Source organism: Triticum urartu, chromosome 6A (genome assembly GCF_056163025.1).
Source record: "Triticum urartu cultivar PI428250 chromosome 6A, HENAU_Tu73, whole genome shotgun sequence".
In the NCBI taxonomy this organism is placed as follows: domain Eukaryota; kingdom Viridiplantae; phylum Streptophyta; class Magnoliopsida; order Poales; family Poaceae; genus Triticum; species Triticum urartu.
In genome coordinates, this window is record NC_141878.1 from 567,416,244 (window position 1) to 567,477,191 (window position 60,948).

The 60,948-nt window shown below is 44.9% G+C and overlaps 5 protein-coding genes across 7 annotated transcripts; 2 read left to right on the forward strand and 3 right to left on the reverse strand.

The window, feature by feature from the left end:
- Positions 1–32,228: 32,228 nt before the first annotated feature.
- LOC147966393 (uncharacterized) lies at positions 32,229–32,858 on the reverse strand. The gene has a single exon (XM_087530816.1). It carries the CDS (start codon positions 32,820–32,822, stop codon positions 32,229–32,231), a length of 594 nt encoding a protein of 197 aa, XP_087386942.1. The 5' UTR covers positions 32,823–32,858.
- A 6,600-nt stretch (positions 32,859–39,458) lies between these two features.
- LOC125515106 (uncharacterized) lies at positions 39,459–42,224 on the forward strand. Of its 2 annotated transcripts, none has more exons than XR_007286817.2 (2): positions 39,459–39,863; positions 41,569–41,847. XR_007286817.2 is itself a non-coding variant. In XM_048680533.2 (2 exons), exons 1-2 carry the CDS (start codon positions 39,890–39,892, stop codon positions 41,946–41,948), a joined length of 1,002 nt encoding a protein of 333 aa, XP_048536490.2. In that variant the 5' UTR covers positions 39,873–39,889; the 3' UTR covers positions 41,949–42,224. The 2 variants fall into 2 exon arrangements, 1 of the variants encoding a protein (XP_048536490.2); XM_048680533.2 differs by lacking the exon at positions 39,459–39,863 and adding an exon at positions 39,873–40,511 and having other exon boundaries at positions 41,569–42,224.
- Positions 42,225–42,430: 206 nt separating this feature from the next.
- Positions 42,431–44,976, reverse strand: LOC125515105 (uncharacterized). Of its 2 annotated transcripts, XM_048680532.2 has the most exons (4): positions 44,377–44,976; positions 44,215–44,271; positions 43,219–44,130; positions 42,431–43,122 (listed from the first exon to the last, which is right to left on the reverse strand). In XM_048680532.2, the coding sequence occupies exons 1-4, from the start codon at positions 44,407–44,409 to the stop codon at positions 42,595–42,597; spliced, it is 1,530 nt and encodes a 509-aa protein (XP_048536489.1). In that variant the 5' UTR covers positions 44,410–44,976; the 3' UTR covers positions 42,431–42,594. The 2 variants fall into 2 exon arrangements, with proteins under 2 accessions (XP_048536489.1, XP_087385002.1); XM_087528876.1 differs by having other exon boundaries at positions 43,219–44,271.
- A 3,452-nt stretch (positions 44,977–48,428) lies between these two features.
- LOC125516963 (elongation factor Tu C-terminal domain-containing protein) lies at positions 48,429–48,776 on the forward strand. The gene has a single exon (XM_087528877.1). It carries the CDS (start codon positions 48,429–48,431, stop codon positions 48,774–48,776), a length of 348 nt encoding a protein of 115 aa, XP_087385003.1.
- Positions 48,777–49,478: 702 nt separating this feature from the next.
- On the reverse strand, positions 49,479–51,925 carry LOC125515116 (uncharacterized). The gene is made up of 3 exons (XM_048680543.2): positions 51,369–51,925; positions 50,420–51,286; positions 49,479–50,325 (listed from the first exon to the last, which is right to left on the reverse strand). The coding sequence occupies exons 1-3, from the start codon at positions 51,399–51,401 to the stop codon at positions 49,852–49,854; spliced, it is 1,374 nt and encodes a 457-aa protein (XP_048536500.2). The 5' UTR covers positions 51,402–51,925; the 3' UTR covers positions 49,479–49,851.
- Positions 51,926–60,948: the final 9,023 nt, after the last annotated feature.

The window sequence follows — 60,948 nt, forward strand, 5'->3', positions numbered from 1 at the left end:
TCAATAAGAACATTTGAAGCACAATGCTAAACTTCTTTATCAAATTATCCAAACATCGTTGTATGGGTAATGTCATGAAATTTCTCTCCCCTTTCCTAAAGGGTTTTCTACAATTATATCCTGTCATGGATATCATGGTCTGCTTGTCCTTCGGAAGGATATACCCCTGAAACATGTGTTTAAACACATTTTCCTTTCCATTGTTCTGTTTAATCTGATAACCATATTTTCCATTCCGTCGTTTGGTTTAACCTTTCTTGTGATCTATATGATCTAAGCAGTAATAATTCACTGCTTATGTAAACACCTCGGTGTACAACTCTGTCGGTAAGACCCTGTTACTATTGTTGATGATATTTCGGTAACCACCGATGGACGAGAACTTTGCCTATTGGTCCGCCTCATTCAACGTGCAGGAAAATGGTTCTCTTCGTCCCTCTCCCTTGGTACCAACATTGTTGCCAACATAACTGACAGGCTAAGCTCTGTCCTGATTTGCTATCATGACCGTGCAAGATGTCTCCGCCCTCTTTACTTTTAACCCACATGGTGGGCCCATAACCCACAGTTCCACAGGATCAAAACCTGACTCTCTTGTACACCTTGTTGCCAAAGTTATTCCTAGAGCTTGACTTTGTATGTAGTTCACGGGCCACCTGCCTAGTGATCTATTCTGGTATCAGACGCAATACTTATTCCCATTGCTCTGAACCCCTTTCACATTTCGTATCAAGCAACGAACGATTGCCTATGCGCTTGAAACTTCTACTTTGCACATTCTTACTTTGCTCTCGATAATTTCTTAAGTTTCAATTCGAGAGTTATTTTTCGCCACCTTCCCTAATGTTATCTACCGGATAAGCAACCATGCAGAGTTTCGTTCTTTCGAGTTACCCCTTATCATTTTACATAAGTATGATGGAGTTCCCGAAGAAAGGATGACAACTTCGTCCTGATGCACAGAAGTAGAGGAATGGAGGGATAAACATCATGGAGCAAACTCTTTGAGAAGAGCAACCAAGACAGAGAAGGTCCGTTAGAATTTCGTAACTAGATCTTCCCCCCTTCTCTACCTCTTAAATCTCGGGACGAGATTTCTTGTAGTGGAGGAGAATTGTGACCCCGGATAATTAGGTTACAGTAATCCCATGTTAACGATGCCACGTCACCTCGGTTATTGTTGCTAATCTCGCGTTAGTTCGAAACCGATTCAAATTCAAATTCAAAATCAAGCAAACAATAAAAAATTTCAAATATTAAAACTAAAATGTTCAATAAATAGTAGATAAGTCAGAGGCTATGATAAAATTGTAAGCAACATTATTGAAATTTGATAAGTGACTTAAACAACCTCAAACAGTGGTTGAAAACATTATTTAATAACCTTTTTATTAATACAAAATAAATATGAAATGATATTTACCCCCAAAGTAGTTTTTGGTGGTAGGATATATTGTGTTGTGATTTGTGGGCCAACTCTCATATTTTACAAAACTCATTTGGTGCCCAAACAATTAACCAAAACAGAAAAGAAAAATATATCAAAGAAAAGGAAAATAGAAAATAGAAAAGAATAAAAACAGAAAAGACCCCCCCCCCAGCTAGGCCAAGTGGCCCAGCTGGCCTCAGCCGGCCCACCCCCTGCCTACTAACCCACTCCCCCTCCCACCGTAACCCTAACCTACCCCAGGCACCCCACTCCCCCACGATCCCCTTCTCCTTCCCCATCGTTCTGGATCGGGATCAGCCCGATCCCGTCACCCCCGATGCCCACCGCCTACCGCCATCGCCCGACGCTACCCGGAGCCACCTCGCCGTCGCCGGAGGAACCTCGCCGGCCTGCCTCCTCCTCCCCGCCGGTCTGCCTCCTCCACGTCGCGTCGTCCCCGTCCCCCACCACGATCCCCACTGCCCCATGCCCTGCATCGTCCGTGAGCTCCCTTCCTTCCCCTCTCTATCCCGCGCTCACCACGCCCGGCCGTGTCCCGCAGCTCTGAACGATGCGAGCCCCACACCTAGTGCGCTCTCGCTCATCCGCCCGCGGCCTGCCGGCGTCGCCCGTTAACGCGCCGCCCACGCCGTGCTCGATGCCACCACTCCCTGCTGCCACTACTACCACCGACCGCACCATCTTCGTGCACCCGCCCGCAATCTCCAGCCGCTCCCGAGCAGAACCGCCACGCCCGCCACTTCCTTTCGCCGCTCCTGCTACCTGCACGGCTGCCGCCCCTGCCTCACGCCCGTCTTCAGCCGCTGTCGCCTCCTGCTGCGGCCATCTTTTGCCGGTCGCGCGCGTCCCTACGTCGACGCATCCCCCCCCTCGCGCTGCCGTGCGTCCCCCCTGCGCCCTCTAGGCCTCGCCTCCGCCTCACAGCACGCGTCCCGTCGTCCGCTTTCGAGCACGCCATCCCTAACCGCTTCGCCCGTGCCTCGCTCACCCCGCGTGCGCTGCTCCGCCCCTCCGCATCTGCTCGCCGGCCGCCGCTCACCGGCACCTCGCCAGCCCCGCCCCGCCGTGCCCCGACGTTCGAGTGACGCCAAATGATTAAATCTTTCAAAATTAATATAAAATAAACCATAGCTCAGATGGAAAAACTTTGTACATGAAAGTTGCTCGGAACGACGAGACGAATCCGGATATGCGGCCCATTCGTCTGCCACACATCCCTAGCATAGCGAACACACAACTTTCCCCCTCTGGTTCATCTGTCCGAAAACGTGAAACACCGGGGATACTTTCCGGATGTTTTCCCCCTTCACCGATATCACCTACTACCATGTTAGGGCACACATAGCAACGCTCATTGTCTTGTCATGCATCGTTATGCATCTGTTTGCATTGTATTCATTGTTTCTTACCCCTCTTCTCTCCGGTAGACTACGAGACTGACGCCGCTGCTGGTGCCCCGATCGACTACGTTGTTGACAACCCCTCTTTGCCAGAGCAACCAGGCAAGCCCCCCTCCCTTGATCACCAGATATTGCCTATTCTTCTCTATACTGCTTGCATTAGAGTAGTATAGCATGTTACTGCTTTCCGTTAGTCCTATTCTGCTGCATAGCCTGTCTTTGCCGCTACAGTTGTTACCCTTACCTGTTATCCTAATGCTTAGTATAGGATGCCAGTGTTCCATCAGTGGCCCTACACTCTTGTCCGTCTGCCATGCTATACTATTGGGCCGTGATCACTTCGAGAGGTGATCACGGGCATATGCTATATACTTTATAGTGTTACATTACTTATGATATTGTTCGGAGATGGGGGCGGAAGGGGCAGGTGGCTCCATCCCGGTAGAGGTGGGCCTGGGTTCCCGACGGCCCCCGACTGTTACTTTGTGGCGGAGCGATAGGGCAGGTTGAGACCACCTAGGAGAGAGGTGGGCCTGGCCCTGGTCGGCGTCCGTGGTTACTTCATAATAACACACTTAACGAGATCTTGGTATTTGATCTGAGTTGGGTCGTTGACCTTATACGCACAAACTGCCACGTGGGACAAGATATAGGCAACTGGAGTTGTGGTATCAGCCGAAGCTCTTTTTGATGTCAGCGACTGAGCGGCGCGCGCCGCATTGGACCGTAAGCTCGTGCTTGTATTAAGGGGGCTAGGTTTGTTTCCGGCCGCGTACGCAACGTGCAGGTGTGCAATGGGCAATGGGCCCAGACCCCTGCGCGCATAGGATTTAGACCAGCGTGCTGACCTCTCTGTTGAGCCTAGGTGGGGCTGCGACATGTTGATCTCCCGAGGCCGGACATGACCCAGGAAAGTGTGCCCGGCCAGAGGGATCGAGTGTGTCGGGTAATGTGGTGCACCCCTACAGGGAAGTTTATCTATTCGAATAGTTGTGATCTTCGGTAACAGGACGACTTGGAGTTGTACCTTGACCTTATGACAACTAGAACCGGATACTTAATAAAACACACCCTTCCAAGTGCCAGATATAACCCGGTGATCGCTCTCACACAGGGCGATGAGGGGAGGATCGCCGGGTAGGATTTTGCTATGCGATGATACTTGGTGAACTTACCATCTACTCTCTTCTACATGATATAAGATGGAGGCTGCCAGAAGCGTAGTCTTTGACAGGACTAGCTATCTCCCTCTTATTCTGGCATTCTGCAGTTCAGTCCACCGATATTACCCCTTTACACATATACCCATGCATATGTAGTGTAGATCCTTGCTTGCGAGTACTTTGGATGAGTACTCACGGTTGCTTTTCTCCTCCTTTTCCCCCTTTCCTTTCTACCTGGTTGTCGCAACCAGATGCTGGAGCCCAGGAGCTTGACGCCACCGTCGACGACGACTCCTACTACACCGGCGGTGCCTACTACTACGTGCAGGCCGCTGACGACGACCAGGAGTAGTTTAGGAGGATCCCAGGCAGGAGGCCTGTGCCTCTTTCGATCTGTATCCCAGTTTGTGCTAGCCATCTTATGGCAACTTGTTTAACTTATGTTTGTACTCAGATATTGTTGCTTCCGCTGACTCGTCTATGATCGAGCACTTGTATTGGAGCTCTCGAGGCCCCTGGCTTGTATTATGATGCTTATATGACTTATTTCATGTTTTTAGAGTTGTGTTGTGATATCTTCCCGTGAGTCCCCGATCTTGATCGTACACGTTTGCGTGCATGATTAGTGTACGATTGAATCGGGGGCGTCACAAACATCAGATAGCTTCAACACTCCCGAAGTTGGATCGAGAAAAAGAGGAACCTCCCTCTCCCCACTTAGATTCCTTAGATTTGCAATGAGTTCATCTGAATCGATTTAGGCTTCTTAGTTTGTCGTTATATCTCGGTTCAAGAATGATGCCTTGATAGAGAACGATGCTCCAATTGTGTTCGGGATTCATGCTTTGTTTAGTTGAAGAATTCGAGGTCATGATTCATATTAACTTGACATTGTGCGGTCTTTAGGCCAAAAATTGGATGAAAGTAGTTTTCCCTCGTTTCATTAGGAGCGGCTATCCTCTTGTATTTCACAGGTTGGGGTGGATTTTCAACTTAGTTCGTGGTGCTCTCGTCAGCTATTTTAATTGTTAGCCAAATCATGAATCCTAATGCACATCTATTTTCATAGAGATTCCTTAGCACTCTATCCATGAATTACATAGAATGACGACCTTTTGCTTGGGGAGGGGGGATGTTGCGTAGTATTTCCATTGTTTATCGGGAAGATTTTGTCCGGAAGGATATAATAGATTGTTTATTCTATATATCAAAAATTCTATATTACATTGGATCTTGAGTTCCTTGTTTTTAAGGAATGAATGTGTTGTATCTACTTGCGATATCCATAGTATTATAGCGGCGATACATTTTGTTCATCTGAAATTGTGGGGGGCGCTTTTTAACATATACGTTAGCAACATTTTTTCTATATTGGAATTGATCAAATGTTAAATCACCGTGAACTGAAATGTGACAAGATTGTCTCGCCATTACATGGGTTCATCACTTTTTTTGCTCACTTGTGTCTGTCGTGAGACAAGCATGGTCGCCGACATCAAAACAACCAACCACGAACAGAACATTCCATGGAAACTAATGTGGTCTAGTTATGAAACATGATGTATTATGAGTAGTTAAGTTAAATTGTAGAAATCTTTTTGTCATCTATCATAGAGTTGTTTATATTAGTAATGGTTGCAATAATTATTAGATGTTATTATTTTATACTGTCAATGACATAAGGTACTATTTTGACTTAATTTGGTTAATAATGATGATTCATTCTTCTGCTTTGCATATCAAAGGGCGTCGACATGGCGCCTCAGCCACGGAAGGGTATACTTTTTTATTCAACTTTTCTTATACTAATGTTGTGTTTATTTAAGAAAATTATTTTTGTCCTCTCAGTTAAGAAGAAAGTTCGTTGCTTGTGAAATAACTAGGAAAATTAACAACCACCATCATAGAAAGTTGAGTGCAGGTATATCACATAATTTTTTATACTTTTCTGCTGTCCGGAAGTGTTAAGGGTGACACATCTTGCAAAAACCTGATGTTCATACACAACAACCATTTGGTTTGGTGATTTACCTCAGTGCCACTGGAGATAGTATGTAGGGAAAGTCCAAAAATTGGAACGGAACGGGCGAAATAAAATAAATGGTTTATACTAAGAATCTATATACTTGTTTATTTTTTATTTTATCATACATAATATTAAGGATCATAAATTTTATTATTTAGTTGCTATGGTTAACCACATGATTAGTCGGTATTGTTAACCAATATTTTTGTTATCAATTGTAATGAATATCATTGATCACTTTGTTTATGCTAAATTAAAATTATATGATGTAACATAAGTTAGCTTTTATTTTATTTTTTATTACACGGATTACATACATATTTGTATGTATGTCCATATGTTCGTGTATACTTTAGTTTCATTAAATATTAAGATATTTCTAAAGATAATGCCACACTAATATCTTAATAGTGATTTCTAGTGTGTTATTAGGTGTGGATTGATATGTCTCAAGCATATCTACTTTTCTGAACATTTTTGTTTAATTTTGGACACAAAACATGCTCTAGTGAATAATAACTAACCTAGACTGACATCGTTTTCAGCAATTTCCATGTTGTTCTCTTTCTGTGCAGAAAAGTGTCAAAAAATTAAAATTAAAATAGGAGGCAAAGTTTTGCATCAAATAAGGGGCCTAGGGCCTAGAATTGGACCAATGGGTGGCCCATAGTGCCTAGACACCCACCTTACACGGGCACCTACAGCTTGTGGGGCCCCTCTGGCTAGCTTGTGATGCCCCATGGCATTATATTGCTCAGAAACCCTCCCGCGTTCTATAGGTGATTTTTCTGCGAGAAAGAGACACTTCCACTTTATTTCTTTGTTCCAGAGGGCTGCTAGAAGCTAGTGTTTGCCTCCAGAGTGGGGGATTCTTCACGAAATGTCACATTCTGACTTAATAGGAATGATAGACTACTCATATCAACAAGGCGCACCTTCATTTTCGGGATTCCATTGCTACGCTCGTAGGAGTTGTTGGATTTCCCAAAGAGGAAAGGTGATGTAGCACGGCAGGAGATAGTATTTCCCTCAGTTAAGAACCAAGGTTTATCAAACTAGTAGGAGATTCAAAGCTAACAACGTTAGCAGTACCGCACACAAAACAATAAAATTGCTTGCACCCAGTAGTAGCAAGGAGGTTTTCTATCCCCTTGTGCTTACTAGTTACATGATTAGAAGAAAATAGTAATAGAGCAAAGCGGCAAGAAAAAGTAAAGGAGCAAATTGTAGGATTTTTTGTATTTAATGAAGAATAGACCCCGGGAGCCATAGGTTCATTAGTGGTATATCCCTCGAAAGCATGTAGTGGCATGGTAGACAAATTACTGTTGGGCAACTGACAGAATAGCGCAAATTATAACTATAATCATTCATGAAATAATCTAACATGGGCATTACGTCCATGATAAGTAGACCATTAAACTTACCGACGTCTACTACTATCTCCACCCCAAGACCGCTATCTAGCATTGCATCTCGAAGTATTAAGTTCATGATAAACAGAGTAATGCTTTAAGCAAGATGCCATAGTTAATGTTGACAAAGTAAGACCAAGCAATATGTTCAAACCCTTTCGTTTTATCCTTAGTAGCAACAATACAAGATTGAACCCACTACTATGCACCACTCCCTCGGCTAAAGATAAATGGAATAAAATTACACATAAAAGAGACTTCAAGAGAATCAATATAAATCAATGAAAAATCATACCATAAATCCATAATTCATCGAATCCCAACAAGCACACCATAAGAATTACATCGGATTGATCTCAAAGGAGATCGTTGTATTGAAGATCAGAGAGAGGGAGAGAAAGAGGGAGGGAGAGAGGGGGGAGAGAGAGCCATCTAACTACTATTGTGGACCCGTAGGTCCTGGTGGAACTACTTACACATCATCATGGAGGTAGCCAGGTTGATGAAGATGGCCACTCTAATGGCTAGCTCCTTTGGCAGAGAACCAAAACAAGGCACCAGATGGGATCACTTCAGAACAGAGGCTTACGACGATGATAAAATTTTGAGTGTGCTTCTGATGGTTAAGGAATACTGGGGTATTTATAAGCCTAGAATTAGGTCAAACAGAGGCTTGATAACCCACAAGTATAGGGGATCAATTGTAGCCTCTTTCGATAAGTAAGAGTGTCAAACCCAACGAGGAGCTAAAGGTAGAACAAATATTCCCTCAAGTTCTATCGACCACCGATACAACTCTACGCACGCTTGATGTTCGCTTTACCTAGAACAAGTATGAAACTAGAAGTACTTTGTAGGTGTTTTTGGATAGGTTTGAAAGAAAATAAAGAGCGCGTAAATAAAAAGTAGGGGCTGTTTAGATAAAGACACGACTAAATTAGTTTTAGTAGAGAGCTTGTTGTTACGAGAAAGTTATTTGTCCCTAGGCAATCGATAACTAGACCGGTAATCATTATTGCAATTTTATTTGAGGGAGAGGCATAAGCTAACATACTTTATCTACTTGGATCATATGCACTTATGATTGGAACTCTAGCAAGCATCCGCAACCACTAAAGATCATTAAGGTAAAACCCAACCATAGCATTAAAGCATCAAGTCCCCTTTATCCCATACGCAAGCAACCTACTTACTCGGGTCTGTGCTTCTGTCACTCACGCCACCCACCATAAGCAAATCATGAACATATTGCAAACCCTACAGCGGGGATCCCTCACGCTTGCGCAACACGGAGAGCACCATAGGACAGCACCAATAATAAAACATGCAACTCAAACCAATCTTGATCATCAAATAGCCCATAGGACAAAACGGATCTACTCAAACATCATAGGATAGCCATACATCATTGGGAAATAATATATAGCATTGAGCATCATGTTTAAGTAGAGATTACAGCGGGTAAGAGAGAGGTTACACCGCTGCATAGAGGGGGGAAGAGTTGGTGATGATGGTGGTGAAGTTATTGGTGAAGATTGCGGTGATGATGATGTCCACGGCAGCGTTCCGGCGCCACCGAAAGAGAAGGGGAGAGGGGGCCCCTTCATCTTCTTCTTCCTTGACCTCCTCCCTAGATGCGAGAAGGGTTTCCCCTCTGGTCCTTGGCCTCCATGGCGTGGGAGGGGCGAGAGCCCCTCCGAGATTGGATCTGTCTCTCTGTCTCTCTCTGTTTCTGCGTTCCCCTCTGCTGCCCTTTCACCGTTTCGTATATATATGGAGATCCGTAACTCCGATTGGACTGAAACCTTCGCCGTGATTTTTTTCCGAAAAATAGCTTTCTTGCGGCCGAAGAAGGGCATCAACCGCCTTATGGGTGGCCCACGAGGGTCAGGGCGCCCCCTGCCTCGTGGCCACCTCGAGCACCGTCTCGCGTGGATTTTTCTTTCGGAATTCTCCAAATATTCCAAAAAATATTCTCCATCCATTTTTATACCGTTTGGATTCCGTTTGATATGTATATTCTGCGAAACCAAAAACATGCAACAAACAGGAACTGGCACTGGGCACTAGATCAATATGTTAGTCCCAAAAATAGTATAAAAAGTTGCCAAAAAGTATATGGAAGTTGCATAATATTGGCATGGAACAATCAAAAATTATAGATACGACGGAGACGTATCAGCATCTCCAAGCTTAATTCCTGCTCGTCCTCGAGTAGGTAAATGATAAAAAAGATAATTTTTGATGTGGAATGCTACCTAGCATAATCTTGATCATGTATCTAATCATGGCATGAATATTAAGACACAAATGATTCAAAGTATAGTCTATCATTTGACATAAAAAACAATAATACTTCAAGCCTACTAATAAAGCAATCATGTCTTTTCAAAATAACATGGCCAAAGAAAGTTATCCCTACAAAATCATATAGTCTGGCTATGCTCCATCTTCACCACACAAAATATTCAAATCATGCACAACCCTGATGACAAGCCAAGCAATTGTTTCATACTTTTGATGTTCTCAAACCTTTTCAACTTTCACGCAATACATGAGCGTGAGCCATGGACATAGCACTATAGGTGGAATAGAATATGATGGTGGAGGTTGTGTGGAGAAGACAAAAAAGGAGAAAGTCTCACATCGATGCGGCTGATCAACGGGCTATGAAGATGCCCATCAACTGATGTCAATGTGAGGAGTAGGGATTGCCATGCAACGGATGCACTAGAGCTATAAGTGTATGAAAGCTCAAACAGGAACTAAGTGGGGGTGCACCCAACTTGCTTGCTCATGAAGACCTCGAGCATTTGAGGAAGCCCATCATCGGAATATACAAGCCAAGTTCTATAATGAAAATTCCCACTAGTATATGAAAGTGATAACTCAAGAGACTCTCTATATGAAGAACATGGTGCTACTCTGAAGCACAAGTGTGGTAAAAGGATAGTAACATTGCCCCTTCTCTATTTTTCTCTCTTTTTTTCTCTTTTTTTGGTGGGCTTCTTTGGCCTCTCTTTTTTATTTGGGCTTCTTTGGCCTCTTTTATTTTGATAACCTCACATGGGACAATGTTCTAATAATGATGATCATCACACTTTTATTTACTTACAACTCAATATTACAACTCGATACTAGAACAAAGGTATGACTCTATATGAATGCCTCCGGCAGTGTACCCGGATGTGCAAAGATCTAGCATAGCAATGACATCAAAAAACGGACAAGCCATGAGAATATCATGCTAGATGTCTTATGATCATGCAAAGCAATATGACAATGAATGCTCAAGTCATGTATATGATGATGATGGAAGTTGTATGGCAATATATCTCGGAATGGCTATGGAAATGCCATGATAGGTAGGTGTAACACCCTCGATGCGACTATAGCTCCCATGTGTCGAGGCACGACTTAGAGACATAATCGCATTGAAGGCATATGTCGCAAGTTAGGCAATCTTCACAACATCCCATGTAATATAAATAATAAAGGGGAGATAACATAGTTGGCTTAAACTCGCCACGTCAATCAAGTACATAAATAACATTACATCATCCACACTCATGGCCCGACTACGGCGCCAAAATAAAAGAGAACCCAACATGCGACACGGTCCCAATCACCCCCAACTGGGCACCACTACTGATCATCGGGAAAGGAAACATAGTAACGTTGAGAGTCTTCGTCAAACTCCCATTTGAGCTCATACGCGTCTCCTGGAGCGGAATCATCAGGCCCTGCATCTGGTGTAATAGTAATCTGTGAGCCACAGGGACTCAGCAATCTCGCACCCTCACGATCAATACTATTTAAGCTTATAGGTAAGGCAAGGTAAATATATGAGTGGAGCTGCAGCAAGCGACTAGCAAGTATGGTGGCTAAATTATTCGCAAAAGAGAGCGAGAAGAGGAGGCAAAGCATGAGCGAGAAACTAGAGAACAACCTGCGCAAACATTACTCCAACACCGTGTCCACTTCCCGGACTCCGCCGAGAAGAGGCCATCACGGTAACACACTCAGTTGATTCATTTTAATTAAGTTAAGGTTCAAGTTATCTACAACCGGACATTAACAAATTCCCATCTGCCCATAACCGCGGGCACGGCTTTCGAAAGTTCAAATCCCTGCAGGGGAGTCCCAACTTAGCCCATGACAAGCTCTCACGGTCAACGAAGGAATAGACCTCCTCCCAAGACGTTCCGATCAGACTCGGTATCTCGGTAATTCAAGACACTTCGACAGGTTAAAACAAGACCAGCAACACCACCCGAATGTGCCGACAAATCCCGATAGGAGCTGCACATATCTCGTTCTCAGGGCACACTCGGATGAGACATCCTACGAGTAAAACCAACCCTCAAGTTGCCCCGAGGTGGCCCCGCAGTCTACTCGGTCGGACCAACACTCAGAGGAGCACTGGCCCGGGGGGGTTAAATAAGATGACCCTCGGGCTCCGGAAACCCAAGGGAAAAAGAGGCTAGGTGGCGAATGGTAAAATCAAGGTTGGGCATTGCTGGAAAAGCTTTAATCAAGGCGAACTATCAAGGGGTTCCCATTATAACCCAACCGCGTAAGGAACGCAAAATCCGGGAACATAACACCGATATGACGGAAACTAGGGCGGCAAGAGTGGAACAAAACACTAGGCGAGAGGCCGAGCCTTCCACCCTTTACCAAGTATATAGATGCATTAAGATAACATAGCAATATAATGATATCCCAACAATTAAATAAAAGATGTTCCAACAAGGAACGGCCTCCGATCTTCACCTGCAACTAGCAACACTATAAGAGGGGCTGAGCAAAGCGGTAACATAGCCAATCAACGGTTTGCTAGGACAATGGTGGGTTAGAGGTTTGACATGGCAATTTGGGAGGCTTGAAAGCAAGTGGTAGGCATCGTAGCAATGGCATAGCAAAAGAGCGAGCAAACTAGCATAGCAAAGATAGTAGTGATTTCGAGGGTATGATCATCTTGCCTGCACAGTTGTCAGAGTTGACTGGATCCTCGAAAGCAAACTCAACGGGCTCCTCGTTAGCGAACTCATCTCCCGGCTCTACCCAAACAAGACAAACAAGCAATAAGGATACAATCAACCACGTGCAAACTCAAACAACACAATGCAAAGATGATATGCTATGCGGGATGCGATGCGGGATGCAAAATGCAAGATATGATAGGAAATGCATGAACCTGGCCTCAACTTGGAAAACCAAGTGTGCCACTGGAAAGATGAGATGAAATTGCTTGAAAACGATACAAAGAACGCCGGAATCGGAGTTACGGTTTGGAAATGGCAAGCAATTCAAAAATGACACCGGTCTGCGATTTACAGCAAGTAGGCATCTAAATGCAATGAGATGAACATGCTACAGCAACCAAACATGACAACAAAATACATGGCAGGGATTCTCACAAGATGCTTAACAAAAGTCTAGCACTGAGCTATGGCCAATTCATCCATTAACAGGTTCAAACAAGCATGGCAAAAATGCATATGGCAAACATATCTTAGACTTAGTGAAATTAACACTTGTCTGGAATTTCAGATCAGGTAGCCCTCTTCGGAGCAACAAAATTACATGCTACAGGATCTGAACATGGCAAAGTAAAGCATGGCATGGAGCTACTCAAAGAGCTTAACAAAAGTCCCTTAGTGACCTTGAGACAAAAGGGATCATAAAATACAATTGCAAGCATGTGAACATGGCAAAAACATAATCAGTTCTCAGACTTAGTGAAAACTGGAGCATGCTGAAAACAGATATCAAGTAGGCATGTTTACGAGCTCGATGCACTCACTACGGTGCAAGTCATGGAAAGACAAGCATACACCCATCAATAAGGCACAAAGTTCAAGCTATACATGGCATGAACAATAACATAACATGCACAGATCAACTACAACATCATCGGCAAAATTGCAAACAAGTTGACAATCTGCCCAGATTCACAAAGTAGCAAAAGTGGAGCTCGATTGACTCAAGCTAGGGTGCTCCATAAATGCAAACAAAGACATGGATGGATAGAGCACTACAATATTAACAAAACTCCCTTATTGATCATCCTCAAAAGAGGCACGGATCACTAGGAAACAACAAGAACATATGGCATCATGAGATAAACAGCTCCAGGACTTAGTGAAATTACTAAGTCCCTGAAAACAGAATTAGCAAGTGCACCACTTTGAAAGGTTGCACAAGTCACCACACACATCACAAAAATACATGGGTTGCACCTCTGGAAAGATGACAAAACCCTTAACAAAACATATGTAGAACTCACGGGCATATCATGCACACAATAATCATGGCAAAAATGACAAAAGTGCTAAACGGAGTAGCAGATCTGACAATTAACTCAAGTAGCCCTCTTCTAACAGCATTTCGGGCATCAAGATGAGATCAAATGAAAATGATGCAATGGAACGAAATGATGTACTCTCTGATATGAACATTCTGATATGCTATATACATGAATCGGAGCTACGGATGCAAAGTTACGGAGCTACGAACATGGGCATATGAACTGAAAATTCCGAGGACTTAGACGAATTTGACCTAGGGTTCATCCCAGATCCGGCTCGGCACGCGAACCGAGGAGCTCCGGCGAGGCGGCGGCGGCTCCGGCGAGCTCGAAAAGGCGGCGGGGAGGTGAGGGAGAGGCGAGGCCGGCCGGACTTGGCGGCGTCGGCGGCGGCGGCGGAGGCGGCGGCCTGCGCGGCGGCGGAGCGCGAAGGCAGCGGGCGGCCGGGCCGAGGTGGCGGCGGAGCGGCGGCGACCGCGATGGCTCGGGTGCGGCGGCACGCGCCGGCGGGGAGGCGGCGGCTGGCGGTGGGCGACTCGGCGGGATCGGGCGGCGGCGCAGAGGAGATGGGCCTCGGGGGCCCCGGCTGGGCCTCCCGGGCCGGAGCGACGGCGGCGGCTGCTGTGCCACGTGGCAGCGCCTGATAGGCGCGGGCGGGCGGCGGCGACTTTGTCCGGCGACAGCCGGACGTGTCCGGGCGCGCGAGGGGAAAATTAGGGTTTCGGGGGGAGAGGAGGATCCGGATTCGGGGGGTCTTTAAATAGGATAGAGGGATCTAGGAGAGTCCAAATGAGGTGCGGTTTTCGGCCACGCGATCGTGATCGAACGCTCTAGATGATGGAGCAGAGTTTGGTGGGTTTTGGGCCAAATTGGAGGGGTGTTGGGCTGCAACACACACGAGGCCTTTTCGGTCCCTCGGTTAACCGTTGGAGTATCAAACGAAGTCCAAATGGTACGAAACTTGACAGGCGGTCTACCGGTAGTAAATCAAGGCCGCTTGGCAAGTCTCGGTCCAATCCGGAAATGTTTAAACCCCACACACGAAAGAAAGCTACAAATGACCACCGGAGGAGAACGAAGCGCCGGAATGAAAAACGGACAACGGGGAAAATGCTCGAATGCATGAGACGAACACGTATGCAAATGCAATGCACATGATGACATGATATGAGATGCATGACAACGATAGCAACACACGGAGACAAAACTCGAACCCGAGGAAATAAATATAACTTAACGCCGGAAACGGCAAGAGTTGGAGTACAAATTGGGAAAGTTACATCCGGGTGTTACAGTAGGTATGGTGGTTGTTTTGAGGAAGATATAAGGAGGCTTATGTGTGATAGAGCGTATCGTATCACGGGGTCTGGATGCACCGGCGAAATTTGCACCAACTCTCGAGGTGAGAAAGGGCAATGCACGGTACCGAAGAGGCTAGCAATGATGGAAGGGTGAGAGTGCGTATAATCCATGGACTCAACATTAGTCATAAAGAACTCACATACTTATTGCAAAAATCCATTAGTCATCGAAACAAAGTAGTACGCGCATGCTCCTAGGGGGATAGATTGGTAGGAAAATACCATCGCTCGTCCCCGACCGTCACTCATAAGGAAGACAATCAATAAATAAATCATGCTCCGACTTCGTTACATAACGGTTCACCATACGTGCATGCTACGGGAATCACAAACCTCAACACAAGTATTTCTACTATCCACAACTACCCACTAGCATGACTCTAATATCACCATATTTACATCGTAAAACTATTGCAAGGAATCAAACATATCATATTCAGTGATCTACAAGTTTTATGTAGGATTTTATGACTAACCATGTGAATGACCAGTTCCTGTCATTTCTATAAATAGATATAAGTGAAGCAAGAGATTTTAATTCTTTCTACAAAAGATATGCCCACGCTCTAACAAATATAAGTGAAGCAAAAGAGCATTCTACAAATGGCGGTTGTCTATGTGAAGGGAAACAGGCAATCCAAACTTCAATGATATAAGTGAAGCACATGAAGCATTCTATAAAGCCATACTCAAAAGATATAAGTGAAGTGCAAAGAGCATTCTATAAATCAACCAAGGACCATCTCATACCAGCATGGTGCATAAAAGAAAAATGAAAACTAAATGTAAAAGATGCTCCAAGATTTACACATATCGCATGAACGAAACGAATCCGAAAACATATCGATATTTGTTGAAGAAATAGGGGATGCCTTCCGGGGAATCCCCAAGCTTAGATGCTTGAGTTTCCTTGAATATTTACTTGGGGTGCCTTGGGCATCCCCAAGCTTGAGCTCTTGCCTCTGTTCCTTCTTCTCACATAGAAACCTTCTCGATCATCGAACACTTCATCCACACAAAATTTCAACAGAAAACTCGGTAAGATCCGTTAGTATAATAAAGCAAATCACTACTCTAAGTACTGTTGCAAACCAATTCATATTTTGTTTTTGCATTGTGTCTACTGTAATATAACTTTTTCATGTATTAATCCACTGATATAAATTGATAGTTTCATCAAAACAAGCAAACTATGCATCAAAAACACAATCTGTCTAAAACAGAACAGTCTGTAATAATCCAAACATTCACCATACTTCTGATACTTGACAAATTCTGCGGAAATTAGGAAAAATAAAAAAATTGTATAGAAAGACAGTGCAAAAAGTTTCAGAACCGTTTGACGTTCCAGTAAAAAATAAAAAATCGCGCACTACAGCTAAAGTTTCTGTCCTGCACCATAGAAACCAACAAGCATTGTAAACATCCTAAAGGCAAACCTTGGCACATTATTTTTATAATACAATGGAATTTTACAAGAGGATAATTATTTTTGTTGAAAAGTTTCTGTAATCAAGATTCACAAAGCTTCCATGGGCATGAACAAAGTTCAAGGACGTCCCCACTTTCACAATGCTCATCTATCTCACTTTCACTTTTCTTTTTGAAAAGGATTTAGGTTCCCCTCTTTATTTTATTTTTGTTTTTAAACTTTATAAAAGCACTCAACAGAAATAAATGACTCTCTAAAACTTCCAGGTTGTCTCCCTGGCAGCGCTTTCTTTAAAGCCATCAAGCTAGGCTTATAGTGCTCAAGTAGTGAATCCACCCGGATCCCAAGGTATATCAAAGCCAATTTTAATTAACAATGATTTGGCATTTAGTAGTGAGCACAAAGCAACATATATCAAGCAATTACGAAGTCTAACTCTCTTCCTATGCATCGGCATGTCATAAAAGAACAATTCATGCACACATAGTAAAGGCCAATGCATAGTATAAACAGTTTCTTGCAATTTTATCGTGTGGGAAACATAGAGAGGTGGAGATATAGTTCCTCTCTCATAATAATTGCAAGTAGGAGCAGCAAGCACATGCATATTATACTCATCAAAATCATCATGTGTAGTCAAGGTTGGAAAAAGCGGTAGGCGTAAGCGAGGCGGTTGTCCTTCGCCTAGTGCCTAGGCGGTGCTTAAACGCCCTAGGCGTAGCCTAGGCGATTATATAATTTTTACTATTAGGGTGTATATGTGGTTATTGTATGTGTATTCTATTAATTTAGGGCATATAAGTACGTTAACGATCAGCTACTACGATTGGAATATGGCCCTTTTAGCATATCAGTGCAATATGGCATGATTTCTCGCTTGGGTAGACAATTTCTTACTTGCTCTGCCTAGACTTCTGCTTATGCCCTAGGCAAGGTGTTGGGCCATTGCCTAGCGCCTAGGTGTGCCTAAGCGCCTCCTAGGCACTGCCTTTTCCAACAAAGTGTGTAGTAGTAAAAGGCCCATCAATATAATCCTTAATAAGCACAAACTTCTCCGATATAGTGTAGTTTGGAGAATTCAAAAAGATAATAGGACTATCATGTGTGGGTGCAATAGCAACAATTTCATGTTTAACATAAGGAACTATAACAAGTTCATCTCCATAAGCATAATTCATATTGGCATCTTGGACACACAAGCATAGCAAGCATCATCAAAAAGGGATATTTCGAAAGAATCAATGGGATCATAACAGTCATCATAGCAATCATCCTTCGGTAAGTACGAAGGGGAATTAAACAATGAATGAGTTGAAGAGTTACTCTCACTAGAAGGTGGGCACGGGTGATCAATCCGCTCTTCCTCCTTTTGTTCTTCGCTCTCCTCCTCATCTTTTTCACCCAATGAGCTCACAGTTTCATCAACTTCTTCCTCCATAGATTCCTGCAAAATATTAGTCTCTTCTTGGACAGCGGAGACTATCTCAATAAGTGCATTAATATCGGAATTGTATTCATAATTCTCATAGCAATATTTGAGGATAGCTAAATTTTCAGGTCTATAAACAACATCATCAAAATCTTCAAACTCTTTAAACATAGATTCAATTTCATAAGCACCCATAAAAGCAACAAATTTTTCTATTTCTTCCGCATCATAGTAATCATATATACCATTAGCATAAGAAGCTGAGGTTTTATTATCATTAAATTTGCATGAAAAGGGAAGGTGTGGAGCCTTCATCCTAGAGCAACAAGTATAATCATAACTCAAGCATACTTGCCAAGCATACCACTTCAATATATAAATTTGATCCCATAATAGTTTCCCTTTTTTGTCAAGCGATAATCCCTAAAGTATTCACGTTGATCCAATGTTACTCCCATTACCAAATTGAATGGGGTTTTCTCTGGATTATCAAAGTAGTACATAATATCTGTCACATAACGAGCATCGAGGGTTTTAGGAGGTTCCTCATCTCCATGAGCAGCAAGTACACCTAATTTTTTTGGTATTTCGTGTTCCATATACATAACTAAAGATAGAGAACAACTAAGAACAGCAAATAAAAATTACTTAGTGATAAAGCAAACAAGCACACACAAGAATATTCACCCCACGCTATTGCTCCCCGGCAACGGAGCCAGAAAAAGGTCTTGATAACCCACAAGTATAGGGGATCAATTGTAGCCTCTTTAGATAAGTAAGAGTGTCGAACCCAACGAGGAGCTAAAGGTAGAACAAATATTCCCTCAAGTTCTATCGACCACCGATACAACTCTACGCACGCTTGACGTTCGCTTTACCTAGAACAAGTATGAAACTAGAAGTACTTTGTAGGTGTTTTTGGATAGGTTTGCAAGAAAATAAAGAGCGCGTAAATAAAAAGTAGGGGTTGTTTAGATAAAGACACGACTAAATTAGTTTTAGTAGAGAGCTTGTTGTTACGAGAAAACTATTTGTCCCTAGGCAATCGATAACTAGACCGGTAATCATAATTGCAATTTTATTTGAGGGAGAGGCATAAGCTAACATACTTTCTCTACTTGGATCATATGCACTTATGATTGGAACTCTAGCAAGCATCCGCAACTACTAAAGATCATTAAGGTAAAACCCAACCATAGCATTAAAGCATCAAGTCCCCTTTATCTCATACGCAAACAACCTACTTACTCGGGTTTGTGCTTCTGTCACTCACGCCACCCACCATAAGCAAATCATGAACATATTGCAAACCCTACAGCGGGGATCCCTCACGCTTGCGCGACACGGAGAGCACCATAGGACAGCACCAATAATAAAACGTGCAACTCAAACCAATCTTGATCATCAAATAGCCCATAGGACAAAACGGATCTACTCAAACATCATAGGATAGTCATACATCATTGGGAAATAATATATAGCATTGAGCACCATCTTTAAGTAGAGATTACAGCGGTAAGAGAGAGGTTACACCGTTGCATAGAGGGGGGGAAGAGTTGATGATGATGGTGGTGAAGTTGTTGGTGAAGATTGCAGTGATGATGATGGCCACGGCAGTGTTCCGGCGCCACCGGAAGAGAAGGGAAGAGGGGGCCCTTTCGTCTTCTTCTTCCTTGACCTCCTCCCTAGATGGGAGAAGGGTTTCCCCTCTGGTCCTTGGCCTCCATGGCGTGGGAGGGGCGAGAGCCCCTCCTAGATTGGATCTATCTCTCTGTCTCTCTCTGTTTCTGCGTTCCCCTCTGCTACCCTTTCACCGTTTCGTATATATATGGAGATCCGTAACTCTGATTGGACTGAAACCTTCGCCGTGATTTTTTTCCAAAAATTAGCTTTCTTGCGGCCGAAGAAGGGCATCAACCGCCTTACGGGTGGCCCACGAGGGTCAGGGGCGCGCCCCCTGCCTCGTGGCCACCTCGGGCACCGTCTCACGTGGATTTTCTTCCGGAATTCTTCAAATATTCCAAAAATATTCTCCGCCCGTTTTTATACCGTTTGGATTCCGTTTGATATGGATATTCTGCGAAACCAAAAACATACAACAAACAGGAACTGGCACTAGGCACTGGATCAATATGTTAGTCCCAAAAATAGTATAAAATGTTGTCAAAAAGTATATGAAAGTTGCATAATATTGGCATGGAACAATCAAAAATTATAGATACGACGGAGACGTATCAAGGCTTAGGGGCCCGCATGGGCAGGTGGCACGACCACCCCTCTTGTTGGGCCATGAGTCCATGTGGCTGCCTCTTCGGTCCTCTCCACCTATTCCGAAGCTTCTATGGTCTCTTATTGTCCAAAAAAATTGTCAAAAAGTTTGGTCGTCTTTGGACTTCAATAGGTATGGTTTTTTCTGCGAAACAAAAACATGTAAAAAATAGAAACTGGCACTGGGCACTAAATTAATAGGTTAGTCTAGAAAAATAATATAAAATTAGATAAAAAGCATATAGAAATGATAACATAATAGCGTTTAACAATAAAATATTATAGATATATTGGAGACGTATTACAAATCTGAAATAAACCTCAAACTGAAGCGTGCTTGGCTTAGAGCAATTTGAGGATGGGTGGCCAACTGAAAAGTTGATCAGGGTGCACACGAGTGCACAGAAAGTGCATACAAAAGACTAGTGTTGGTATGTGAGGCCAGTCTAGATCCCCGACGCAATGACTAGAAACCGGTGGGTTTGGTCGAGGCATTACAGATGGTTTCAGAGTTAGCCCTCGTGGTTACAAGGGCGTGTCTGGGTCGGTGACTCATACATGGGGAACATGTGGATGCTGACACTGGCGCCCAGAGATGTGTGCCAAGTGGGAACGTTCGTGTACAGCCGACAAGGGCGTCGGTTCCTTTCAAGGAGGTGTATGTGACATCCTATCTTAATAAGAATGATAGACTACTCATATCAACAATATGCTCCTTCTTTTCTAGAAGCCCATCCGAAAAAACCTCGGAGTTAATCATGCTTAGCTTGGAACAATTTGAGTATGAGTGACCTACTGGAAAGTTGATCCCGAGATTGCACGAATGAGAAAAAGTGCGCAGGAAAGATAGTACTAGTATATGTGGCCACTCTAGATCATAGGCACAATGATCAGGAACCGATGGGTTTGGCCGAGGCATTACATCATCAACACCGTCGACTCCTTCTGCAACACCATCATTATGATCTTCCCAAACCTATAAATATTCTCTGCAACACCATCATTATGTCATTACCAATAATTCTCGCAAGCAAGAATTTGTTTCAGTTATAGTTGAATTGACAACTCAACTGTAAAAACCTATAAATATTCTTTGTCATGCCGGATTTGGGGGCAGGAGACGAAAAGAAAGTGTACAATGGCGTCTACCTTTTTTTAGCAAAACAACGGCATCTCCTGTGGGAGCACCTATTTGACGCATTTTGCTTCGAACTTTGGACCTGCTACTTGACAATGATATCGGCTAACTAGTCGACCTGAAAAGCGTTGATGACTAACAAGGACCGTGTATGTTTAAGAACTAAGTACAACACTGAATCTGAGCAATTTTTGTTTCCTTTTTTAATATTTCTTACAAATTGTGCAGAAAAATTTAAAAAGCGAGTAACGTTTGAAAACCCATCAATAGTTCGAACAACTCAAACAAGTTTGAAAAAACAAAAAAATGAATTTTTTGACTGAAACAATATTTGAAAATCCCAAATAATTGCTAAAAAATGAAAACATTTTTTTCTGAATTCGAGATCATAATTTGACAATGGGAATATTATTATATTTTGAATAATTTTTCAAAAGTATGAACATTTTTTGAAATTCTTGCACATTTTTCAAAAATGTAAACATTTTTTGAAAAAATTGAAAACGGGAACATCATTTAACATTCTGAACATTTCATAAAAAAACGAAAACATTTTTATGAAATCATCGTACATTTTTTAATATATAAAAAACTTGAAAACACGATTTTTTTTAAAATTTCAAACAAAATTTTAAAAACATGAACATTTTTTGGAACCAAGAACAATTTTTAAAACATCCGAACGTTTTCGAAAACAAAAACATGTCATGAGTTTTGAAAAAAAAATTAAAAATTTTATATTTATTAATATTGTGAACAGTTTTTAGAAAACAAGAACATTTTTTTAAATTCTCATACATTTTTAAATTTGGAAACACTTTTTTCCCGGTATTTTGGACAAACTTTTAAAAATTGAAAACATATTTTTGAATTTCCAAACATTTTTCAAAATTGTGCGCAATTTTTAAAGAACCAAACATTTTTTGGAAAAGGAAAAATTGAAAAATATGCAGAATGCAAAAATAAGAAAAAGAAAAACAAAGAAGAAAAAAGATACAGAAAAACGAAAAAATGAAAAGAAAAAATACCAGAAAACCAGTGGAAGATAATAAAAAAAACAGTTCAGGTAAGAAGCTCCCAAAAGTGGATGGGTAGTTCCGACGCTATCTTACCTGAACTGTTTTTTTATTATTATCTTCTTACCTGAACACGTCGGTCGGCCGCTCAGCCTGTGCGAAACAGCGACAATCTGCCGCAGAATGTGTCAAATAGGATTTTCAGTCTCCCGTGTCTGCCCATCTCCTAGAGCTCCTAATTAGCGCTTTACGCCCCAATTACCTAAGCTGGCGCCCACTCACCATCGGTCATGAGTCGGCCCAAGGCGAGCACATAATCATTCTTGGTTCGTTTGATCGATCGCATTTACCTGTCGCTGTTAGCCTAAGAAATACAGGTCTTTGTTGATAGTTGACTAGTCAACCATTGACTTATGAAAAAAAGAAAATTCACAAAAAACAAAACTGCTCCTGAATTCAAAAAAATTCATGGATTTTAGAAAAAATCACAAATTTGAAGAAAGAACCATCCAATTTGAAAAACAATTATCCTTTTTGAAAAAAATCATTGATTTGAAAAATGTAATTGGTTTGAAAAACATGGATTTTTAAAATAAACTCATCAATTTGACAAAAATATCAATTTTGTAAAAAGTTCAGTCAAGTTTGAAAAAAAAGCATGCAAATAGCAAAAGAAAAAGGAAAAATAATATAAAACCAAAAATGTTTCAAATAAAAAAGAAGTAAGAAAAAATAAAGAAGAAGATGTAAATGAGCACATCAGTTAAAGACGGTGGGGTACGAATGACCATGAGGTCGTAGGTTCGAATCACACTGGGCGTGCGCTTGAGTAGTTTTTTGGCATTAAAAAAGGAAATGGTATAGAAGATGGGTCGGCCCAATGCGAAGGAGAGGGTGTGCGCCCGTTTGCTAAACATGCTGTAACGGGCGCCTGGAGCGTCCTCTAGGAAAGGCCCCCATCTCCTTCCTATCCAACATTTGTTGTGGCATGGCCCATGTAGATATCGGCCCGACCTGGTCCAACCCATCCGGCCCTATCCATGTCGGCCCAGGTTGTATTGCAGATAACCCTTGTTGTCCTCGTTCGACTGTCTCTTCTTCCATCTCTCCATCGAAATACGCCCCCGTTGTTCCCCACGCTGGGGAGAGTTTGTCAGATCCCAGATGGATCAAACATGGATTTGAGTAGAAATCAAGAGCAGAAATCAGGGGGAAATGTATGGATCAGGAAGAACACGCACGAATTTGAGTATAGTATATGTTCAAGTGTATATTGATATTAAACCAATAATTGGTATAGTTGATTGATAAATTTGGTCTAGTTCCTGCCCCTTATATATCCTAACGGGTTACATAGAGTAACTTGGAAATAAACGTAATAATAAGGATGGAAATGAATAATGTTGAAAACCATAGATCTCCTGTCTTTGGGTTTCCTTCTTACCCTAGCCAAACTACTACTCTAGCTAATACCTGACATTTGGGGACAAGTGTGATTTCATTTTCGACTATTCTGGAAAGCAAACTCATATTTTTTACTTTGCGACAATATGTATCATATATATGGGTGTACAAGCAATTTGAACAAGGAGATCCCCCATTGGCATCCTCGTCCAACATGGTAATGCAACCGGGGAATGCTATGCTGCAGTCAAACAAAGGATGTGTCATAAGCCAAAACATCTTGAAACCATATGCTGGATGTCTCCAATCTGGATCATATCATTTATGCCTCCCTAAGGCTCAACATTCTGCTCTCAACTCATTCTAGAAAATAACACACTTGGGGACAAGTGTGATTTTAAGAGGGATGTGATGTCAGTGTGATTTCGTTTTCGACTATTCTGGGAAGCAAACTCATCATTTTCGACTTTGCGACGATTTGTATCATATATGGGTGTGCAAGCACTTTGAACAAGGAGATCCACCATTGGCATCCTTGTCAACATGGCGATGCAACCCGGGGAATGCTATGTTGCAGTCGAACAAAGGAAGTGTCATAAGCCAAAACATCTTGAAATCATATGCTGGGTGTCTTCTATTTGGATCATATCATTTATGGCCTCTCTAAGGCTCAACATTCTGCTCTCAACTCATTTCAGAAAATAACACACTTGGGGACAAGTGTGATTTCAAGAGGGATGGAATGTCAAGTATTAGCCAGACTAGTAGTATGGCCATGATAAGAAGGAAACCCAAAGGCGGAATATCTATGGTTGTCAATGTTTATTCATTTCCATCGCCTTTATTATTACATTTATTTTCAAGTTACTCTATGTAACCCCCCGGGATATACAAGGGGCGGTAAGTAGACCAAATGTATCGATCAACTATTCCGCCAATTATTATTGGTTTAAATATCAATATATACACTTATACGTACACTATATGCTCAAATTCATGCCTGTTCTTCCTGATCCATACATTTTCCGCTGATTCTGCTCTTGATTTCTACTCAAATCCATGTCTGATCCATTTGGGATCTGACAAAACGTATTCATAGACATCTCCTTCCTCGGCATCGACTTGATTTGGGTGAGCATTTGTCTATGGTTTGTGCTTGACACAGTAAAATCCCCGATCCAAATCCCATCCCTGAAATCGAGAGTGCGTATTGCTTCGATGGCGCACGACGCGTATGGATCTTGGTCGACCTCGACCACCAGGGGCGCTTCTGTGTGGCGAGCTTCTTCCCGAGGGCATTTTCAGTGTGCACGTGGAGGAACTGCGAGTAAGGTGTTCGAGGAAATGCCTTGCTCAAGTTCTTGCCGAATGATGACACGATCTGGCTCTTGGAGAAGGACAACAAGAGAAGCACCTCAGACTTCAAATTAGGCAAGCAGAGGCTCGAGAGAGGAGGGAGAAGGTGGAGTTATGGCTTGATTCTTCGCCTGGTCACCACCACGGAACCGGCTCCTCTACCGTCGTGAAGGCACGGAACCAGCTCCTCTACCGTCGTGAAGGCACGGTAGGGTGCTACAGTAGCCTACCTTTGGGCCACCTTTCAGCCTTCAGATCTAGTATGAATGGCTCAGATATCTTGCTACAGAACATAAACAGTGTACATGCTACAATGCGAAAACAGTACATCTTGCTACAGGGTTCAAACAGTAAACTCTGCTATAGTGTAACCTGCCGTGCCTTACGTATTTTCCATTGCACAGGTTACTGTAGCACCCTACCGTGCCTTCACGACCGGTAGAGGAGCCGGTTCCCACCACCAACGCCGCCCTGATTTGTGTTCCTGCGGTCACCACCACCACCTGGACTGCCAGTGTCACTCGTGTTGCTGCCGTCTTCACCCCCCTGATGCAGGGTCCACCACCTCCACCACCACAACACTGGCGCCAACCTGCTGTTCGACTGAATGCTTGAGCAGTGTTCTGATCTCTGTCATCTCTTCGCCGAGCTGCTTTCCTACCGCAGAAACCACCACCACTACTGGACTAGTCACCAACTCCACGGTTACAGCAACCACCACCATAGCTGCTGCCAACCCGAGCAGCCTTCTTGCTACTGCAACCGCCACCACCAAAACTGTCGCTGCAGAAATAACCACGGCAACCTTGGTACTCACAAGTATAGTTCGACCAAATGCTCAGGTAGTAGTCCGGCCTCCGCCACCACTGAATATGGTTCCCCTCCCAACTCCGCCCGGGTGACAAGTGGTTGCTTCGTCGGAGAGCATGCTGACAAGAGCAACCACGAGAGAGTATCGTCGTTACTAGTGGCAACTAATCCATTTACTCTGTGTACCTTGGGCCTGAACATACAACAGCTGGCCATCTGTACAAGTCATGTGTGCTGCCATTTGAGAGCTAGCCCTCTAGTACAGATGGTATTCAATGCAAGGGTCGACAATGGCAGGAGGGAGCCGCAGAATGCCGTCTATGCATATCTTATATTGCCATGGAACCCCGGCATACAGTCAACCGCCAGTCTAGGTTACATGTTGCAAGTGATATCTGAAAATTATCCTCCAGCCTTTGCGTTGTGTGAAGAGGGACCTGGAGGTGTAGCTACTACATAACGTGATGCAAGCAAACCAACAATGATCCTTGATCTATCTTTTGATGCTGCTTGCGCTCTATGGGGCAAAATGTTGTGTAAAAATTCGTTGGCGCAGAAGGAATACTTGAAACTGGAATGTCATCCTTTAATTGATCCAGTGAAGGAATTGTTTTCTGCTAGAAAAGTGTCTCGGTGCCATGTCAGTTTTACAGAATGGCTTAACCAGTTCAGCCAGGAAAAAGAAGAAATATTATCCTAAGGTATTGTTGATCTTTCTCTATTGGGAGCTAGTGTTATTGTTCCATTGGGAGCTAGTGCTATTGTTGATGGTGAGAATCAGACATCCAGCAAAGGGAAATGTTTGCTTTTACACTGGAAATTCAGAGAATCGTCACCTTTTGAGTTTTACTTGTATGATCAAAGTGAAAGATTACCATGCTTGGTGGTTAAACAGAGGAGAAAGTATGTTATCAATGTCACATTCTTCCATCAACTTCAATCAGGTGGCTTCTTTTTCTTTCTGCATGAATGCAAGCACTGCTACAAAGCTAATGATTCCATGGGATCCAGGAGAAAGTGTTGTGCGAACTTGGAAGTGATTGTACATTTTTTTCTTCTATTGCTGCAGGCGCTAAAATGCTACAGCTAGACATCGACTGCTAAGAAATTATGCAATATTTTCTGTTCAAATTTGTCTTTGGAGATCCTGGGTGGCGTGGATTCAATTCATGTTAATATAAGTCTTGCGCCCAAAGCTAAAACTAATGTCAAAGAGTTTGTGACACACTACTGTCAAACAACAAGTTGTTTCGGCATTGCATTGAAGAATATTCGTGATTTTTTATAGAGGATGATAGATTCAGCTTTCCGCTGTCACTACTGGCAAAAACTATGATGTGCCATTTGTCACATCACCTCTTCTATCGGGTCAAAACACTGGAGTAATTCTTGCATCAGCTTCTCTGGGATGGATGGAATCAGGCCAGCACTCTGCCTAGTCTGCTTGCATTGTCTTTTCATTCGTCAGGTCGAGCATCCGCTGCCATCTCACATTTGGGAGCGTCGGGCGCTGTTGAGGATACAAAAATAGCAGACCACCCTGCCTGCCGTGGTTTGCCGCACCCTGATGTGTGTCCTCGTTGCAGTCAAGATGATGAGTCTATGTCGAGAAGCGTATCTCCCTCCAGGTCCGTGCTTGTTGCTCTCAGTTGGTGTACCTGCTTTTGCTGTTCGACACACATTTTTTAGTCTTACTGCTAATGTTGGTACTATGACATGGATAAGCGAAAGTCAAACTAGCTTAGATTCAGCTGGGTCTTCTTCATTAGTTTCAGCTTCTGTTGCTAGATTGTGATACGCTATTATGCTTCTTGCACATGTGGGATGAAACCTTGCTTGTCAAGGTTGCAATGTAAATTAGACCGATTGTTGCTATAGTAGTTGAGGATGCGCTTTTATCTTAGGCTCCTGGTAATCGTGTGTTGTATGTTGGTGCTGCCTCTGGAATAACCATGCCTCACATGTCGGATATTGTTGGAGCACTGAGATCTTGTCACAACTTCCTTTTGATTGTTCCATTCAGATCGAATGGTGCTTCGCCGTAGTGCCTTCCATCTCCTGCCGGTTGTGAATCTGAAATTACTGTCTCTTTTTATTTCTCCATTGCCATCAGGTGGTTAAATAGTCTATGAGTGATGAGGTTCTTGCCTTGCCAGCCCACTGCTATTTGGTGAAAGAGATCCCAAAACAGCAACCATGCATATGCATCTCTCTGCTGTAGCGACCAAGGCACAAGTTCAGTGTACAGTCGGGTAGCTCTATTTGCTATCAATTAATGTTAAGATCGATGGTGATTTACCATGCCTATTGAAGTCTTGGTAGACATAATTTGTTATCTGTTTCACCGACTTTATTCTGTGATACTTTGCTTCAATTCTGAAACAATCTTAAGCCAAAGTGTGTGATGATCACGTTCATTCAGGTTAAAAATGCAGTGCAACCTTACAGCCCTGTGTGTCTTTTTTACAGGAATCTGTGACAAGGCGCATACATCTTCAGCCAAGGACAGAAGTGGTTCACCTAACCAAATCTCAAGACTCAGCTTGCTGTCAAAGGGGGCCTAAACTGCGACATCGATCGCTAGCTCGGAGCTGTTTTTTCTTTTAAAAAAAGGTAGACCATTGTCTACCTTACGTATTTCAAAACATGTCGGGGCCTGGATGAGTAGAGATCAATTACATGAGTTAAAAGTTTGCTCAGCACAGATGCAGAGAGCAGAACATGAGAGAGAAAAAGGAGAGGCGAGTAGGAGGGATTTTTCCAACGATTACATCAGAGCAAAGATTCAAAACGTTGCGCCCACACTTTTAATGAAACTCTATCTTCACGGTGTCGTGCACGACTACTCCATAGCAGTAGAAGAAGTGCTGCGTGTTTGCCCTCGTGCAGTCCAAATCTTGGCACTGAAGATCCTGTCATTCCGAGCTTGCCAGAGAGCAACCGCGCAGGCGGCGAAGACTACAGCCCATGCCATAACTAGGAAGGCTGTTGATGCAACATGACATTCTCAACAAAACCATAGATGGTGTGAGCATGGGTGGCAAGATGCAGCAGACCGAGAGGTTCCCAAAAATCCGAGGCATGACGGCATCTTAAGATGATGTGGTTGACGGTTTCAGTTGCCGGGCAAACATCACAATCTGCTGTGGGTGAAATGGCTTGCCACTGTTTCTTGGTCATATTGTCCTCACAAGAAAAGCCAGCCACAAGAAAATTCTGTGCTTCAGAGGAATCATCGAGTTCCAGATAGCTTGTCAGGAGAATCAGATGCCGGTGAACAGCCCAGGATGCAGTTCTGCAGTTGCTGCAGTTCGAGGAGCGCCGTCTGAGACAGGTTGGGATGGAGCTTGATATTCCAGTTACCATGCATGAACTGAGAGGCAACAGTGCCACAGGAGTCCTTGGCAAAAGAGAACAGAGCTGGAAGAGCGTATCTCAGCCGTCCTATTGGCAACCATTGGTCATGCAAGAAGGATATCAGCGAACCCTTCCCTTCCCCAAAGAACAACAAAGAGGCTTGTAGAAGAGGCGGCAAAATTCCGATGAAGAACTCCAGTAGTGACACGGTTGTTTGGAAGACGATCAAGTCCACTAGCTTACTAAGAACGGTGTGTTCTCGTTAAGTCTATGTATCTGGATGTCATTAACTCTAGCGTTGTCCCTTCCTCGATACACGTTTGGAGAGTAAAGGTTCCCTTACGTATCAAAGTGTTTATGTGGTTTGTGCGTAAACAAGTCATTTTGACTAAGGATAACCTGGCAAAACGCAACTGGATGGGCTCTTCTAGGTGTAGTTTTTGCGATCATAACGAAAACATCAAACACCTCTTTCTCAATTGTCCGTTGGCTAAGATTTTGTGGCGGTCGATTCATATTACATTTAATATTAATCAGCCCACCTCTATCAACATGTTATTTGGAACATGGCTTGATGTGGTTGATTCCGATACTGCAAGACACATACGTGTTTACTTTGGGTAGTATGGAACTGCAGAAATGATTTAGTATTTAACAGATCAACAAACATTCACTTTTTGCAGGTTATCTTCAGAGCCACGGCATTCATCCGTATGTGGTCGCTACTCACTCCGACGGAGGCCAGGGAGCGTTTGGTTACTGCGTCTACCCGATGGGAGATGGTAGCGCGGGATATTTTCAACCGGTTTGGATGGCGGTCATGTAATAGGATAGGCATGTAGTGCTCCTATTGTGTTTGCCAGCCGGTTGTGGCTTTGGGTTTTAGCTCTTTCGAGCTTTTTGTTTATTTTCGCACCTCAGTATTTGGAGACTTTGTTACTGGATTTTATTTTTAATAATATGAGCCGTATGCATCTTTCTGATGCAAAGGCTGAGGTAAACCCCCTTTTCGAAAAGAAAAAAAGTCCACTAGCTTGGAGCAGTTTGTGAGAGTCCTTATCTGGAATGATCCCTCGCAGCGAGTTGTTTCCCAGGTCGGCTAGTAGGATTGTTCCAGTTCTTCTCCATACTTTTCAGCCAGGTCCAGCAGTAGTTGTGGTTTATTTGTGACAGTCGTGCTTCCCGAATGTCGTGGGCGAGGTTCAGGCAAGGCACGGCTGGAGTTCTTGCGCCGGTGCCTGACATTTAGGGCTAGTTTGGATCGATGCCTGGCGCTCATGCCTGGTAAAAAGTGGTGCCTGGCCATGGCCTGGATGCGTGGAAATTATTGACTGGCCAGGCTAGCCTGGGAGCAACATGTTTGGTTCGTGTCCATAACCTGCGCAATAATCATCTCGCTTGTCAGTTCGTAAGAAGCTGCTGGCCCACAAGAAAAAGTAGTATTAAAATCTCAGGCACAAGCCAGGCTACCGATGAAGCACGCCTGATCCAGGCTAATGGGTGTGCCTGGTGTTTCAACCAGGCTAATGTACTACATGCTCCAGGCCAGGCTAGTGTCTGCCTGCCGTGGACATCAACCAAACAATCTCCAGGCTGATCTCAGGCAAGCTCCAGGCTAGGCAAATCTCTCCCGGGTCTCGATCCAAACTAGCCCTTAGGGACAGAAGCGTAGCGCGGCAATCGTTGTGTTGCCCTGTGATAGCTTTGTACATATCTTTTTCTTCTTTTTTGTTTATTTTTTTACATTACATTTCTTTGTTTTCTTTCGTGGAACACGCGTTATATTGGGCCCAGTAAACTTGTATGTGTTCCACATGAACTACAACAGAGTATGGTGATGACGTCCCTTCCATGTCCTCTCTCTCCATGCCGGCACGCGCCCAACCCGCGAGCACACTCGAGCATCACCATGGCCTCACTTCACCCACAACCATTCCCCTCACCTCGATGGGTCCCGGGTACCGTCTCGCACCGTCGGCAACAACTCCTTTCCACCCGGTCTAGCCTCCCCCTCGACCCCAAGCTCACTGCCCCGAGCAACTTTGGCCGCCCCACGGCCCTGAGTTTCCCGCCACCAGCTAAGGAAAAATCAATCTAGGAAAAGGGGATGCGTTGAGAGGAAGACGATGACTCGAAGGATCAGCAAGTACAATATGGATTTATTCGTGCTTGGTGTACCATCAATATCAGTATAAAAATATATTTAATGGTGGTATGCTGATATTGATTTGATATTGTTTATCTTTATATTTGTGTGTTAATTTGGTCAAACCTAGAAACCGTCAACTTTTTGACTGAATTTGCGCCTTCTATTTGGGACGGTGGTAGTATTGTGATATAGACCATGTACAAACTGAACCAAAAAAAAAAGTTGAAAGCATCTTGTAATGGTGAAGGGCGCCTATTTTTTTATGGTATAATCTTTAGTGGATCTCTGTACTGCCTCCTACTCCTGCTACTAGACTACTCAGATCTCGTGCTGTCTCGTGTCTCCCGAGCTCAGAATTCAGCATTCGGCGCCACTAGTTCCACTTTGCCCGCACTTCTTTTTTTTGGGGGGTGGGGGGGACTTTTTTCTTTTACAATCAGTGGCACTGTGGCAGCCACGCTAAGAGCATCTCCAACAGGCGCCGAACGCGCCGTGCGCAAAAAACAGCTTTAGTGCGTGCCCATTGCCTGGTTTGGCGCGGCGCGCAGTACTGGCTCCAGCAGCCGCGCTAAAATGCAGCGCGCGCGCTCATTTTACAAACTAGATGTATACATCGGAAGCATAGATAACTAGATAGATTACATAGATTTTTTAAAATGATACAAAGATATTTTACATGAAAGCATAGATTGCATAGATAAAAACGACAAACGATAAAAACTAGATAGATTGCATAGATAACTACTCTAAGTCGCTATCATCATCACCATTATCATCCTCGGCGGTGTCGTCCGAGGTATCGAGCCATATGTCCAACCAACGATCATCGTCTGCCGTGAAGAACGACTGCCCACCTGATGCAACAAGATCGGACTGCGCATTCGCCAATGCCTTCCGCCGACGCCTGTCCAACCGCTCCTCGCGGCGCCTTCGCGTGTCCTCCTCGCGGCGCCTTGCCCAGTAGACTTGCTCGTAGGCGACGTCCTCCGGGTGGCGCCGGCGCCACTCCGCCATGACCCGCTCGTCCTCCTGGGCGACGAGGAGGCGGCGCTGCCGCTCAGCGTGCTCCGCACGGTCTTGTGCCGTGTTCAGACGAGGCGGCGGGGCGACGTCCAGCGCCTGCTGGAGCGTGCACACGTCTTGGAAATTCATCTGCCCGCGCGGCCGGCCTAGGCGCCACGCCGCCGCGTCGTACGCGCGGGCGGCCTCGCGCGCCGTCCCGTAGGTGCCGGGGCCGAGCCGGAGATCGCCGGAGCGTATCTCCGAGTAGTAGCCGCCGTTGAGGCGCAGGCGGACGCCGCGGTAGCCCGGCGCTCCTCGACGGCGCGGCCGCATGGTGGCGCGTCGGTGGCGGGGCGCTAGAGCGGTGGAGGCGCGTCGGTGGCGAGCGGTGGAGGCGCGCGTGGCAGAGAGGAAGAGGAGTCGTGAAAAAGACGCGTGGCGAGCGCCGCATTTTATAGGCGCGCCGGAAGCGGTGCACCAAAAATGGCACGCGAGCTGGCGCCTTTTCACGCGCGCGCAAAAGGTTCCCACGCGCGTGAGTTTCCCGTCACCGCTGAAGCGTGGCAAAACGTTCTGCGCGCGCTAAAAACTGGGTTTACTGCACGCGCGTTTTTTGGCGCGGCCGCTGGAGTTGCTCTAAGGCATGCGGAACCATACGCATCCTTCCCCATCGTTGTGGGTCGATGTGTACAGTCAGACAGAGCTCTGGATAGGTATGGCTCCCAGTGTAGCAGAAAAGTCGTCGATTACGTTGCACCCGATATTTGTAATACGACAGCTTCGTCCAACACTCGTACGGTGCTAGTATCTTTGAGCGAACCTTGCTATACGTACGATAGAATGCATGTCCAACACTGTACGATTAGAGATAATTCAGTTTGTGGGCCTTAGCATTTAGAGATGCTTTGCTCTGGTCGTACCGGTCGGACTAGAAAATCATCGTATGCAGAACAGTTAAATAAATGGTACGTACTGAAATCAGATGAAATCCGTGTACGCATATCATTGCTCCGGGCTAAAGTGTGGGAAGTTCTCCTCGCAATACATACAAACCATTTTGAAATGCTTGTGTTTAACCAACTCATAAGAGCATCTACAGCCGGACGCTTCAAACCTTCCTCAAACGTCCGGACGAGCTGCCCAGTTACTGACCGATCACGATTTTTTGACCCATACGAACACTTCAAACGGGCCTCAAACGCCTGGGCTGACCGGCATCCCTCATATCCAGCCCAAATATGAGATGGATAAGGGGGCGCACGGGCACACTCGTCACGTCGGACTGACGAAGAGGTCCCAGTCAGAAACACCCTGAAACCCGGCAAATCCGAAGCTCGTCTCCTCTGTCGAACCGGTGGCGTCGTGTGGCGCAGTTCCGACGGGCCGCGTAATGCCTAGCGCGACTATTTAAGTCGACCGGCAGCACCGAAACCCTACCATCCATCCGCATTTTCCTCCTCCTGTCCACTGCTGCCGTCACTTTCCACTCCACCCGTCCGCCTAGTAGCCATGCCCCCACGTCGTCGGGTGAGGAGCGAGCCCTTTCTGACGCCGGAGCATCAGCTCGAGCTCCCTGAGCAGATCCGGGCTAGGCGCTCAGCCGGGATCGCCACGGGGCTACCTCCGAATGCAGTGGATCCAGAGGAGGAGGAGGATGTGGGGGCGCTGGCGACGCGGAACTGCAGGCGGAGCAGCAGGTTCCTCAATTCCCTTTGGTCGGAGTCGGCTGCGGAGGCCAGACGCCGTCGCCAGTAGGAGGTGAAGGCGCAACAGGCCGCGGAGGAGGCGGAGATGCTCGCCCTACATGGATGAGGTCGAGCAGGAGGAGGATGAGCCGGAGCCCTCCTACCCGCCCGTCCAGCCGACGCTCGGCATCGTCGTCGTGGGCATCTCCGACGACGAAGATTAGCTAGAGTGGTACATAATATGTAGTACGTATGATTTCTTTTGCATGTTTTGTATGGATTTAGGAGATGAAATATGAGCGAGGAGGATGCAAAGTGACTAATTTAAGAAGTGGTCGGTCACTGTCTACGGACGCATCCAGTAGCATCCGCGGGCATTTGAGGGACCAGATTTGCAAAGTGCAACTGTAGATACTCTAATAGAAGCAAACGTAGCCAAGCACCACGCGACACGTTAGCAAGCGTACACAAGAGGCCATGTGTCCACCTCTGCCATTGACGCCGATAACCGGAGCTCAAAGGCTTGTCACCCTCTAACCACTAACCATCCTATACGTTCAAAAGCAGCTCGAGACTGCCGCATATGGATGAAAATGATCGTCGGCCGTATCTTGGCCGCCATCCACAAAGCAAGGGTAAGAAGGTCGGGACATGGCCACTGGCAGTAGGTTGACAATGCGTCCAACTATGAATTGAAGAGCATCTCGTGGTCTCTGGAGCACTTTACGCCATTGAGTTTGAAGACATTGGAGCTAAGAATAAGGAGGAACTCCATACGACAAGGGGAGTGCCCGTCGAGAACCTCACCTCTTAAGGGCTTGTCCGGTTGCAAAAGTTTTGAAGAGGATCGGAGTGGATTGAAAAGGATTAAATCTCCTATAAGTCAAAATTCATCTCAATCACATCCAAACCTCTCAAAGAGAGGTTTAATTGAACATAGCCTAAAGGCTCAATTCAATAACCCAGAAACAGACCTCGCCGGAAAATGAGGGAAGAAAGGATAAGAGCTCAGGGCGAGCGAAGCCGACAAAAGTTGTGAAAGTGTTTTATCTACCCATGATGTCCATAGTAACTTGGTACCTAGTACTAGTACGGTGATGCACATATATCTTTTGTTTATCCGAAAATTGCGGAGGCCACTTTGTGACATAATATACCACTTTTTTCTAAAAGAAAATTCACTATGAATTGAAAATGTGAATGATTTGTCACACCATTACATGGATTCATCGCTTGTTTAGTCATTCGCGCCCGTCGCGTCCGTCGTGAACGGGTGCTCGTTGTGTTATGTATCCCTTTGATGGTTCATTTTTTGAGCTAATAAAAGTCACACTCCATCGAGTCGAAAGAGAAAGCACTTATGAGCCCACTTAACCCTTGATCCTCCAATCACAACCTTTCTAAAAAATCCATGGTGTCACGTGCTCGACTTCGCGTGCTAACCCACCTCGAGGAACACTCCGGTCCCACCTGAAATTGGCCTATGGGTACCCCTACCTTGTATCAAAATATTCTGCCGCCCACCAAGCAAACGAAACTTGTCACGATTGTATTATACATCTTTCACTAATAATAAAGCACGGATTGACTCCGTGGATTCACCGTCACAATACGCTTTTTCCCGTGAATTTACGCTTTCAGTTTTATTTCATCTATATTATTTTCTACATCCGAGGTGGTACTATTCATTCAAAAACGTTTAACTCTGGAATTTTATCCGTTCACGTGTGGGCCGCTTGCCCTGTCCGCTGGTCCGACTCCCTCGCTGTCATCGGCCCGTGTTGAATAGTCCCACCTTGCTCCCGTATAACAAATCCCACCGGTTTATATACTTTTACAAATTGGTTGTCAACAAGCCAAGCAACAGGAGCTCGATGAGACTGAACGGAATGACAATGATTGCGCTGAGTAGAGGTCGACGCGGTGACGTAAATTCACGAGCGAAGAAATAGGAGCAGGGAGGAGGGCAGCGGGGGGGTAGCAGAGGTCGATGGGGACAAGGGCCACGTACTTGGGAGTTTTTTTGGTGGGGAGATTGCTTTTTTTTAATGCCTACCGACGAGAAGCTGCCGGAGTACTCCCACCAAGCCACCGATTGTAAATTTTTTTTCTAATCGAGCACCGATTGTAATTACTTGCTTTCGTTTGTTGTTACTGTCATACTTTATTCATGACTACCACATATTATGAATATGTTATCAGATACAATAATTAAAAGTTAGCAAAATATTACAAATAAATATTTCTTGAGGGACAAGATATTTGGAGCTCATTGACTTGCTGACAATTAAAATTTCTCAACTCTGGATGTCACCGATGTCGTTGGCGAGACACGAAGGAGAGGGGGAGGGGTGAAGAGTAAGGAGAGAAAGTGACAACAATACATCTTGCTCGTGTCCTGTTTTGCCCGGCACGCCAGTCCTCCGTTTAACCATCTCTCCCGCAACTCTGCGTGCTCTAATCCTGATCACCAACGAGGCGAGATGATGATGTCCAGAGAAGTTGTCATGCTGGCGAGTGGGGTGTGCTCCTATAGCTAGCGGCAACATGTCAACAAAATAACACCAAGCATTGTAAACTATTTACCTTCCAGACATCATATTTTTAAAGTGGAAAAGTATAAATATAAATTAATGTTAATAGGGATTCAGAATAACAGTAGGACATGATAAATGGAAATAAATGGACGGATGGGACGGGTAACAATGTATCCCGTTGCAACGCACGGGCATTTATGCTATAATAATATAATTATATTGTAATCTATCCCTAATCCCTAATAATAAAGTATGGACTGACTCCGTGGGTTCACCGTCACAATACGTTTCTTTCCATGAATTTACGCTTTCAGTTTTTTTTCAATACGTCCATATTTTTTCAGTATAAATAATATGGTACTAATTTAGGGACGTCCTATATACGGTCATACATCTGGTCATCTAGCAATAAGGCGGCCCATCTGGCCGCAGCAGCCCATCCGATCAATTGGATCTCCGCATATCCATCAGCACGGGAAGCAGCGACCCAGCGATCAGAATCTAGAGGCCCATCTAGCGTGCGAAAAATAATCCCTGGTGGAAATAGGCACTGGAGCGAGCCATCGAACTCCTGCCATGGCATTCAGTCCCCAAGGGCACATGCAACCAAGCCACGCCTGATGCTTGTTTGATGGAAAGGCAAGTTGTTTTTTTATACAAACAATAGTCCCACCTCGGCTCTTGAAAGCCCATCCAACCAACTTATATACACCTATAATTTAAAATTAATAAGCTGCCTAAAGAATTAAAGTAGAGGGTCAACGTGGGTAAGGAGAAATAAGGAATAAATTCCGCTATTATTAGCCAGCAAGGAAAGGAAAGAGAAACTAAAAGAAGGAAATTGAATGGAATTTATAGGCTACATGTCCCGATGGAAATAAAAGGAGAAATTAAAATAAGGAAAGAAATTATATCAAGAAAAGAGTGTCCTACTTCACGTAAAATGCATGATGGTTATCAACATGGCCGATATTTTCGTCCATTGTCCAATACCTTTTAAATTGTATATGTACGTGCAATACTATATGAACTTCAAGTCGTACATTCTTGACGGTCGCCTTCGGTCTAGGAATAGGGTGATGAGGGCGTCGACATTTAGGCTGGCTGGCTGGCGGCGTGCATCAGTCGATGGCCTTCGACTTTTGGCTCTAGATCGAGGCACTCAGAGCGTGAGGATCGTCCTAGGCACGCCGCAATCAAGTACGGCCAAAGGCACTAGGTGCGCTCACAGGTACAATGACGCCTTAAATACATGACCCTTGGCGCCGACGCGTCAGCCGGTACGACGCTAATCCCCTACAAGCGACGGAGAAAACAAAGCAGCGTCAGTAGCGGTTACTCTGCTAACGAAGTACACAAGAAAGACAGGGGTAGGTAGCACCCTATCATTTAGTATTTTGCAATTTGGGCTTCCAATTTATTTTATTTATGGATACGTTTCTACTTTCTTTGTTTGTTCGTCGAAAACTTCACGAAGGACTCCGGCTCTCTGACCACTTGAATGTGCCACACACCTGTGAGATGAATCAAGACAGTGTCTCCAACATGAGACTTACATGATTTTTTTTCTCCGTTGCAATGCACAAGCATATTTGCTAGACGTTTAAAACTCTATGACGTTTTGACATTAAACCCACGGTACATATCAAATGTTTTTTAAAATACTCATATCACCGTAACTTCAAATTTAACATGTTATATATAAAATTTGATTAGAAAAATATATAGAACCTGAATAAGATGTTATGTTACCTGTTAACCATTTAAAAAACTATCTAGGGTGCAATCTGGATCAACAGTACATATCAAATGTTTTTAAAAATACTCATATTTTTTAAACCGTAACTCTAAATTTAACATGTTGTATATGGAATTTGATTAGAACAATATATAGAATATGAATATGATGTTATTTCACATGTTAACCATTCAAAATAAACTATCGATGATGCAATCTTAATCAACGCTACATATCAAATGTTTTTTGAAATACTCATATCTTCTAAACTGTAACTCTAAATTTAACATGTTATATATGGAATTTGATTAGAAAAATATATAGAATCTTAATATAATGTTATTTTATCTTTTAACCATTAAAAAAAAATACTATCCAGGGTGCAATCTTAATCAACGATGCATTATTCGTCTTCCTTTCATATTGGTACTGATCCGGATTGTAGATGAACATCTCAACAAAATCAGGATTGGAGACGAAATTGAAGATCTCTTGCCCTTTTCTTTGTGTGTAGTAAATCTACACCCAAGCTTTGTTTAAATAGAAGACATGTGGAATCTTGAACTTGCGCTTTTGTAGGCAAAGACCATCTTTATTTGGGCCGTAGTTACAAATACTTAGATTATAGACCATTTTGTGTAAATTAAGAGTGTGCGGTATTCTTTTCTCCCGTTGCAACGCACGAGTCTTTTGCTAGTATTTTTGTAAACCATATACAGTACTACGAATTATAGTTGGAAAGCCTTGAATTTGGTCCTAATTTGTTCACCGCGAAGATGGAAACCAGGCACGGCACGCGACACCGCGTGGTGCGTGGACCATGCGCAAGCAAAGATCCAAATCGGCGCCATTTAAAATATTTTGATCACCTGCCAAAAACAGGTGGCGCTACTGTTTAATTTTTGGCCGAAACCGAAGGGATTGACAGGTCATGGCGTGATTTCAGGGACAGATGGTTGGTGGAGCGCGTCCGATGCGTTGTCCATCTCTGGCTTTGCCTATGTATAACGCAGCGCTGTCCGGAGGCAGCTCTGTCTTCTCCCCCTTGAGCCGCCGCACTGTTCTTCTTCTTCCTCCCCCAGCAGGCACCCCTCTTCTTCGTCTGAAGAACTCACCAAATAGCCAAGGCTCCTTCATCACCAACAGGCAAATCAAGTTCTCCATGGCTCCAGCGGCTGCAGCCCAACCCCCCTTCATGTGCCACACAGCCCAAGCAGCAGTTCTTCTTCATGTCTTCTCCTTGAGAAGGGGAAGAAGAACATCGTTGGACACCATGGACAGAGAAGGAGAAACAGCCAACTGGTGGGGAGTGGGGAGCAGCACCTAAGAGGAAGGAAGCCATGGGATTCAACATCATCTGCAAGCAAGATTTGGTTTGCAGGAGTGGAGCTCATGGGGGTTCAGCACCATCTGTGTAAGTCCTCTGACCAGGCTCTGAAGATGGATTTGCAATGCGTTTTTTGTTGCTGCTTCTGCTGCCTTGCATATGCTTGGTTTGCTCCTTGCATTCTCTTTGTTTTTCCTTGCTACAGAGCCCCGGAAACAGCACTAGCAAATTCTCTCGTATCCTCCCTGCTCGTACTAAAGCCCCCGCCGATCCGAACCAACCGAATTCCCCTCCCCCGCCCGCACATCTGCCCCCGCTCCGCACCCCGAAATCCCCCGCCCCTCCCCCTCTCCCCCGATCCATTCTCTCCCCTCCTCCCACCTGGCCGACGCCATGGCCTCGACGGGATCCCCACCGCCGCCCTGCTCTCGGGGAGACCCCCGCCGCCGCCCTGCCGTCCAGCGGACCCCCACCGCCGCCATGCCCGCGACGAGGTCCCCACCGCCGCCCTGCCCTACGGGCGTTCTCTACCGCCGCGCTTCTCTGCAGGCGATCCCCACCGCCGCCATGCCTGCGAGGAGGCCCCATCGACGCCCTGCCCTACGGGAGATCCCTACCGCCGCGCTCTTCTGCGGGCGAGCCCCACCACCGCCCTGCTCTCCCGGAGTTCCCCGCCGCCGCCCAGGGAGATCCCGGCGGCAGCCCTCCCCTCCGGCAAGACGCGGTTCTCGCCCGGTGAGTTCCATTTCCTCGTCCCTACCTTTCCCCTCGCAATCCGGTCGTCGATTTGGATGCGAGGTAGTCCGAGATCCGTTCCTCGATCCGTTCGCAGGCAGCGTGATATCCGTTCCGCTCGTGCGAGATACTCTAGTTATCCGTTCCTTAGTTCGATTCCTGGTTCGTGTTCCATTAGGGCTTAGCGATTGGATCTTGTGTTGTCGGTTCAGTCTTCTGTATTGGATCTCGGTTACTCATTCATCGGCAGTAGTTCATGAGTTTGAAGGATCTGTTATTATACTAGTTTTAATCATATTACTGATTGTGCTAGATATACAGTTTTACTAGAAATCAGCCGTCGGTTTGCCCTGTCTGGTCTTCGGGTTTTCACATGGGGGATGGATGAGGCCAGCGGGGCTCTCACATCGGGTGTGCCAATGAGCCAGTGGTGGTCCGCCGGAATATGATTCGCAAAGCCCAACAATGCCTGTTGACTGACATTTTACATTTAATCAGTTATTCAGTTTTCATGTTTTATTATTTTGTACTCAATCCTCAGTCTTGATAACCGCTTGTTTTATAGTATCGTATTTTGTCCTCAATCGTCAATCTTCATTATCATGCTCTGTTCCTTTAGTCTTTGGTTTCTCTTTGTTCAGTCTCCACCCTCTTTGTTTAGTCCCAATCCTCAGTACCTCTTTCTGCATTTGTCGGTTTAAATTAAGAATAAGAAGCTTGGTAAACAAGCAGGAAGATGCTCATTTTGCTCACCTTTTCACTTATGCCTATGTCTTTTAATTATGTATTTTCCTCAAGTCATATAGATTAACCCAGAAGGCTAACTTGATGATTGTACCATGTTAATTTCTCAATGTGCTTACACTACATATAGCTAAGGGTGTGCTTCACCATCTAAATCCAACATCATGTTACTTAACTCCTATTTTCCTCATCCCATCCCTTCTGCATTTTTGCCCCTCATTGCTATGCACCATAGCTGCCCTACAATTGTCGGCTTTAGTTCTAGACTCTTGAACTCACTCTTTGTTTTTTCGTATAATTTCATCATGTGCAGAGAAGTGGGAGGGCTACTACTTCCTTGAAGATGCCGAAGGCTATCTGTTCCAGGAGGCCGATGGTGGGTTCTACTTTTTGGAGTGCTTTGAAGGGGAGGGCTACTATTACCAAAGCGAAGAAAGTGACTACTTTCACACCGGACAAAGTCTATATGACAAGGATTACGGCCTGCAGACCCTTGATTCTGAGCTACAGGCACTCTCCCTCCACAGCGACCTCGGCAAGCGGGGCCAGCTCCTGGAGGAGCGCTGCAAGGGGAGCAAGGCGCGGGACGATGACTGCCGCGACGGTGGCTCTCCTTGCCTGAAAGTTCTTGAGGCTTCAGGAGTCTCCGGGCATCGTCATATTGCTAGGCGTGAGCCAAAGAAAGGTGTCTAGTTCCTGCTGGCAGAAGTGGATAATCTTCTTGTTGGCGAAACCCATGTTCTGATCACTCAGTAGCGCTCTAGTTTGGATTTTCTAGCCGTGTCCACTTTCACTTCCTATGAAGTGATATCCTCAACTGCGTCTTGTAATCAGCCTCAAAAGATCTACACAGACCTGACTGGACCTGATGTAATGCGTTGCTTGTGATTGTAGAAGAGTTGTCATTGGTACGTTGAAGAAATTTGCAATGAAGTCTTCAGAAAGCCAAGAGATTCGTGCTATTTTTCAGGGCATGAAAAGCATATGGTATCGTATTAAAGTAGTACTTGGCTTTTAACCTTAGAAAGGTTTTTTTTTCTGAGACAGTTTAACCTCATAAAGGTGCCACATGGCACAAACGATTGGGGGCCCAACATAATAACTTCATACTCCCGTGTACATCTAGATTTTGTCCCAAACTTATAGAAAAAAGTAGCAGCATTTATGACACTGAATTGGTATCGGTACATCCGTCTAATACGTAGTTGGTAAAAATTTCTAATCTTTGACTTGGGGCAAAATGTAGATGTACACTTATTCATGGACGGAGGGAGGAATTCAATCCAAGTAAAACATGACAGGAAAGGTGGTTATGGAACAAACTGCCTATACAAATCACTTAGGACCGGAAGTGAATCACAGCACGCGAAGCCAAACCCAACCCCTCAGTTATCTGCTTCATCTCCTCGGCTGTCTGTGGATATCTTGATGGACAAACCTTTACCTTGATCTCGGGATCCAAGTCACCACAGCTCCCGCACACTTTCCTGTCGTACAGAGATATCTCTGTTATATTAACCGCATGTTCCACAACACATCTGATGTATCGCTTAAAATTGTCGTTGGGTTGGAAGCCATAGATGGTGAGCTTAGCCAGATTCTTGTGCTTGAAATCAGGTGCATATGGCTTCCAATTCACGTCTGCCTTTTCGCAGTAACCATTTTTCTTCCGAGCTTCTTCGTCTGTCAGCATTATGCACCAATGATCCCTTACCGCGACACACAGCTCTTCTAGGGTGGGTGCAGCTTCAAGAATAAACATCGTCCAAGCTAAATCACATCCTTCAGGAAGATTGTCTAGATTCACATGCTGTAGTTTGCCGAGCACAGGCGTGAGCAGTTTCGGGCATTCTGGTAGAACCCAGATCTGTAATAGAAATAAACAATTTAAATTTTTACTATTGTCACATATAACCATCATATAGGAATGGACAGATATGATTCATATGACTAATGAGTGTACCTTTTCACTTTCAAAATCAAGATGCAGATTGCTTATGTTCGGAACATTAGCAAGGAGCTGACTTAACTCCAGAGTCTTCTCCCAACGGACACCAGTTTTAGTGAGGCTCAGCTTTGAAAGCTGTGGTACAAAACCAAAATACAGGGGATCTTCATAAGAGTACCAATTATTATACCTCACTCGTTGGAGTTTTGGTAGACATGTCAGCTCAACTCTTGAAAATTCCCCGTAGTCTACCTCAAGCTCAACAAGCTGAGCATGTTCTACTTGCAGCACAGAATCGATCCCTGAGTCGCACTCGGTTAAACGCAAAGATGCCAAGAGTTTGCAAGTGCTGAGAATGTTGGTGATGTCCAGTTCACCAAACCTCATATTGCGCAGCCACAGGCGCCTGAGTCCAGCAAATGCATCTGGGAAAGCACCAACAAAATTATTTAACTGATTCGCAAATTGGAGAAGATCGGCAGGAGAGCAGTCCGTATAAGCCTTCTCCGTTATGATCTCAAACTCAGCTGCGCCAACCTTCTGGGTTGCCATGGCACGGGCAACAGATCTTCCAATGGTGAGAGAGACATGTGGCATCAAGACGAATCTGATTTTAAGTTTAGTAATGGCGATCTTCGGATTCCTTGTGCACAAGATGCTATCCGTTACACGAGCCACAGCATTGTTGGTTCGGAGAACTTCACCGCGGCTGAAAACACAAGCTTTATCATGGTGACCTGGAACGGAACCAGCACTTAAGAAGAACTGCGAGAGCATGGTGGGGAGATTCAGCATTTGCTTGGAGAGGATGCAGGTCCTTATAGCATCAAGTGTGTCCACCCTCTCCAGAATGTTGAGCAGGAGGTCATTGGGCAGATTGCTAAGCCTGTCGCCATTGTCAGCAGCGGCTCCATTGCGAGCTGATTTCTGCATTGCATTTAGCAGTAAGAACAAATAATAAACCTTCTGAGGATGAACCTTGCACAACAGACAAACACCAGGCACACTTACATTCCGCCTGCGACGACCATTCTTGTTGCCAGCAGCGGCTTCATTGCGAGCTGATTTCTGCATTGCATTTAACAGTTAAAAACAACAACAAATCAGCGTCCTAGCCATGAGGATGAATCGAAGGGAAGGACAAACATCAGGCACAAAAGAAGCAGCACTTACATTGCGTCTGTGACCACCACTTTTGTTTTTCATGGCTGATCGGATCAACAAATGGCCTTAAGATTTCTACCTTATTGGATCTGCGACAACAAAATTAATCCTCACTCCTACTCCTCTGTTTACTTGGACCGCCGCAACAAAGCAGACTAATCGCCGGTGAAAAACAAATCGGGGACGCCAATTTATTAGATCGATATAGGCGGCCCCTCCTCCTCCGACTCGGCCGGCTCTCCTCCAAGAGGGAGGAGATTATTCAGAGGAGAGGGAGGAGGATCCGGATTACAACTTCTCACCAGACAGACTCCGAATAAAAATCAATCCTTTTGGGCTGCCCTCGCCGCGCAATCCGAAATCGACCTCCTCTCTTCCCCGATTGCACAAGGAAATCAAATCTTCTCCCGCTTCCGTCTCCCGGGAGATTAGTTCCCCCGGAACGCAGCCAGGCATAATTACCCAGGCTGCAGAGGTGGTGGCCGGCGGCGGACGGCAGGGCCGGGGGTCGGGGTTGTCACAGGGGATGGAGGCGTAGGAGAGTGGTGGGTGGCCGGCGGAAGACGGCAGGTTGGGTAGGGAGGCTGTCGCAGGGGATGGCACGCGGTAGAGTGGCGGGGGGGGGGGGGGGGGGGGGGGGGGTTGCCGCAGGGGACGGCAGCGCCTGCGGCCGACGGGGCCGCAAGGTCGGCTATGGTTTCCTCTTATGCTACCATTTTGTTTTTTGAGAGAAAGTTCCTCTGATTTTCATTCCCAAGCGTTTGGGCCACTTGACTCAACATCCTAAGCGGTAGGCCATTCTTCTTCGGCCCACCGATAGAAAAATAAACATCTGAAAAAACAAAATTAGCGCCAATGATTTTATTATCTCAAAGGAAAAGCTCCAATGATTTTTTAGGAGGGGGACTTTTGATCTGTGGGTGTATATACACCCTTTATGAAAATAAATTAATAGCAAACCAACCTGTGATTGGATAGTTAGGTGGATAGTGGTATCTTGCATTTTCCTCCGTTCAATGGAATGATGACTTGTGAAAAAAATCACAAAAAGAAAAATCCCCTTTGACTTCTTTTCATAAAAAATAACTTTTTGGCAAAAATAGTATGAATAGTGCCTTATAATAACAAATGAATTTGTTATTTTTGCCATGAAGTCAACGCTCGTTTTTTTGTCGTGAAAAATTATATACTAGTGCAAAAGAAAGTCAAGTTTATTTTAAAAAACTTCCGGACTATTTTGTTTTTTTGTAATTATTAAAAGAATCCCAAATACGGTGCAGATACAACAAGAAACTAAAGAGTATTTCCCTAATTTTATACTCCTACTTGTACAAAGCCTATGAGTTGTCGCGGTCAATGTCCAAGGACGTGTTTGGTTGAGTTTTTTTTCCTCTTTGCATGTGTGTCAAAGATGAGCTTGGCTGAGATAAAATGGACTAAAAACTAGCATCGGCACATAATTTGGTGTATCTAGGTTGGCTCATGAGGGAATCAATATTGACCCACCGTTTGGTTGCTTGCGTTGTAGTGGGCGCACAAACTATACGGTGCTTAGTTGCAAACTATATAAGATGCTATCACCACTTCCCACTAGTGGTGACCTTACCACACATGATCTGAACTTAGTTTCAGTCCTAAGTAGATAATAAATCATAGTTCATCCTATCTACTAACAAATATCAATACAAATATAACAGACAAATGGCTCAATTGGTGAAAGTTCATCGATGTTGAACTAGATGGAAGTCCATCCCGTCCTCCTCCTCCTCCTCCTCCTCTTCTTCTTCTTCTTCTTCTTCTTCTTCTTCTTCTTCTTCTTCTTCTTTGTATTGATATCTGTTAGTTCTCACAGAATGAAAAAAACAAGAACAAGCTTAACCTGGTTGAGAAAAGTGTGGAATGGCTTCTGTTGCAGGATCTTAAATCTATTCTTCAGAGCTCCAAATGCCCTCTCAACCCGTAACTCTAAGGCTGGAGTGTCTGAGATTAAACAGTTCATGTGGAGTCCTTGGATAGTTCCTACCAGAGAACTTGTTCAAATGGTACCTGGTTTTGTTGATCTTCCGGAGAGGTGATAATCAATACCACAATGATGTGGAGTCATTGAGTAATCAAATGGTTGATGGAGATAATGATAGAGACACAATTGCAACAAAGATGTGGGAAGATTATGTCATTTATCGGCAACCGTAGTAAAGAAGATGCGGGGAGAAGTGAGGATGTGGGAAGAGTTAGTTATCTGAACTCTTTGTTTCTTTTCATAACTTTTAGTGCATAACTTTTTTATGACTAGGTTAGATAATAATGTTACTAACATTATTGTGCCCAACAAGTATGATGTTTGGAAGAGGTTCTCCGAAGTTCCTGGCTCCGTACAAGAAGTTGTCACCAAAAGCTTGTAGACAAAAAGGAAAGGGACATCTCCAAAAGGTTGTACCTCAAAAAGGAAAGGGGGATCTACAAAAGGTAATACTACACCTCGTTGTCCTAGGTGTTGTAAAATGGTTCCTTGTTGTCCTAGGTGTTGTAAAGATCGGTGTCCTGAACACATCCCACAGTCCTCCACACCACCCTGGCCACTGGGCATGTAAAGCAAAGATGCTGGGACGTTTGCCTGTCCCTACAAAAAGAATATCTAGGAGCCCCTCCCCAATTTGCCTACTCATGACATCTTTGGTTGCAGAAATATTTGGATCTTAAGAGGTAGCTTGGATTTCCAAATCCACCTATAATCACATCTAGCAATGTGTCTTTCCAAATATTCATAAACAGATTTGGTCGTGAAACGTTTTTTCTTTCCCAGCATCCAAATGATCTGGTCAGGTTCACTACAAAGCGACCAAGATCCAACAATGGACATGAGCTCATCCCACTGCTCCAACTGCGGAGGATGCAAGTTCCTTCTAAAGAAGTCGCCACCAAGGTTACCACAGAAAGCAGCCACCGTGATTTCCCGGTTATTACAAATACTGTATAAAAGAGGAAATTTAACACATAGAGGAGGATTATCGTTCAAAGAATCAACCCATACTCTAGCTAAGTTGCCAGAGTTGAGCACTATCCCTCTGCCAGCTAAATAGTGCTCTTTAACCTTCATGATGGCTCGGTGAATCTCCAAACTTACTTCTCACCGAGGTCACTGTGTCTCTCTTGAGATACTTGGCATGGATCACATTCTGCCAAAAGCCCTGGTGTGTCTCAAGTTCCCACCTCCACTTAACGAGTAAGCTAATAGTTTGTCCGCGAAGGTCTTTAACCCCCAAGCCCCCGTTGTTTTTGGATCTGCAGATCCGGGCCCATTTAACCAAATGATAACGTTTGCGGCCATTATTTTCTTGCCAGAAGAACCGTTTTACGATGTTTATCAAGGTTTTTAATCATCATCTTAGGAAGTAGAAACATAGACATGTAATAGTAAATGATGCTTGTAAGAGAAGAACATAGGAGAGTAAGTGTTCCCGCCGACGACGCTGCATTACAAATCCAAGACTCACACCGTTTAAGAAATTTGTCGTCAACAAAATTCCACGCTAGGCTACGAAGAGTAGAAAAGCTAACCGGTACTCCCAACTATTTCATTGGAAGTGCCCGATCTGACAATTGAAAAGCTCAGCATAGAAAGCCAACATGTCATCGTCTCCCCCAACACATAGCATTTCACTTTTTAGGAAATTAATTTTTAGCTCCAACATGAATTCAAAACAGAAGAAGTTTAAGCTTAACAACAACCTCTTTATCATGCTCGAAACATATGACCGTATCATCATCATATTGAAGTATGGCAACTCCCCCTTCAATAAGATCCGAAGCAAGCCCTGTTATCATCTTTTCTTTTTGAGCATTAAGAATCATCTTCGAAAGAGTTTCCATCGAAAGAGTTTCCACCGAAAGAGTCCGTTGAGATGCACCACGGGTCTCTCCTGGAGGCGCTTCCCGGTGACAATGTTGGCTTCAATGTCAAGAACGTTGCTGTGAAGGATCTGAAGCGTGGGTTTGTTGCATCCAACTCCAAGGATGATCCTGCCAAGGAGGCATCCAACTTCACCTCCCAGGTTATCATAATGAACCACCCTGGTCAGATTAGCAACGGTTACGCCCTAGTGCTGGACTGCCACACCTCCCACATTGCTGTCAAGTGCAAGTGTGCTGAGCTGGTGACCAGGATTGACAGACGATCTGGTAAGGAGCTGGAGGTGTGCCCGAAGTTCATCAAGAAAGGTGATTCTGCCATTGTGAACATGATTCCCACCAAGCCCATGGTTGTGGAGACCTTCGCCACCTACCCTCCCTTTGGCCGTATCACTGTGCATGACATGAGACAAACTGTTGCTGTTGGTGTCATCAAGGGCGTGGAGAAGAAGGATCCTACCGGTGCCAAAGTTACCAAGGCTCCGCGCCATCAAGAATAAATGAGTGCTTCAGTATTTGCCATCAAGTTATCTAGCAGAACTTGTAGTGTAAAGTCCTTTTTTGGAGAATTTTTAGTGTCCACTGTAAGAAGTGCTTCAGAACTAACAAATTGCAGTCTGTCTTACATAGTGTCCTTTGTAAGAAATGGATATTAGGTTCTCTTCTTCTTTTTTGCCAGAAAATATTCATGTGTACTTCATGTGAAGGGTCAGAATGACTCATTGTCCAGGTTAAATAGTAATACTACTACTTTGCTATCTTATACCAAGAGAAAGCAAGCTGCTATTAAGATGTCTGCCATCGATTTATCTAGCACAAGCGAAATCAAAACATCCAGGGCACAAACCCACTCTGGCATCGAGTTATCTAGCATAAGTTGTAGTGTAAAAGCTTTCTTTGGATAATTTTTAGTGTCCGTTGTAAAAAGTGCTCGCAAGAGCGAATGAACTGCTGGTCTTGCATAATTTTAGTGTAAAAACTTTCCTTGGGTAATTCTCTGTGTTGCTCTCTGGTTTGTCAGAAAAATACCCAAGTGTTTGTTTCAGCATATGGTGCTTCTGTGTGATGTTCAGAAAGTTAATTCAAACATAGATGAGTGTAAACGCAAATATCTGGTCATGCACAATTTTCCTTCAAAAGGAACATCAAAGCACGTACCATTGCAATAAATTGTCTAATTATTATTTCAACATTGGTGTGCATAATGATGAAGTGATGTCAACTTGTTTCTAAACTTCACCATAGTTCACAATTATTATTTCCACAGGATGCATCACAAACACCATAATACTTCCCAATAATTAAAAAGCTTCAATTGAAATGAAAGCGTACAAGCACAATAACTTTCATCAACTCCTTCCATTTATGAAGACGATAGTACATATGACTTAAAAACTGCAACATACTACTAACTCTGTAAAGAAATGCAGACGTTTTAGGTCACTAAAGTAGTGATCTAAACGTCCTACATTTGTTTACAGAGGGAGTACCATAGTAATGTTATGCATCTCATTTTTCCAATTAGGACTGTAAGTGAACCACAGCACCCGAAGCCAAACCCAACCCCTCAGTTATCTACTTCCGCTCCTCGGTTGTCGGTGGATATCTTGATGGACAAACATTGTCATGGATCTCAGGATCCAAGTCACCATAGCGCCCACACACCTTTCTGCCGTACAAAGATATCTCTGTTATATTAACCGCATGTTCCACAACACATCCTATGCATCTCATAAAATTGTCATCGGGTTGGAACCCATAGATGGTGAGCTTAGCCAGATTCTTGTTCTTGAAATCAGGGGCATATGGCTTCCACTTCACGTCTGCCTTTTCGCAGAAACAATATTTCTTCCGCAACTCTTTGTTTGTTATCATTATGCACCAATGATCCCACACTGTGATGCACAACTCTTTTAGGGAGGGTGCAACTTTAAGAATAAACATTGTCCAAGCTAAATCACATCCTTCAGGAAGATGGTCCAGATTCACATGTTGTAATTTGTTGAGCACAGGCGTGACTAGTTTTGGGCATTCTGGTAGAATCCAAATCTGGGATAAAAAACGTTTAACAAAATTACTGTTGATACATATACCCATCATAAAGTGAGAATGGACAGGTATGATACAAATGACTAATGGGTACCTTTTCACTTCCAAAATCCAGATGCAGATCGCCTAGGGAAGGAACATTAGCAAGGAGCTGACTTAACTCGAGAGTCTTGTCCGAACGAATGCCAGTTTTAATAAGGCTCAGCTTTGAAAGCTGTGGTAGAAAACCAAAATACAACGGATACTCAGAAGAGAACCAATTATCATAGGTCAACCGTTGGAGTTTTGGTAGACATATCTCGACCTCAATCTCAACAAGTTGATCATGTTCTACTTGCACCACAGAATGGAACCCTGAGTCACAACGGGTTAAACGCAAATACTCCAAGCGCTTGGAAGTGCTGAGGATCTTGGGAATGTCCAGTTCACCAAACCTCATATTTTCCAGCAACAGGCTCGTAAGGCCAGCAAATGCACGCGGACAAGCACCAAATAAATCATTGAACTGTTTCGCAAACTGGAGGAGGTCAGCAGAAGAGCAGAGGCCATGATGCTTCTTCGTTACAATCTCAAACTCAGCTGTGCCAACCTTCTGGGTTGCCATGGCACGGGCGACAGATCTTCCAATGGTGAGAGAGTTATCAGGCAACAAGACAAATCTAATTTTGAGTTCGCTGATGGTAACTTCCGGGCTCCTTGTGCTCAAGATGATATCCGTTACATGAGCCACAACACGGTTGGTTCTGAGCACTTGCTTGAGGCTGAAAGTTAGGTAGAAGCGCAAGAGCATGGTAGGGAGCTTCAGCAATTGCTTGGAGAGGATGCAAGTCCTTATAGCATCGAGCGTGTCCACCCTCTCCAGAATGTTGAGCAGAAGGTCATTGGGCAGATTGCTAAGCCTGTTTTCGATTACATTGCTTGCAGCGGCTTCGTCGCGAGTTGCTTTTTGCGTTGCATTTAGCTGGAACAACAAATAATCAGCATTTTGAGGATGAACCTTAGGTTGTGTACAAAACACCAGGCACAAAAGAAGCAGCACTTACATTGCGTCTGCGACGACTGCTTTTGTTCTTCATGGCTGATGATCGGATCAACAAATGTCTTTGCCGTATGTACTTTGTTGGATCTGTGACAATGGCGGACGCCCGAGCTGGCCTGAAATCGCCCTCCTTCTCCTCCTGTTGTGTTTATTTAGGCCGACGCCACAAAGCAGACTAATCTCCTTCGAAAGGGAGGAGGATCGTGATTAAAAGTTTTGAGCAAACAGACAATGAATTCGAAATTAGTCCTCTCTTCCCCGATTGCACAAGGAAATCAACTCTTCTCCCGCCCCCGTCTCCCGCGAGATTGCTTCCCCTAAACGCAGCCAGGCGTAATAACACAGTTGGTGGCCGACGGCGGAGGGGAGTGGTGGCGGCCGACTGCGGACGGTAGGGGCGGGGTCTGCGTTGTCACAGGGATGGCCGCGGAGGAGAGTGGTGGCGGCGGGCGGCGGGCGACGCAGGGGATGGCGGCGGGGTAGAGTGGTGGTGGACGGCGGTGGAGCGGGAGGGGTTGCCGAAGGGGCGGCGCCTGCGGCCGAGTGGATAGATCCGCACGAGTTTTCTTTTTCGGTTATGCTTCCTCGTATGCTAGCATTTTTTTACAGAGAGATTTTTTCTCAAAAAAAACATTTTTTTTTACAATCAAAAACCTTAACATGGCCAAGTTTTTGGGCAACATGGTTCGCCTCTCTAGGGCAGTAAATTTATTTAGATAAGTTCCTTTTTATAGAAGAATACATTAATATCGTGAATATACCAATTACACTCCGCATCAATAAGGCATCGAAAGACATCAGGGATGAACACACCCAAAAACAAAAATAAAAAAAGATAGAAATATAAAAACAAAGACCTCGTCGCAGTGATGAAACACTCACAACAACAACACTCTAACCACCACCAAAAACGACACCCAGATTACATAAGAGGTTCTCCAAAAGCGACGCCTCCAGGAAGGAAATAATGCACACGCATTGTTGTCGCCCGATCAATGATCTTGAGTTTTCACCCTGGAGAGAGTCTGAGATCCCAAAAACAATGCCTTTGCAAGACCATTGTCAGGTACAACCAATGAAGGCCAGACCTTGGGCTTTCACCCTGGAGATCATGGCTCGGTGGTCGAGAAGCACCCCCAAAAATGTTGTACACATGTGTTGCCACCCCCTCCTAACAAGGTCGCCGCTGCAAGTCTTCAACACCGGACACACAGGAAAAAAAACTATGCCGCCATTCTTCAATGCAACCAAAACTCCTCTCTGCCGTTACAAGTCTCCAATCACAGCCACCATGACTTTCTTCACCACTGTCAACACCGTGAAAATCTATACTTAGACATGTCCCATGGCACTAACAAGGTAGCGAAGCTTCGCGCCATGCCCTCCTGAAGCCTCTCTAGCCAAAGATGAGGGCACGCCCGACCGGATCAATTCTAATCTTGGTATCCAGTGGCGCCATGCTCCAAAAGCTGAGATATCTGAGTGAAAGACAGGAACCCGTTGGTGTCCAGATCGAGGAGGCTGGCATGAAGTAGATCGAAATTTTGGAGCATAAAGAATAGGAAGGCCAACCACTCAGGACTCCCCTGGATCCCGACGGGCCGGATCTGGGCAGTGCCGTCACTGGCTGCCGCTAACCCAGACGAGAACTGCCGCCTCGACCAGCCCTCCACGACCGGGACGAAGAACCGAAGACCGGTCACCTCCAAGCTCTGCCCAGCGCCGCCGCGCCCCCGATCGTCGGCCCGCGCCGCGCCCCTAGATGCGGAGAGGAGAGAGGTCCCCGCCGCCGCCAGCACCAACCAGGCTTTGCCCGACGGTGGCGAGGGTAGAGGATGGAGGAGGGGGATGCTACTCCGGCCGCGATTGGATAACCTCCCGTGACGCGCTCGCCAGGCGTGTCGCGGGAGCGATCCGTTTTTCACACTCGGTTTGGTTGGATCTGAGATAAGTTCCTATAGCTGAAACCCTGAATTTTAGCCCACAAAACTTAACTCTTCAGATAAAACAGCTTCTAAACAAGCACCTAAATCTTAACTCCCTAAAGAAATTTCTTTGCAAATTTTTCTAAGGGTGTGGCTAGGTCTCAATCGATTGAGATTTAACCAAGTCTTAATCAAATTACTTAAAATGCAAGAGAGCGAGAGAGAGAGACATAAAAAACTGAAAAGAAATTTTCTACACGAATCTCAATTGAAGATATCACGGATATAGCACCGACTAAGACTCTGAGACTTAGTGAGACTGTTTCTCTAACTTTTGATTTACATACTTCACTTCAACTACATATTTACACACATGCCTAATCCAAACTTGATAATTAAAGTTCACACAATTCACGACCATTACAAATTAAAAAAGGCTAATTTAATTATTCAAATTCAAACGCACAAAAGGGTCCAAATGTGAAGTAATAATCCATAGCATTATAGAGGCACAGCAATCAAGTGTTATGAAGTGCCCACAAGTGCTCAACAAAATCATCTAGGAGTTGGATATGAACTTGTCGGTTCTCGATACAGTGAGGAACCTTTGTATCATGTTTGCATTGTGTTCCGGATCGATAGGATCCCCATTGAACATGTTTCGAACGTTCTCTGGTATCCTTCTCTCTATGACGCTCGAATAATTAACCTACAGTAAAACTCTGCTAATGATGCCACGTCACCTCGGTTACTGTTGATAATCTCGCGATAGTTCAAAATCGGTTAAAAATTTAAATTTAAAATAAAGTCAAAATTTAAAGTTTTCAAATATCAAAAAAATAAATTGTTCAAAATGTGCCAAATAATCAGTTGTTTATATTGGTGGTGGACCACCATTTTTATAAAGTGTTTTAAATGTCCTAGAATAATTAAAACAGTGGCCTAAGCAACTAATTAAATACCTTTAAAAAAATACTAACTAACTTATTTAAGTGCCAAACTTAAATGTGACAGAAGCCTAACTTGTGACACAAATTTAGATGCAAGGATTGTATTTTATAAAACTAAAACTATATGAAAAGAAATTAGAAAAGATAAAAATTTAGAAAGAAGAACAAAAGAAAAGGAGCCACACCCCCTGCCCACCTCGGCCTCAGCCTTCGGCCCAGCTTGCAGGCCGGCCAACCCACCCCCACTTCCCCTTATTCCCCCGTAACCCTCTCATCTACCTTCCCTGATTGGATCGGGAGGATCAACCTCGATGTCGCCGTCCGGCAACACGCCGCTGGACCAGGTTGCCGTCGCCCGGAACGCCGCCTCGACCACGCCTCCCTCATCGGACTGCCTCCCTTGCGTGCGTCGTCCCCGTCCCTCACCTCGATCACCACTGCCTTGTCCCCTACGACCCGTCGTGAGGACCCCCTCCTCTCCCCCTTTCCCTCTATCAACGCCCCGGCCTCCTCTACCGCGCGCACACACGTGCCACGCCCGTCGCGGCCCTCTGCTCGTCGCTCCGCTCAGAGCCGCGCCTCACGCCTCGCCCTTCCCCCATCTCCGCCACGCTCCAGCGCCCGCTCGTGGCCGCCGCCGCCCTTCGCCGTCCCGCACCCGAGCGTCCCGCGTGCGCTCGGCCGCGCTCACCACTGCATCCGCGATGCCCCCGCGCACTCCCCGCCGCGTCGAGCCCGCGCATGCCCTACTCGCTCCCTTTGCCTACTGTTGCTGCTCACACTAACCCCGCCACCGCGCGCTCATCGCAGCGCCCGCTGCTGCGGCCTCACTGCGGCCTCGCTGGCCCGCACGCTCGCAGCCGCCTCCGCTCGTGCTCGCCGCTCGCCATTGTCACTCGCCCCGTTCCTGCCCAGGTCACGCCTGCCGTTCCCGCACGCGGCCGCAGCCCCTGGCGCGCACGCGCCCTCGGCGCTGCTCGCGCACGCTCCCGCCGGCCGTCGCTCACTCCGGCCAAACGCCACCGCGCCTTGGTGGCCTCGCGCTCGGCTTCACGCCCTCCCCCGCTTGCCTCCCATCGTCGCCTGCTGCTTCGCGTCGGCCCGCGCCCTCCGCTGCTCTCCCGCTGGCGTCCCCCTCCGGCGAACGCCCGCGCCGCGCCGCCGACCACGCGTCCGGCTCCAGTGCCCAGTTGTGCCCGCTCGGCCCTCTCTTGGGTCGGGCACCTGCAGCGCCCAGCGCCCAGCGCCCAGCGCCGAACCCACTATGGCCCCAGGGGCCTATGACATGGGGGCCCCACACCCCCCCAGAATGTTTTTTTATAAAAAAGAATTTAAATAAACAATAATAATAATAATAATAATAAATAAAGAATTAATTGACTTAATTAAATTTTATTAATTAAACTAGACAATTAATTAAACTAATTAATCATAATTAGATTACTCTAATAACTAATTAAACCGTAGCTCAGATGGAAAAACTTTGTACATGAAAGTTGCTCAGAACGACGAGACGAATCTGGATACGCAGCCCGTTCGTCCGCCACACATCCCTAGCATAGCGAACACGCAACTTTCCCCCTCCGATTCATTTGTCCGAAAACGTGAAACACCGGGGATATTTTCCCGAATGTTTCCCCCCTTCACCAGTATCACCTCATACCATGTTAGGGCACCCCTAGCATCGCTACTTGTCATGTCATGCATCGCTATGCATCTGTTTGCATTATATTCATTGTTTCTTCCCCCTCTTCTCTCCGATAGACTATGAGACTGACGCCGCTGCTGGTGCCCCGATCGACTACGCTGTTGACGACCCCTCTTTCTTGCCAGAGCAACCAAGCAAGCCCCCCCCTTGATCACCAGATATCGCCTATTCTTCTCTCTACTGCTTGCATTAGAGTAGTGTAGCATGTTACTGCTTTCCGTTAATCCTATCCTGATGCATAGCATGTCATTGTTGCTACAGTTATTGATACCTTACCTGCAATCCTAAATGCTTAGTATATGATGCTAGTTTATCATCAATGGCCCTACATTCTTGTCTGTCTGCCATGATATACTATCGGGTCGTGATCACGTTGGGTGTTGATCACGGGTATATACTATACATATTATATGATACCTATGATGACTAAAGTCGGGTCGGCTCGTGGAGTACCCGCGAGTGATTCATGGATTGGGTCCGAAAGGACGTTTGTCCCGACGGCCCTCTGAGTGGATATTTGTGGCGGAGCGACAGGGTAAGTTGAGACCACCTAGGAGAGAGGTGGGCCTGGCCCTGGTCGGCGTCCGCGGTTATTTCAAAATAACACGCTTAACAAGATCTGGGTATTTGATCTGAGTCTGGCCACTGGCCTATACGCACTAACCAACTACACGGGAACAGTTATGGGCACTCGACGTCGTGGTATCAGCCGAAGCCTTCGTGACGTCAGTGACTGAGCGGTGCGCGCCGGGTTGGACTGGAACGCCTACTCTTGTATAAGGGAGGCTAGGTCTGCTCGCCGGTCGTGTACGCAACGTGCAGGTGTGCAATGGGCGATGGGACCAGACCCATGCGCCATAGGATTTAGACTGGCGTGCTGACCTCTCCATTGTGCCTAGGTAGGGCTGCGACATGTTGATCTTCCGAGGCCGGGCATGACCCAGAAAAGTGTGTCCGGACAAAGGGGATTGAGCGTGTTGGGAAATATGGTACACCCCTGCAGGGAAGTTGATCTATTTGAATAGCTGTGTCCCTCGGTAAAAGGACGACCCAGAGTTGTACCTTGACCTTATGACAACTAGAACTGGATACTTAATAAAACACACCCTTCCAAGTGCTAGATACAACCGGTGATCGCTCTCTCACAGGCTGACGAGGGAAGGATCACCGGGTAGGATTATGCTATGCGATGATACTTGGTTAACTTACCATCTACTCTCTCCTTCTGCTGCAAGATGGAGGTTACGAGAAGCGTAGTCTTCGATAGGACTAGCTATCCCCCTCTTATTCCAGCATTCTGCAGTTCAGTCCACATATGCTATCCCTTTTACATTTGATACCAATGCATGCATATGTAATGTAGCTCCTTGCTTGCGAGTACTTTGGATGGGTACTCACGATTGCTTTGCTCCCCCTTTTCCCCCTTTCTATACCCGATTGCTGCGACCAGACGATGGAGTCTAGGAGCCAGACACCACCATCGATGATGACTGCTACTACTCGGGAGGTGCCTACTACTACGTGCATGCCGCTGACGATGACCAGGAGTAGTTTAGGAGGATCCCAGGCAGGAGGCATGCGCCTCTTTCGATCTGTATCCCAGTTTGTGCTAGCCATATTATGGCAACTTGTTTAACTTATGTCTGTACTCAGATATTGTTGCTTCCGCTGGCTCGTCTATGATCGAGCTCTTGTATTCGAGCCCTCGAGGCCCCTGGCTTGTAATATGATGGTTGTATGACTTATTTTATTTGTAGAGTTGTGTTGTGATATCTTCCCGTGAGTCCCTGATCTTGATCGTACACGTTTGTGTGTATGATTAGTGTATGTTCAAACCGGGGGCGTCACAAGTTGGTATCAGAGCCGACTGCCTGTAGGAATCCCCCTTCCGCACTCCTTGGCCGAAGTTGAGTCTAGACATTGCAAAACTTTTACTAACATGGCTGTGTGGCTTACGGGCCCACGTCGCCATTTGGTGGTATTAGCATCTTTTACTCCTCGTTTATAATATGGGACTCTGATATCTCTTCTACTCAGGTTAAATGATTTTGCTATCTCTAACACTAGGTTCTCGTAACTACCTCCTCCCGGAGAGCCCTCACTCCAGATGATTGCTTGGTGCACCGAAGGATCCCGAAGATACTCTGTGATGTTCTCTCGAGACTTTGTGCCGTCGCTTTTGCAAATCCCTTCCGTAGATAAACCCCCTACAGATAATCACGTACACTTGCCCTTCATACAATCATTTCCCGTTGATCTTGTTATTAAAAGATACCTCAAAATTCTCTCTATTGTTCTGAGAATCCTTTGATATACTGCCTTGTAGTTCTTTACCGCATGAATACCCTCTACAGATAATTTCTCTCACTTACCGAGTATCCGTTCTTCCCCCGTTGTTCATCACAAGATACATTTTAATACTATCTGATCTTTCGGTAATCCTCTGCCCACAAATACTTGTCTGCTTGCATTATGGTTGCGTTCCATATGGCTAGCAATATTCATAGTATCCCTTGTCATCATCATTTTGAGTCCCTTGATTCATCCTCCCGGCTCAGACGACATTTTAAACATGAGCCGGATCTCGACCAATCAAATTGCCATCGGTTGTACCCCTAAGACTACTCAACTTATCCATCCCTAATCAGAGCATTGCCTCTGATCCCTTGTCTTGGAATTCATAATTCCTTTGCATTTGAGCTTTGAGTTAGTCAGTTGTTTCTATAATCCGATGCACTTGCATTCATTCTCCCTTTGATAGAGTACCGATACTCACATCAGCTCCGTTGTAGACCACCAAACCTCTTGTTGGATTATTATCCGACAGTGTCCTTCATATTCAAATAACCTTCTGAGCCTTTCCACGGATATATAAAGCCTTTGGTAAATTGTATCCTCTGTTTTCTCAACCATGCTCTGTTTTCGAGCTGGTGGTATTTACTATTGAAGCTTGTGGTATATGTTTCCATGATACCCTGACAGGTTGAACCTATGCCTTCCTTAATATGTGTGAACTCGAAAGTTTTCACGAGTCATGCTCTTCTGGTATTTTGCTAGATAAAATTTCAACACTGCAACTTCTTCGAAAATGAGAGGTGAATGGAAGGTTATACATTGAAGAAGTGGGAGTTGACCTTGAACTTTGTGTTCATGCCCACGGACACGATGTAGATCCTACCATAGAAGCTTCTTGTAATTATAACTATTTCATTGATATAATATCATCTGGTATCTGTGAATTGATCCTATGCAATCGTGGTTCTGACCATATTTTCTCTTTGATCCCATTTCTCGGACTAGTTAAAGCACTTGTCTTCTACAGATCAATACACCTCTGCAACCTCTATTATGTTCTACCTTCGAGTATTACCCCATGGTATCTCAATAAAGTCACAGAACCATATTACTTCTTATGCGTTCTTCTTCAAGTATTATATCTCACCGATTCCAATTTTTCCCCGGGTTCTGAGTTGTTAGACACTCAGGGACACCAAATAGTGAATCAAGTCCGTAATTCGATTCATTAACTCTAAGTAATTTTTGTTGCTTATGAGTTTAATAACCCTTCAAGTCATTCCTAGCCTGGTTGGCCATATCATTATCGTGCAAAATTGTAAACTATGCTACCTGGCCCTTCTTCTTGGAGCAAATTTTCGATGATGAGCTAATATTACGTCAAACTTCCTCGTCATATCATTTCTCCTTGAACATCAAACTTTATTTCGAGTTTATGTTGTACCCTTGGTTCCCATAACCTTTCGCTTCATCATCATTTGACTTGATGGCATCGCCGACCGATTACATCTTCATGACATCTCTTGACAACTGTGTCATGATCATCATCAACATCCTAAGCTCTTCCAAGATATATATCGAATTCTTGATGGGTATTACCATCCTTGCCCCTCGGTGACTCATGTTATCATCGACCCCTTTATTGTCTTCCGTTCAATACAAACTTGTTCGTGTTTTGTGTTATACCTTGAGATCCTTGCTACCCAGCAGTTGTTCTTCTTTACCCTAGAAGTATTACCATCTTTTATGTCAAGAAATTCGTGAGAATTTCACCACCTCTTAAGAGATCTTGATACAAGTGATACTTCTTACCATATCCGTTCATTCCTTGGTCCCCGTGTTGTTTCTAACCAGAAAACCGACAATTGAACTATGATGTGCGACTTCAAAACTTTTAGCAACCCTATTGCTTTGAAGTTAATGGTCGATATGTCATTCTTAGACCATTGGTTATCGAATCACCATTCTAACATTGATCATGCTACCTAAGCCCATATGTCGGATGCACCTTTCAATCAATGATTAACTGTGTATGTTTTCCTCGAGCATACCTCATTATATCTTTTGATCTAATAAATGTTATCTCCTTGATCGAATACTGGTGGGAATCCATCTTTTGGAAATCTCGATTCATTGTCGCTGAGTTCATCAGCCACCTCCTCATCCTCTCCTTGGGTTATTGATGAACTCATGATTCGGAACTTGCTCCCATAGTTCATTTCCTGAGAATATTACAATGTCATCTCATCAATTTGTGTCGCACCTTTTCTTCTCAGGCATCCTGAGTCTGAGGTATCCTGACACCTATCAGATCTGAATCTCGGTCAAATATGATGGTTGGAACATATTCCCAAGAGTTATAACATTAGTCCTTGACCTGATAAGGTGATGTCATGCCTAGCACACCCGGACGGAGGAACTATTGTTATAGTTTCCATTTTAGTAAGGTTATCCATTCTTCCATGAGGAAGTTGTAAGACTTATTCTATAAGTTGTTCCTGATGGATCCTTTGTGTATCCATAGCCTGATCTTTACCTGATGACCATGGCAATGCTATCTCGAAGCATGTCTGTGGTACTCCGAATTTCAACAAGAACATTTGAAGCCAATGCTAAATGTTTCTTGCTAAATTATCCAAACACCGTTGTATCGGTAGTGTCATGAAATTTCTCTCCCCTTACCTAAAGGGTTTTCTACATGATATC

What these genes read in the sequence shown, in the direction of transcription:
- LOC125515105 (XM_087528876.1), bottom strand. Translation starts at nt 44,409, where the DNA reads ATGAAAAACAAAAGTGGTGGTCACAGACGCAAT. An exon ending in GTGGTGGTCACAGACGCAAT is followed by an intron (nt 44,272 to 44,376) that starts GTAAGTGCTGCT and finishes AATGCAATGCAG; the next exon opens with AAATCAGCTCGCAATGAAGC. An exon ending in TTGATTTTGAAAGTGAAAAG is followed by an intron (nt 43,123 to 43,218) that starts GTACACTCATTA and finishes TTTCTATTACAG; the next exon opens with ATCTGGGTTCTACCAGAATG.
- LOC125515106 (XM_048680533.2), top strand. Translation starts at nt 39,890, where the DNA reads ATGGATTTGCAATGCGTTTTTTGTTGCTGCTTCTGCTGCCTTGCATAT. An exon ending in CAAGACGCGGTTCTCGCCCG is followed by an intron (nt 40,512 to 41,568) that starts GTGAGTTCCATT and finishes CATCATGTGCAG; the next exon opens with AGAAGTGGGAGGGCTACTAC.
- LOC147966393 (XM_087530816.1), bottom strand. Translation starts at nt 32,822, where the DNA reads ATGCGGCCGCGCCGTCGAGGAGCGCCGGGCTACCGCGGCGTCCGCCTG.
- LOC125515116 (XM_048680543.2), bottom strand. Translation starts at nt 51,401, where the DNA reads ATGAAGAACAAAAGCAGTCGTCGCAGACGCAAT. An exon ending in GCAGTCGTCGCAGACGCAAT is followed by an intron (nt 51,287 to 51,368) that starts GTAAGTGCTGCT and finishes TTGTTGTTCCAG; the next exon opens with CTAAATGCAACGCAAAAAGC. An exon ending in TGGATTTTGGAAGTGAAAAG is followed by an intron (nt 50,326 to 50,419) that starts GTACCCATTAGT and finishes TTTTTATCCCAG; the next exon opens with ATTTGGATTCTACCAGAATG.
- LOC125516963 (XM_087528877.1), top strand. Translation starts at nt 48,429, where the DNA reads ATGAACCACCCTGGTCAGATTAGCAACGGTTACGCCCTAGTGCTGGAC.